General features: G+C 42.5%; 3 protein-coding genes and 1 long non-coding RNA gene across 5 annotated transcripts; 1 reads left to right on the top strand and 3 right to left on the bottom strand.

Annotated features, from left to right (window-relative positions):
• Nucleotides 1–22407: 22407 nt before the first annotated feature.
• Nucleotides 22408–30125, bottom strand: tbce (tubulin folding cofactor E). 2 transcript variants are annotated; one of them, XM_071388607.1, is made up of 17 exons: nucleotides 30013–30125; nucleotides 29569–29739; nucleotides 29308–29392; nucleotides 28839–29015; nucleotides 28363–28448; nucleotides 27882–27981; nucleotides 27678–27780; nucleotides 27164–27240; nucleotides 26968–27060; nucleotides 26582–26646; nucleotides 26262–26326; nucleotides 25761–25913; nucleotides 25143–25296; nucleotides 24794–24862; nucleotides 23983–24042; nucleotides 23160–23251; nucleotides 22408–22922 (listed from the first exon to the last, which is right to left on the bottom strand). In XM_071388607.1, exons 2-17 carry the CDS (start codon nucleotides 29699–29701, stop codon nucleotides 22827–22829), a joined length of 1608 nt encoding a protein of 535 aa, XP_071244708.1. In that variant the 5' UTR covers nucleotides 29702–29739; nucleotides 30013–30125; the 3' UTR covers nucleotides 22408–22826. The 2 variants fall into 2 exon arrangements, with proteins under 2 accessions (XP_071244708.1, XP_071244711.1); XM_071388610.1 differs by having other exon boundaries at nucleotides 29569–29745; nucleotides 30013–30082.
• A 176-nt stretch (nucleotides 30126–30301) lies between these two features.
• rbm34 (RNA binding motif protein 34) lies at nucleotides 30302–40194 on the top strand. The gene is made up of 11 exons (XM_071388620.1): nucleotides 30302–30548; nucleotides 36968–37127; nucleotides 37454–37572; nucleotides 37676–37889; nucleotides 38032–38091; nucleotides 38273–38316; nucleotides 38433–38516; nucleotides 38846–38909; nucleotides 39098–39140; nucleotides 39233–39351; nucleotides 39557–40194. The coding sequence occupies exons 1-11, from the start codon at nucleotides 30523–30525 to the stop codon at nucleotides 39950–39952; spliced, it is 1329 nt and encodes a 442-aa protein (XP_071244721.1). The 5' UTR covers nucleotides 30302–30522; the 3' UTR covers nucleotides 39953–40194.
• Nucleotide 40195: 1 nt separating this feature from the next.
• LOC139567146 (mitochondrial import receptor subunit TOM20 homolog) lies at nucleotides 40196–45565 on the bottom strand. The gene is made up of 5 exons (XM_071388628.1): nucleotides 45322–45565; nucleotides 44073–44119; nucleotides 43415–43496; nucleotides 43031–43173; nucleotides 40196–41087 (listed from the first exon to the last, which is right to left on the bottom strand). The coding sequence occupies exons 1-5, from the start codon at nucleotides 45443–45445 to the stop codon at nucleotides 41040–41042; spliced, it is 444 nt and encodes a 147-aa protein (XP_071244729.1). The 5' UTR covers nucleotides 45446–45565; the 3' UTR covers nucleotides 40196–41039.
• Nucleotides 45566–47529: 1964 nt separating this feature from the next.
• On the bottom strand, nucleotides 47530–48491 carry LOC139567109 (uncharacterized). The gene is made up of 2 exons (XR_011673227.1): nucleotides 48267–48491; nucleotides 47530–47875 (listed from the first exon to the last, which is right to left on the bottom strand). It is a non-coding gene; the product is annotated as an uncharacterized lncRNA (long non-coding RNA).
• Between the last annotated feature and the right edge of the window lie 23395 nt (nucleotides 48492–71886).

Genomic DNA, 71886 nt, shown 5'->3' with positions numbered 1-71886 from the left:
GTTCTCAATCAGAGACAACGATAGACAGCTGCCTCTGATTGAGAACCACACCCGGCCAAACACATAGAAATTGACAACATAGAACAAAAACATAGAATGCCCACCCCAACTCACGCCCTGACCAACCAAAATAGAGACATAAAAAGGATCTCTAAGGTCAGGGCGTGACAACCATTACAATTACATTTAGACTGTAAAAGATGGCATTTAGCACATTTCTTATAGAGGGTCAGTCTTGCATCAAATATGAATTCCACTGTATGCAGAATGTTGCACAGTGTTATATTTTCACAGCTCACTGTCAGTAAATATCGTACAGTAAATATTGGACTACAAGAGAGTTGCAAGCCTGCAAAGGTAGAGTTATTTAAAGCTTTGAATTGGTCGATTGGGTTCTGGAGGTGTGTGGTTACAGCAATTGCGCAGGGATGGTGTGGCCTGTGGTGGTGGGGCCCAATGTGATATCTTTTCATGGGGCCCAAAATCCCTGGCGGCGCCCCTGATCATACCACACTTTCTCCCAGTTCATGTGCAGTAGTCTACCTCACACACAGGCAGCTGACTTCCCGCAAAGGTTTGCATGATTAAGTATATATCATTTAAAGCTACATTGCATTAAGAAGCCAATTGTGAGCATGGACATCTTGTCACGTCCTGACCTTAGTTCCTTTTTTGTGTCTCTTTTTTAGTTTGGTCAGGGCGTGAGTTAGGGTGGGCAGTCTATGTTCTTTTTTCTAGGTTGTTGTTTTTCTATGTGTTTGGCCTGGTGTGGTTCCCAATCAGAGGCAGCTGTTTATCGTTGTCTCTGATTGGGAGCCATATTTAGGTAGCCTGTTTTCCATTGTGTGTTGTGGGTGATTGTTTCCTGTGTTAGTTTCACATTTCAGGACTGTTTCGGTTTTCATTCACGTTGTTATTTTTGTATTTTGTCGTGTTTAGTTTTATTAAACTATCATGGACACTTACCACGCTGCGTATTGGTCCGATCCTTCATACTCCTCGTCTGAAGAGGAGGAAAATCGTTACACATCTAATGTAGTCTCATTATTTAACTTAGGGAGGACATTTCTGGAGCCTGATGACGTAGGTAACGTTAACATTAGATGAAGTCAGTTAACTTTTCAGCAGTACATGTTAGCCAATTAATTTAAGGAGGAGTGCTGCTGGCTTTCATGACTTAGTCTAGCTAAATACAGAATTACCTGAATAATATATTACATGATTGTTATAACGTTAGATGCGGAACATTGTGAAAACTGTGGCTAGCTTTCGCAAGCATGACTAACGGGTAGCTAGCTAGCCAACTTTGACTGACCGATCAATGCATGTGTAACGTTAACGTCGACAATTTGATGTTAAAATCCATCTGCCATGACATTTGCATATTTATTTGATGTTTTAACTGGTTGGCAGTCCGCCTCAACAATTAGCTAGCCTAGCTAACGTTAGTTTGCAGAACAGAGACGCCTCTGGAGGATTAAGTTTATGTCAAATGCTTTACTTGTCCACAGAGCTATGGGGACAATGTAAATGGTTGTTTGGCTAATGTGTCAAATGCATTGCCTTTGAGAGTTAACGTTAAGCTTGCTTGCTTGGTAATAATCTTGCCTGTTCTTGCAGACCTTGAGACAACTGTGCAGCATTACACCTTTGCCATAGGTAAGGTAAGTTGTCAGAGAATTTTGGCCCAATAACAAAAGGTTTAATATAAGTTTATATGATGAGGTAGTTAACAAAAATCCAATAGCCATAGAACAGTATACATCCCAATTCTTTAAGCTCTTACAATAAATCAAGTCAAAACATGCTAACCTCATAGTTAAAGGCATCCTAGAGTAGTTTAAATTTTTTGCTGCTTTTCAGTCACCCCTGCTGATTTAATTCAAGCTATTTTATTAAAATCCATCAATCTTAGGTTCATGAAATGTCTGAATTGCACTGTGAAAGTGGATGGTTTGGATGAATCGGCAGGGGTCATGGGTGACTGGAAAAACACTCCAGAAAATAATGCAAACATTTGTTGGCAGGCCCTGAGTGCAATAATAAATCCTAACAGGCGTATGAGTTATCTGCATTTAACTTAAATTGTAAATAGCTTTTTTCAATTTCTATAATAAAGTGCGTGAATTGTTTCCACTTCTATTTTTGCAGACATCCATCAACCAAACATGCAGTGGAGTTGTAAACTCTGCCGTTTTTTCTACCATTCCCAAAGAAATCTTCTCAAACACTACCGTTTAATAGATAGTCAACACTCCAGAATTAGTCCTTTGTCATGTTTGTATGAAACCTGCATCTGCACCTTTGGCTCTTTGTATTCGCTAAAAATTAATTTGTCAAGACTCCATGCACCGATACATGCATGTTCAGCTGTCGAGACTAGGGTTGCACATTTTGGGGAACATTCAGAGGGGGAAACTTTCTGTGGGAATTAACAGGAATATATGGGAATTAACGGGAATATATGGGAATTAACGGGAATATATGGGAACTAATGGAAATATATGCAAATTAATATGAATATCATTTCAACGTAGATGTTTTTTTAATTGGATATATTTACCATATCATATGGAGACAGAAACATAAACCTTTTACCTTATCATAAGTAGACATAATTTCAAATGATTAAATCCTTCCAATAGAAATAAAAAAAACAATTTAGTTACGAATTGAACTTTAATTAAATTTGTGGACTCTTCACATGCGATGATTTCACTGAACAACAAAATAAAGGGAATATTTGAATGATCCCCAATGATCCATCACATCCCCCAAAAAACATTTTCAACATACATCTGTAAAATGATAGTCTAGAAACTAAAGCTTTGGTTGTCTTCCTCTCAGGCTTCCATGTCTTCTCCCTGGACCTCCTCAATGTCCACCTCTTGAACATCAGACTCTGAGGCCTCATCTTAACTGTCACTTTCCAACCTTGTTGAGGATGGCTTGTTGTCAGGCTCAAAAAGCCTCAAATTTGCCCGGATGGCCACCAATCTTTCAACCCTTGTATTGGTCAGCCTGTTGCATGCTTTGGTGTGTGTGTTCCCAAACAAGGACCAGTTGCGCTCTGAGGCGGCTGATGTTGGTGGGATTTGGAGGATGATGGAGGAAACAGGGGAAAGAGCCTCAGATCCACAAAGTCGTTCCACCAGGTGGCTGATGAGATATGTTGGCACGACTGCCATATTGTATCTCCATCCCAAAGCCCTTGCTTGGAAGTGTACTTCGCCAGACTGCCAAGAACCTTGCACTCATCCAGGCCAAGGTGGCGAGACACGGTAGTGATGACACCATAGGCCTTGTTGATCTCTGCACCAGACAGGATGCTCTTGCCAGCATACTTGGGGTCCAACATGTACAGTATGCTGCGGCTTGTATGGGCTTCAGGCAGAAGTCTTTTTTGATGTATTTCAGAACTTCAGTTTCCTCTGCTTGGAGCAACAGTGAAGAAGAAAAAAGCACAAAATATGCTGTGCTTACTGGACTTCAGCCAAAATTCCAAGCAAATATTGCTCAACGTTGCATACAATACAGCTAGCATTGCTGTACAATTCCAGTGACTTGAAGACTTGTGGATATGCAAAGGATTTTGAGCCACCGTTGAATGACTTAAACATTCTGGAAACAAAAGGTGTCTATGTTGACACTTTCTGAGAATGTGTTCAAGGTACTGTGTTGTGTGTAGTGGCTGATAATTTAGCTGCACATGGACTTGCAGGGTTCAAAGAGAGCTTTAGTGGAAAATACATTTGCACATTTTGTCGTGCAATGAAGGAGGACATTCAAACATACAAGGCAAGGACTTTCGAGATAAGAACAAAGGAAAGCCTTGATCATTTATGTAACCACATAGAATCTGGTATAAGTGCAGAGAACTATGGTGTGAAGAGTGCTTATGTTTTATCACAGCAACTGCAGTACTTTCATACAAAAAGAGGATTTCTTCTAGATATCATTCATGGTTTCCAAGAAGGTGTTGTACCGGTAGAGTTGTCTCTGTATCTACAAGAATTGATTAGAAAGAAGTGTTTCTCGTTGGAACAATTGAACATTACCATTGTCAAGTTTCCTTATGAGAACAATGACAAAAGTTGATCGACCTCAGCCTATACCTAAGAGCTAAGTAAAAAGAAAAACGATTGGAGGCAATAATTGGCTCCGTGGTTCCAGAGGATGAGAGCGCTTGGGAGATTTTGATGGATTTGAAAGACATTGTGGAACTATTGTTGTGTCATGTGTTCACAGAGGAAATGATTCAGTACTTGACTTTAAAGATATCCGATCATAGACAACTCCTGCAGGAGGTAATTCCAAATTTCCAACTGCGTCCAAAGCATCACTTCATTGCACACTATCCACCCTTGATACAGCGTTTTGGTCCACTTGTACATTTCTGGACCATCAGTGTAACGTCTGCTTCCAACTCACACTCTCAAACACAGATCCCCTGAACGCAGTTCACTTTCCAGCCCACTTTCCAGCTCACACTCTCAAACACATATATCCCCTGAACGCAGCTCACTCTCCAGATCCCAATCACCTGAATTCTGATCACCTGTTCACACACCTGTATGTCATTTACACACACTATTTAGTTCAGTTCTTTGCACCCCATCATTGTGAGGTATTGTTTGGTTTGATACACATTCTAGTCGGAGCTCTGTTTATGTCTGCATTAGTCCTCCCATGTATTGTAGTTTTTGGCCATTCTCACTAACAAAGCCTTTTTGCCTATTCCCTGCCTGTACTTTTGCCTGTCAGATTTCCTGTCATCAACCTCTTGCCTGATCTCCCAGACTACGTTATTAGCCTTTTTCCTGCCTGTACTGTTGCCTTGTTGGACCCCCTGTGTACAACCTTCTGCCTGCCCCTGGATCCAGCTACCTGCCTCCTCCTGTGGTCTTTACAAACTAACACCTGCTGCGCCCTGCGCTTGAAACCAGCACTCTGTCTCCCATTGTACTCATTACAATCAGATTTGAAGGTATTTAAAAAGATTGTACATGATGCACAAAACTTCAAGAACCTAAACAAAACCCTTGCGCAAAGACATTAGAGAATGACGGCATATCATTTGGCATTGTCAAACGTTTTTAAGCCTGCCGTTGAGATATTCACCATAAAGAACATATTTTGAACACTCTTCCGACTGTAGCACAGGATTATTTCCAGGAAATAACTGACAGCACCTTGGTGTATAGCACTTCACGTTGTTGTAGACAACACACATTTTGGCAGTGGCATGTTTGTGTGCACTGGACTAAATGGAGAATTTGCCCCAATTCAAACAAATTGGAAACATCATACTCGTCAACAATCAAACTCTGTTTATATGCAAAAGCTGCCAGTCTTGCTATATAGAGCACCTGTGCTCCTATGAGGTGACAACAGAAGAGTCATATGTTGTACCAACACCATCAGATCTCCATGACGTCATGCCTCTAACTGCATACAGACTGAATGGACAACTTGTCCTTACTGCTAAGCCCTTTATACTTTTGAGCAGGTAGAAAAGTCATCTTTGTTCCCCTGTCCTACAGCGATATGGCTGACAAGTCTGAACTCTTCAGACTGAGAGTCCACTTAGGAGACGGAGGCATTGAACGTTGTGACACTCCCCTGTCGTCCAGATTCTGTCCCTCAACTGACTGCTTTACTGCGTGAACATTTTTAAATTCCATAAAGTGTCCATGTCCAGTTTGAAGACTCTGATTTTGGTGGCCAGCTATGCAATCTGAGCAATATTCATGAACTACAAAACATGGGAACTATCAAATTGATCAGAGTAATGGACTTGGACTGTAGCTCAACTTTCAACTCTGCAGGGACAAGTGACAGTGGAGAGACATTCAGCTGAATAGCACCCCGAAGGGAAAGTGCATTTCCACACGACATAGAGTTTGCACTCAGGGAAGGCAAAGAAGCTAAAGAGCTGCATGGGAAACGCCTTCCTTTAAACAAAGAGCAAAAACATAAGATTCTTGATGGCGTGGCTGGAGCAATATTTGAATAGAAGGAGATTAAAAGTGCTACTGAAGCAGTTCTGAAACATCCATGCCTGGAAGAGTCTGGCTCCAAAAGTGGCTGTGATGAATGGAGAGACAGCTTGGTGTTCAAAATGGGCAATTACAGACGCAAAGGCAGCAAGTCAGGGTGTCCAGAAGTGTAAGTTAACAGTGGCAAGAGAAGTAAAAGTAGCCCAGATGGTGACTCGCCACATTCAAAAATAAAGCGGCCTCGACGAGCAGAAGTCAACTTTCTCCCACAGCTTCCACAAGGTGAAACTGAAGAAAGTCTGGAGACGTCGAGGGTTGTCCTTGTGGAGGAGTTGGAGGAAACGGACCAAGACAAGATTGACTTATCATTGGTCAACAGCAGCATGTGTAGGACCTTTGCATTGAGACTTAAAGAGATTGTTACCTTGAGCCCCACCATAGAGCGTATCCAAGACATATGGCCGGCACTTTTCCTCGAGGAGCAAGTATGTATGTGTGGGTGGGGGTGCGTAAAGCAGTTGAATTGCCTTTGCACTTTGTTTTAGGTATGTGCAGAGTACCATCGCATCACAAACCAGCAAACCAGCAACTCCGAGTTTCATTTTATTCCATGTTGGACCAACACACAGAATGCTTGCTAGCCCTATCTAGAGAGAAGCAGGGAAAGACTGGAAGAAATGGAAAGAAGATAGCTGCTATTCTGAATTTGTACGGCCAGGTATATAAATTAACTCAGTAAGCAAAATGTAAAGCAAATGAAATGATTGAAATGTTACATTTTAAGATCAGTGATACCCTTACACAGATATAAATAGTTTGTAATGTTAGTTCATGTTTGTAATGTTTCTCCACGTGATGGGAACACCGATCAAACTGTTGTCCTCATGTCTTTACCAGCAATACTCCAAGTGTTCATAACATGCACGGTGGGTTGTGTTTGTGTGTGAGGTTGTTCAAATATTCTTTGACCCAAAATAAAGGGGGGGAGAAACTACTTGTGTGTCTTCATAAGAGTTTATTGTGACATGATAATTATATTCATGTTCTTTCTCAGGATGGAACATCCCAAGACCCTGCAGCCATCAAGAGACCACCAGCCATCATCTCAGTCATTGATGACGATGGAGATGTAGCTGCTGTGCCAGTCCATCCAGGAAGAGTCTACGTGGTCCTTGAGGAGAAGGTGGTTATGAAGGATTTCCGATGCTCACCTGATCCACTTGTATGTTTGTACGGGCTAATGTTCTCACTCCAACATTGATACCCGAATTGCATGAAGAACACATTTAGGTTCATACTAAAAGTGTTGTTAAACTTGGATGGAGACAGAATGAAGCCAAAGGTGCTTGCTTTGAAAACGCAAACTGTAAAATACCAACACCAAAAACATTTATGGCGCTAAACAATTGTAATAAACTCAAAAAAGAAACATCCTCTCTCTGTCAACTGCGTTTATCTTCAGCAAACTTAACATGTGTAAATATTTTTTGACCATAACAAGATTCAACAACTGAGACATAAACTGAACAAGTTCCACAGACATGTGACTAACAGAAATGGAATAATGTGTCCCTGAACAAAGGGGGGGTTCAAAATCAAAAGTAACAGTCAGTATCTGGTGTGGTCACCAGCTGCATTAAGTTCTGCAGTGCATCTCTTCCTCATGGACTGCACCAGATTTGCCAGTTCTTGCTGTGAGATGTTACCCCACTCTTCCACCAAGGCACCTGCAAGTTCCTGGACATTTCAGGGGGGAATGGCCCTAGCCATCACACTCCGATCCAACAGGTCCCAGACGTGCTCAATGGGATTGAGATCCGGGCTCTTCGCTGGCCATGGCAGAACACTGACATTCCTGTCTTGCAGGAAATAACACACTGAACGAGCAGTATGGCTGTTGGTATTGTCATGCTGGAGGGTCATGTCAGGATGAGCCTGCAAGAAGGGTACCACATGAGGGAGGAGGATGTCTTCCCTGCACTGACAACAAGCTCAGTTCGATGATGCTGTGACATACCTCCATAGACCATGACGGACCCTCCACCTCCAAATTTATCCCACTCCAGAGTACAGGCCTCAGTGTAACGCTCATTCCTTCGACGTTAAACACGAATCCAACCATCACGCCTTGTGAGACAAAACCGTGACTCGTCAGTGAAGAGCACTTTTTGCCAGCCTTGTCTGGTCCAGTGACGGTGGGTTTGTGCCCATAGGCGACGTTGTTGCCGGTCTGGTGAGGACCTGCCTTACAACAGGCCTACAAGCCCTCAGTCCAGCCTCTCTCAGCCTATTACGGACAGTCTGAGCACTGATCGAGGGATTGTGCGTTCCTGGTGTGTTCCTGGTGTAACTCGGGCAGTTGTTGTTGCCATCCTGTACCTGTCCCGCAGGTGTGATGTTCGGATGTACCGATGTACCGATAGTCAGGAATGAAGGTTTGGGACCGAAACATTGCGTGCATAAGTAAATTTTATAATCTGCAAGTATAACTTTGTTTTGTAAACATAATGGAGTGAAAATTGTCAACATTAATCGTCATTTTAAACAGTTAAATGTAGTAAAGGTGTTAGACTGTGAAATCGATTTCGGCACATCACTACCTCGTTATTTAGATTTTTTATCGTTCAGCACAGCTTTTAATTGAATGGAAGCTTCCACATCAGTTGAAAGTGTTAATTGGAGAAGGGTCATTATACTGTGCTTATGTTTTAATAGTTAAGTTGTTGATGGGGAATGTTGCAATGTCACACAGTATTGAATTGATTGAAAGTTGGGGTTTTGTTATCTGAGCCTTTTAAAAGTTATTGCATATGTTCAAATGAGTCATGCTGTACAGAATTGGCATTCATCTATTGATGGAGGCTAAAATAGATTAATCATGTTTTGTGCATTTAGAGATTTGTGGTTCTGAAGACGCAGTGTTTTAAAAAAAATTAAATTACATTTTTTAAGAAAAGACTGTTGTAAAGCTAACTTGCTTAACAGTAGTTGACTGAAAGAAAGAACTTGGATTTTAAGAGTAGTTTTTGAATTAAAATGTTGAAGTGCAACTGGTTTCCACAAATGATTTGAGTTAAGTAACAAAAAATACGGTATTACACAGGACTAAAATGTGATACAATTTTTTTTACTGTTTTATGTTTAATTTACTCAATAAAAGTTACATGCAAACTTGAACATGTTGATTCGGTATTTGTTGAGTGCACTCCAAAGAATAGAGTAACTAAAGTCATTACTTACAGTGATACAACATGAATGATTTAAGTTATTAATCAAGTGATATTAACATATACAATATAGTAATATTAATTGGTATTGTAAGTAAGTTGCGCAAAAGTTAGTTTGGATACTTAAACAATTTAATTCACAGTGACATGATAGAACCAAGTTAAGTGACAAGTTGCCATGGCTTTAATGTTTTGAGTACAAACCTAACTTTACAACTAAAGTTATTGTAGGGAGTAAAAGCAAGTTAATGGACAGACATCTTTTAAGTATTCTGCACTCAAAAAATGATACTTCAACATGTTGCCCAGACTCAGAATATTTAGTAGATTTAGCTCAAACTATTATGTTTATGTAACTCTGAAATTACTATTAGTGGATTTTTTAAAATTGTATTTAAGTGTGTGTTACGCTACTAACCGAATTAATTTAGAAAACTGTGTTGAGTACAATGTACTTGAAAGATTTCTCTACTTACTAAAACGTTTTGTGTTTAATCAACTTTAAATTGTGGCCCATTTGGGATCATGTGACACTTATAGTTTGAGTTAAGTCAGCTCTGACATTGTAAGTAACTGTACTCTAGTATACTAGTGCAGTGGATTTCCACCAAACTTTTGAGTAATGATAACTAATAAGGCTTTCCAGTGTAGTGTATTGGGAGGATGCAGCCACACATGACTAGCGCATAAGGCAGGTGTTTACCACATTGAACCAACACTACCTGACACTCATTGACAAAGAAATGCCATCAACTTACTGGGCATTCACATATGATAGGAATTGCTCCTCTCCAAGGTCAATGCCATCCTGAATCCTAGATAGGCCCACCATCAGCTCTCCCCTCTGGTGGTTGCAACAGACAGAGACACCATAGAACTGGACTGCCACATGTCAGGTGGCCATTCAACAGCCAAAATGCCACATGGAAAGAGCTGGCTTGCATTACGCACATAAGTACCTACAGTTGATGTTGGAAGTTTACATACACTTAGGTTGGAGTCATTAGTGGTGATCCTAACTGACCTAAAACAGGGAATTTTTACTAGAATTAAATGTCAGGAATTGTGAAAAACTGAGTTTAAATGTATTTGGCTAAGGTGTATGTAAACTTCTGACTTCAACTGTATTTTGATACCACCAATGGCTGGCCACCACATGTGATACCTGAACTGAACTTGCATGCAAAGAATGAGCTCTCATTTTGGGGTGACTCATGCATTTTTCTGGGAAACTGCAATAATCCCAACATCTCTTTAAATACATATGCCATCTGTGGCAAACAAGACACTCCTTAGGATGGTCAAATTTAAACAAAGATGCAAAGATATGTCATTGTGTATGGTGGCTTAGGATTGACTGTGAGATCGTGGCCTTTGTGCACCATGCTTGACCAACTCCACCTCCTCTGCAAGCCCTTTACTGTCCATCAAAGCCCAGGGATCATCTTTAAATGTACACTACATGGTATATACAAAGTATGTGGACACCTGCTCATCGAACATCCCATTCCAAAATCTCGCAGTCCGTGTTCAAATTCGTTCCAAAGGTGTTAGATGAGGCTGAGGACAGGGCTCTGTGCAGGCCAGTAAAGTTCTTCCTTACCGATCTCGACAAACCATGTCTGTATGGACCTTTCTTTGTGCACGGGGGAATTGTCATGTTGGAACAGGAAAGGGCCTTGACCAAACTGTTGCCACAAAGTTGGAAGCCACAGGAGGCTGCTGAGTGGAGAACGGCACATAATAATGTCTGGAACGGCGCAAATGGAATGGCATCAAACACATGGAAACTATGTGTTTGATGTATTTCATACCATTCCACCTATTGCACTCCAGTCATTACCACAGGCCCGTTCCCCCCAATTAAGGCGCCACCAAACTCCTGTGTTGGAAGCACAGAATTATCTAGAACATCATTGTATGCTGTAGCGTTAAGATTTCCCTTCACTGCAACTAAGGGGCCTAGCTCAAACCATGAAAACAGCCCCAGACCATTATTCCTCCTCCACCAAACTTTACAGTTGGCACTATGCATTGGGGCAGGTAGCGTTCTCCTGGCATCTGCCAAACCCAGATTCATTCGTCGGACTGCCAGGTGGTGAAGCGTGATTCATCACCCCAGAGAACGCGTTTCCACTGCTCCAGAGTCCAGTGGCGGCCAGCTTTACACCTCTCCAGCCAACGTTTTTGGCATTGCACATGGTGATCATAGGCTTGTGTGCGGCTGCTCGGCCATGGAAACCAATTTCATGAAGCTCCCGACTAACAGTTATTGTGCTGACATTACTTCAAGAGGCAGTTTGGAACTCTTAGTGAGTGTTGCAACCGAGGACAGCCAATTTTTACTCGCTGCGCGCTTCAGCACTCGGCGGTCCCTTTCTGTGAGCTTGTGTGGCCTACCACTTTGCGGCTGAGACGTTGTTGTCCTAGACATTTCCACTTCACAATAACATCACTTACAGTTGACCAGGGCAGCTGTAGCAGGGCAGAAATTTGACTAATTTACTTGTTGGAAAGGTGCCATCCTATGACGGTGCCATGTTGAAAGTCACTGAGCTCTTCAGTAAGGCCATTCCCCTGACAATGTTTGTCTGTGGAGATTGCATGGCTGTGTTCTTGATTTTATACACCTGTGAAAAATGGGTGTGGCCGAAATGCCCGAATCCACTAATTTCAAGGGGTGTCCACATACTTTTGCATATACAGTGCATTCGGGATGTATTCAGCCCCCTTGACTTTTTCTACATTTTGTTACATTACAGTCTTATTCAAAAATAATTTCCCCCTCATCAATCTACACACAATATCCCATAATGGCAAAACAAAAACTGGTTTTTAGACATTTTTGCAAAAACAAAAAGGAAATATGACATTTACATAAGTTTCTAGACTCCTTACTCAGTACTTTGTTGAAGAATCTTTGGCAGTGATTACAGCCTTGAGGCTTCTTGGGTATGACGCTCCAAACTTGGCACACCTGTATTTGGGGAGTTTCTCCCATTCTTCAGAGATGTTTGATCGGGTTCAAGTCCGGGCTCTGGCTGGGACATTCAAGGACATTCAGAGACTTGTCCCGAAGCCACTCCTGCGTTGTCTTGGCTGTGTGCTTAGGGTTGTTGTCCTGTTGGAAGGTGAACCTTTGCCCCAGTCTGAGGTCCTGAGCAGCCGGGTTTTCATCAAGGATCTCTCTCTCTACTTTTCTCTGTTCATCTTTCCCTCAATCCTGACTAGTCTCCCAGTCCCTGCTGTTGAAAAACATCCCCACAGCATGATGCTGCCACCACCATGCTTTACCGTAGGGATGGTGCCAGATTACCTCTAGACGTGACAATTGGCATTCAGGCCAAATATTTCAGTCTTGGTTTCATCAGACCAGATAATCTTGTTTCTCAAGGTCTGAGAGTCATTTAGGTGTTTTTTGGCAAACTCCAAGCGGGTTGTCATGTGCATTTTACTAAGGAGTGGCTTCCGTCTGGCCACTGTACCATGAAGGCCTGATTGGTGGAGTGCTGCAGAGATGGTTGTCCTTCTGGAAGGTTCTCCCATCTCCACAGAGGAACTCTGGAGCACCGTCAGAGTGACCATCGAGTTCTTTGTCACCTCCCTGACCAAGGCCCTTCTCCCCCGATTGTTCAGTTTGGCCGGGCGGACAGCTCCACTGTGTTCTTAGGGACCTTCAATGCTGCAGAAATGTTTTGGTTCCTTTCCCTAGATCTTTGCCTTTGATATAACCCTGTCTCTGAGCTCTACGGACAAATCCGTCGACCTCGGGGCTTTGTTTTTTCTCTGACATGCACTGTCAACTGTTTAACCTTATATAGACGTATGTGTGCCTTTCCAAATCTTGTCTAATCAATTGAATTGACCACAGGTGGACTCCTATCAAGTTGTAGAAACATCTCAAGGATGATCAATGGAAACAGGATGCACCTGAGCTAAATTTCGAGTCTCATAGCAAAGGGTCTGAATACTTATGTAAATAAGGTAGTTCTGTTTTTTATATTTATTACATTTGCAAATGTTTCTAAAAACCTGTATTCGCTTTGTCATTATGAGGTATTGTGTGTAGATTGATGAGGAAAAATCAATTTTAGAATAAGGTTGTAACATAATAAAATGTGGAAACGGGGAAGGGTTCTGAATAATTTCCTAATGCACTGTAAGTTTTTGATAGCTACAAAATGTCTGTTTGTAATATGACCTCTTAGATCAACTTGGACCAAACAGAAGATTGAGTCCTTTCTACCCACCAATACCTGGGGAATGTTTTGCGATTTAGCTGGTTTGTAAGCATGTGTGTGTGTGTGTGTTGTGTTTTAATTACTGATCGATCATTTAAACCAGAATTCCCAGCAGCTCTTATCTCTCTGCAAACATCGGTGTTTGTTTAGGTAATTTTGCTTGCCCATCACACTGGAGTCTACGAAATCAAACACACCTTGCGTAATCAACAGAAAATAAATACGTATTTTACCCAGGTCTGCAGCAAACAGGTTAAGCAGAATTGGGATGTATTGCCAGGAAGGAAGGGACAGTGTTGGAGAACCTTACATTTTGGAGTGTTTAACCAGGGGACCAAACCAATCAACTTGTTTCTTCAATATACATTTTTTACAGAGTTGTGTGAATGCCAATGAACATCGGCAAAATGTTCGCATCATTAAACCAGCCTGATCTGTTACAAAACATGAGAGCAGCGGTCAGTCTGGTTTCACAAGGCTACCAACATCAGGGCTGCCAACTTATGTAGAAAGCTTGAGTGAGATTTGCTATGTGAATGTCATTGCCCCCTTGCACAACCCCTAGATGGGGGGACTGTTTTTAAGCAAATTTCCTGGAATTCTACGTATTAGGCCTATGACCAGGGTGGACAATAAAAAAAAAAACACAGGCCAGGTGTATTCAGGATGATTTGAACATTAAATTAACACATTTTACAACTTTGTTACTTTGAGTTTTTTGGGGGGATGAAATTTTAAGTATGTTGATCATTTTTTTAAACATTATTTTAGGTGGTTTGACACTAATGAAAAGAGACAGGGAGACAGGCAAATGGGAGAAACAGGGACAAGGTTGGAAGCAGAGATTGATCCCTGTTCTCAGGTGGAACAATATATGTGACACGTGCCAGATACAACATGGCTCTGCACAGAAAATACTAATATTATTGGTTGATGGCAGTTGAGTGACCACATTTAAAAAACTCAAATGCGGGACAACAGGATGATTTTGCGGGACCCACACACACAACAATCCTCCTCCCGTTCATGGTGTAGCGCACATTTTTTAGGTGCCAGAGAGCAATATGTAAATTACATCATAATTTCTCAATGTATCAACAGATGTAGCCTATTGAATATCATTATGGAATATCCACCTGACAGGTGTGGCATATCAAGAAGCTGATTAAACAGCATGATCATTACACAGGTGCAACTTGTGCTGGCGACAATAAAAGGCACTCTAAAATGTGCAGTTTTGTCACATCACAATGCCACAGATGTCTCAAGTTTTTTTGGAACGTGCAATTGGGCATTCTGACTGCAGGAATCTCCACCAGAGGTTTTGCCAGAGAATTTAATGTTAATTTCTTTACCATAAGCCGCGGGATTGTCTAAGACCAGCCACCTGGACAGCTGATGAAACTGTGGTTTTGCACAACTGAAGAATTTCTGCACAAACTGTCAGAAACCGTCTCAGGGAAGCTCATCTGCGTGCTCGTCGTCCTCACCAGGGTCTTGACCTGACTGCAGTTTGGTGCCGTAACTAACTTCAGGGCAGCCTCCCGAGTGGCGCATTGGTCTAAGGTACTGCATTGCAGTGCTAGCTGTGCCACTAGAGATTCTGGGTTTGAGTCCAGACTCTGTCACAGCCGGCCGCGACCGGGAGACCTATGGGATGGTGCACAATTGTCCCAGCGTCGTCTGGGTTAGGGGAAGGTTTGGCCGGCAGGGACGTACTTGTCCCATCACGCACTAGCGATTCCTGTGGTGGGCTGGGCGCAGTGCACACTGACACGGTCGCCAGGTGTACAGTGTTTCCTCCAACACATTGGTGAGGCTGGCTTCCGGGTTAAGTGGGCATTGTGTCAAGAAGCAGTGCGGCTTGGTTGGGTTGTGTTTCAGAGGACACACGGCTCTCGACCTTCGGCTCTCCCGAGTCCGTACGGGAGTCGCAGCGACGAGGCAAGACTGTACCTACCAATTGGATACCACAAAATTGGGGAGAAAAAGAGTGTAAAACAATATATACAGTTTACATACACCTTAGCCAAATCGGAAGTTTACATACAACTTAGCCAAATACATTTAAACTCAATTTTTCACAATGCCTGACATTTCATCCTAGTAAAAATTCCCTGTCTTAGGTCAGTTAGGATCACCACTTTATTTTAAGAATGTGAAATGTCAGAATAATAGTAGAGTGATTTATTTAATGATTTATTTCACATTCCCAGTGGGTCAGAAGTTTGCATACACTCAATTAGTATTTGGTAGCATTGTCTTTAAATTGTTTAACTTGGGACAAACGTTTTGGGTAGCCTTCCACAAGCTTTCCACAATAAGTTGGGTGAATTTTGGCCCATTCCTCCTGACAGAGCTGCTGTAACTGAATCAGGTTTGTAGGCCTCCTTGCTCGCACACACTTTTTCAGTTCTATCCACAAATGTAATATAGGATTGAGGTCAGGGCATTATGATGGTCACTCCAATACATTGACTTTGTTGTCCTTAAGCCATTTTGCTACAACTTTGGAAGTATGGGTCATTGTCCATTTGGAAGACCCATTTGCGAACAAGCTTCAACTTCCTGACTGATGTCTTGAGATGTTGCTTCAATATAGCCACAATTTTCCTGTCTCATGATGCCATCTATTTTGTGAAGTGCACCAGTCCCTCCTGCAGCAAAGCATCCCCACAACATGATGCTGCCACCCCTGTGCTTCATGGTTGGGATGGTGTTCTTCGGCTTGCCAGCCTCTCCCTTTTTCCTCCAAACATAACGATGGTTATATGGCCAAACAGTTCTTTTTTTGTTTCATCAGACCAGCGGACATTTCTCCAAAAAGTATGATCTTTGTCCCCATGCGCAGTTGAAAACCATAGTCTGGCTTTTTATGGCGGTTTTGGAGCAGTGGCTTCTTCCTTGCTGAGGGGCCTTTCAGATTATGTCGATATAGGACTCGTTTTACTGTGGATATAGATACTTTGTACCTATTTCCTCCAGCATCTTCACAGGGTCCTTTGGTGTTGTTCTGGGATTGATTTACACGTTTCGCATCTCTAGGAGACAGAACGCATCTCATTCCTGAACAGTATGACGGCTGCGTGATCCCATGGTGTTTATACTTGCGTACTATTGTTTGTACAGATGAACGTGGTACCATCAGGCGTTTGGAAATTGCTCCCAAGGATGAACCAGACTTGTGGAGGTCTACAATAATTTTTCTGAAGTCTTAGATTTCTTTAGATTTTCCCATGATGTCAAGCAAAGAGGCACTGAGTTTGAAGGTAGGCCTTGAAATACATCCACAGGTACACCTCCAATTGACTCAAATGATGTCAAGTAGCCTATCAGAAGCTTCTAAAGCCATGACATCATTTTCTGGAATCTTCCAAGTTGTTTAAAGGCACAGTCAACTTAGTGTATGTACATTTCTGACCCACTGGAATTGTGATACAGTGAATTATAAGGGAAATAATCTGTCTGTAAACAATTGCTGGAAAAATAACTTGTGTCATGCACAAAGTAGATGTCCTAACCGACTTGCCAAAAATATAGTTTGTTAACAAGAAATTTGTGGTGGTTGAAAACAAGTTTTAATTACTCCAACCTAAGTGTACGTAAACTTCCGACTTCAACTGTATATATATAATAATAATAATAATAATTACTTCAGGGGGCAAATGCTCACCTTCGATGGCCACTGGCACGCTGAAGAAGTGTGCTCTTCACGGATGAATTCCGGTTTCAACTGTACCGGGCAGATGGCTGACAGCATGCATGGTGTCGTGTGTGCGAGCGGTTTGTTGATGTCAACATTGTGAACAGAGTGCCCCATGGTGGTTGTGAGGTTATGGTATGGGCAGGCATAAGCTACAGACAACGAACACAATTGCATTTTATCGAAGGCAATTTGAATGCACAGAGATACCTTGACGAGATCCTGAGGCCCATTGTCGTGCCCTTCTTCCGCCATCACCTCATGTTTCAGCATGATAGTGCACGGCTCCATGTTGCAAGGATCTGTACACAACTCCTGGAAGCTGAAAATGTCCCAGTTCATTCATGGCCTGCAAACTCACCATACATGTCACCCATTGAGCAAGTTTGGGATGCTCTGGATTGACATGCACGACAGCGCGTTCCAATTACCGCCAATATCCAGCAACTTTACACAGCCATTGAAGAGGAGTGGGCCATTTCACAGGCCACAATCAACAGCCTGATCAACTCAATGTGAAGGAGATGTGTCGCGCTGCATGATGCAAATGATGGTCACACCAGATACATTAGAAAGGGGGCGAATATTTTTTCACAGCACTGTATCAAGAAGCTTTTATAACTGTCCAAATAGGCTCTCTTTATTGAGAACTCTAATAGGCCAATTTGGGTTGACAAAGAAGAAGAAATGAATGCCCTATTTGGAGCATCATATTATCCCAACCAAAACAACCATTGACTGACCAGGTCTCTCTAAATCTCCCAACAATGCTATTTCTAGGGTCAATTTTAGAGTCATGTTATGCTTTTTCAACCATTCCTTGAACCTGAGACCAGAGACAGGCTACCTGAGGGCAATACCAGAACAAATGGTCTATTGATTGTGTCCTCGCAACAATTTCTGCAGAGCTGCGATGATTGTATGCCCCAAATAGTCTTGAATTTTGCGTCGTTTTATATATCAACTCATACATCCTGTGCCATGGAATCGGTACATCAAAAATCTCTTCCCAGCTATTTTGCAGTCTGTATGGCACAGCTGTCAACATCCTGGTCCTCAAATGAAACTGGTATATTTTCCTATTCATGCAATTTTTGTTCCTCCGCCAGTTTTGATCCTTTATATTGGGCAGACAGACCAATTCCCTACCTCCTCCCGCTGCCACCTGCCTCCTCCATTTTTGAGGTAATGCTTTAATCAATTGGTTGTAAACTTGGATTGACCAGACCTTTCCATACAATTCTGACAGCGCCATGAAAAAGATAACTCTACCATTCCAATTTACAATATCATTTAAAAACAACATTCCATTTTCAAACATATTTTCTATAAATACAGGTATTTTATCAACCAGCACATTTGAGATCAACCATAATATTTGTTGTAATGTCTTTGTTCTATCTTTTCTGGGGGCTGAAATTGAAATACATTATATCGTTTTTGAATAAATTCCTCCAGTTCTTTTCGTATCTCTGTAGTAACGTATTTATTGCTATCTACCTGTACTGTTAGTTCCTGTATTTCCCTTGTTAGTCTTGTCTCTTTGGACAGAAACGGCTTTTTCTTTACTGATTGATATTGAATCGAATGACCTCTAAAGCTACGTTTAAATGTATCACAAACAATAAGGGGATTTTCTGAACCTACATATGCTTTTCCTATTGTGATATGCCCTGACCAGAACACCAACACCAGTCAAAAGTTTGGATACACCTACTCATTCAAGGGGTTTTCTTAATTTTGACCATTTCTACATTGTAGAATGTTAGTGAAGACATCAAAACTATGAAATAACACATATGGAATCATGTAGTAACCAAACAAGTGTTAAATCTAAATATATTTTAGATTCTTCAAAGTAGCCACCCTTTGCTTTGATGACAGCTTTGCACATGCTTGGCATTCTCTCCTAGACAACTACAAGTACCATCAGGCTGTGGAAGAAAATCCAGACAATGCATTGATGTATGGCATCAAAAAAGCCTGTTGCTTCTCTGAGTGGAATCATGTGCCATCTCCAATTACCTATCTGTTTCCACCAGACGTCATGCATGACCTTCTTGAGGGCATCATACCCACAGTGCTCAGACTAGTGCTGCAATAACTGGTTCAAGAGAGGCACATTACTCTTGTCCAGATCAACTATGATATTGAGACCATGATTTTATGGCAAACGAGATATGTCTTCTAAACCTGTGCCACTATCCGAGAGAGTCCTAAGGAAGAATGGCCATCTACCCGGAAGTGCATCAGAAAAATGTACACTTTTCCGTTCATGATTGGTAGTCAAAGGCAAAACGTCAGTGCTCGGGATCTCTACCTCCTGCTCCGAGAGATATCCAACATCATCTTGGCCCCAGTTTTAAGATGATCCTGGATCCCATATCTGGCAGAATCCGCTCTTCCGCTCTTCCAGGACCTGTTTCCAGGGAAGACAATCCCGAAGACGCACTACTTCGTCCACTACCCTAGCCTGCTACTTGCCTTTGGAACTTTGATCCACCAGTCCACCATGCGATTTGAAGCGGAACACCAATACTTCAAGAGGCTCTCAGCAGTTGTGGGTAACTTACAAAATAGAACGAAGAAGACCCTTGCAAAAATACATCAGCTCAGACAATGCTGGGAGCAAACCAACAACAACTGCCTTGGCAATGCAACAACACACTGTGCGGACACAAGAGACGTCCCACTGCATGCACTTCTAAACTCTACCGTGGAGTATTAAGTGCCAGATTCGGAGAAGCCATCAGAGAAAAAAAGTGTCACCAAGACAAAAGTCCATTGTAGTGAACAACATGCAATACAATGTAAAATACTATCTGGTCATCAACACTGTCCATTCAGAAGAGATCCCTGTGTTCATGGAAGTGTGTGGAATATACAGTTTCCTTGGTGCTTGTGCGGTAAAGTACTACTACCAGGCAGTTTCAACAGCCATCACCACGCATACATGGTTCAACACAGTCAACAATGGATTGCTATAAGGCCTGATGAGGGGATAGATTTCCATGGGTTAGATGGATACAGGGACCCAGAAGGGAAGAGTGTCCATTCAACTCCACCACTAGATTGCAGTTAGTTCAAATGTATTGATTCACTTAAGCACAACGCACTTTTGTTTTCACATTTTCATATGCTTTTCCTATTGTGATATGCCCTGACCAGAACACCAAATTGGATGTCATTGGACCAGAGAATGGTGGAGCAACTCGTTCCAATAATCAAAGTTTGAATCAAAAATCACAAAATTGTTGGAGAATCTCAAAGCTGTAAAGAGATAAGTCAATCTATGACTGTCATCTGCATCATTGATTTTATCACATTGATCCTATTCCAATTCTCTGCTCTTTTTTTGCTTCTTGAGCCTGAAAGTGAAAGACTTTATATTTTTATTTTTTAGCTCACAGCTGCAGCAAACAGACCAGCAAAATGAGCCAACATCTGTCCAGCAAAATGAGACACCAATTGGCCTTTAGCGTGACATATCAACTGGCCAGCAACAGGACACATCAATCAACCAGAGTTTTGCCGTCTGTGTTTAGACTTCAGAATTTCCAGCCGTGTTAAAAGTTACTTTAAAAAGCAGCATCAGTGAAAAGCACAATGCTGTTCATTCAGAAATGTCTTCTGGGAATTGATAAGGGGAAAAATTACCAACAAATATTGTATGAATGGTAAACTTTTTGCTGTAGAGCGAGATAGGGGAGACCAGATATTCATGTGATGTCTGCAAGTGAGATTTCTGTGACTTTTAAAGTCAATACAATGTGTGATTTGTGACTTACAAGTTTTCCACTCAATGTTATTTGTATTGTTATTATTAATAATAGAATACATGGGACATAAAAAGGTTCTAACACCCTAAAAAGGTTATTTGAGGAACCTGTTTAAAAGGTTCCTCAGGGAAAGGATCCTGGAAGTACCGTTGGTGGTTCCACCAGTGTGGCAATCTGAGGAACTCATAAAGGTGTCTCCATGAACCTTTTTATTTTAGAGTGGGTGCACTTCTATATGTGTAATCAGGTGCACGTCTTTACTCAACATTGACAGGAGCGCTCCAAACAAAAGACAATGAATAAAATTCACAAAACTCATAAATGGAACGAAATAAACCAAAACGTGTTTCTTACAAGTAGTAAGAAGTATAGGTATAGTAGTATAGGTTGTAGTATAGGTTGTGAGCTCTGCAAACAATGTGTCCACTCCGACAAAGAGAATGCTAAATGACTATAAAAATAATATATTGAATGCATTAGCAGAAATTACAGTAACCAAAGAAATATTGTAGATTAGAAATTATGGGAATTAACAGTAAATGTAGGCTACTACTGGTGACATGTAATGGGGGAATTGATAGACACTAACATCAAAGGGCAAACAATTAATACAATGAAGTTATGAAACAGTGAATGTGCACAAAATGTTTGGAGAGCGCATTCTAGAGAGATGTGTCTTGTGCATCTTAGCCACGCTCACTTTCTTCTTGGACCGTGGCATCCCTGTGGCCTCCTCAATGGATTCGTCCACTGAGACAGGCGCCAATCATACAGGTGTCTCATGTGGCATGAAAAAAATCTATTTGCTACAACAAAACATATTGGTCGACCAACAGCCTATCGACCACATATTCAGATCTATATTTGCTGGAAAGTTTTAGGCTAATTTGACATCACATGATGATACTGAACGGTTTAATCTAAATCTCTTCATTCAAAGACTCAATCATGGACACTCTTACTGACAGTTGTGGCTGCTTTGTGTGATGTATTGTTGTCTCTACCTTCTTGACCTTTGTGCTGTTGTCTGTGCCCAATAATGTTTGTACCATGTTTTGTTCTGCTACCATGTTGTTATGTTGTGTTGCTACCATGCTGTGTTGTCATGTGTTGCTGCGTTGGTATGTTGTCGTCTTAGGTCTCTCTTTATGTAGTGTTGTCTCTCTTGTTGTGATGCGTGTTTCATCCTATATATATATATTGTATTTTTAATCCCAGGCCCCCGTCCCCGCAGGAAGCGTTTTGGTAGGCCGTCATTGTAAATAAGAAATTGTTCTTAACTGACTTGCCTAGTTAGATATCGGTTATATAAAGAATACCTTAACTGCTGCTAACACACTAAAGGCCAAGCTATGAAAGCTACCATAGCTCAGGGATGGGAAAATCCACCAATCAAGGGACTAAATGTCTCCTAATTCTCTTTTGCCCGGTGCCTCATTGAGTGAGAGTAATAAGTCATTTATTAGATGATGAATTGTTTTATTTATGATGTAAGCTGCTGATACGATCCTAATAAATACAAATTGTTCACATCGTGCACACTTGGGTTGTGTTCATTAGGGCAACCCTTATTGGACAAGTTCAGATGTTCCCTTCCTGTTTAACTCAGTTTTGGACAGTTATCTTCCGTTTCGTGCCAAATGAACACGACCCTGTGTTTCTTTCTCCTACATCGATTGGTCTCCTCTGGCTGAATGGGAGCTGCGCTGTGTTTTCGTCCCAGGTTAAGTGCTGTACATTTTTCTCGTGGATTTCGGAATATCGCTTAAACTTCAAATCCGGTTGCCTGGCTACCCAAACTCCTTGCTCCGGCCAAACGTTATGCCATGGAAGAACTCAGTTTGAGTCATCAGGCAGCCAATCCGGACCTTTGCGGATCACAACCAGCGGACAAGGACCTTGTCTCCGTCTTCGATGGAGTAGAACTGCAGCGGTTTCAGGTCGTTGTCGATCTCAATCTCTTTGCCCTCCATCTGAGGAAAGACAAATGTCATTTTAGGGAGCCCATTCCACTGCTAAGAAAGTGGGACTGTACCATTGGTCTATTAAACAGATTCACCTATGAGTGGCGAGTATGGTTACACCAACACAGAAATAAAACTAGACTGTGGGCTAGTCTAGGTGAGTAAGACCATTTCACCTAGTCTATTTAGACCCCTTTACCTTTGAGGTAGTATAGGGCAGTTGCTGTTGTCAGTAAACCTCTTTACCTTTGAGCTAGTGTAGGAGAGTTTCAACTCAGCACCCGGTATCTTTAGCAGTCTGTAGAGCAGCCCCTTCACTTTCTGAACGATCATGGAATCTAAAACACATCAAAAGAGTGGAGTGACCCCTGAATATCTTTATTAAAATGCAATAGGTTACCATCACTTCAATTGCTCTTACACTGAAGGTCACACACAGATGGCGCCATTTCATTAGGATCTTACATGCACGATCTCCCATTGGCACAAAGAGATTGAAGAGTATGAAAACAGTAGATTAGTGCAACTATTTATCCAAGCAACACTTTATGATTTGGCGTGCCATTTTCACGTGGGTCTATGGTCAAAAGAGGACAACTTGATGCATATTGTGCACACTGCCCAAAACATTCCAAAGTCTGCAGTTGTTGGATGTTGACACAATACAAAAACGTCCAACATGTTTCCTATTGCCTAGTAAAGGTTCTCTTACTAGAATTCCACACAGGTATCGAGGGTGTCAAGTAGATGTACTTTCATTTGGCTCAGCTCAGTTCAGTGTTATGAAAAGTCTATTTTGGGGGGGGGGGGGGGAGAAATCGGGGTCCCGACCTCCTTGCATATTTTGTATTGTTATTTGAAAGCACAGTCAGAAATGACAGAGGGAGAAACATTAAGAGGAACAGACATTTTCCAGGGGCTATATGTGAGTCTGAGTCTTGCACATGTGAAAAGTCCTCTAACATCCATGCACATCTCAATTCATTAGCTTAGCTACCGAACATAATATGATAATAATAATATTAAAACGCCATCTAACTAGCTGATGAAGACCGGTGGGAGACTTTACCTGGGAGTTTCTTCACCACAGATTTTCGGTCCGTCTCATCCGGACAAACAAATGTTATGCCTGGTGGGGGAAGTTTGAAATGCTATATTACTCTTAAGAACTAATTAAGCAATAAGGCCCGATGGGATGTGGTATATGGCCAATATACCATGGCTAAGGGCTGTTCTTACGCACGACGCAACGCGGAGTGCTAGGACAAAGCCATTAGCCGTGGTATATTTGCCATATATCACAAACCCACGAGGTGCCTTATTGCGATTATAAACTGGTTACCAACATAATTAGAGCCGTAAAAAATAAATGTTTTGTCATACCCGCGGTATACGGTCTGATATACAGTACCACGGCTTTCAGCCAAATCATCATTCAGGGCTTGAACCACCTAGTTTATAATGCAATTTTGATACTCTGACTCATCTCCTGAGTAAATATCGAGATGTGTTTATTGGGTCACAGCACATGCAGTTCCGGGAAAGAGATTATTACGGTTTATTAGCAAATCATTAAAGAAATATAATTCCATAACTTGTTTCATAATCCTGCTCTTGGGCGCCACACTTTTGTTTTTGCCCTAGACAGCCGATTACACTTATTACATGTTTGATAATGAGTTGATTAGTGGAATCCGGTGTGTAGTGCTAGGGCAAAAGTCCCAGGAACAGGATTAAGTAACACTGCTTTACACAAATGTGTGCAGCCTCGGAATTTGTAACTTGACGCATCTACACAGGATCGCCATTTTGCAAAGCTAATTGCGTTCTTGCGTTGTGTACTGTATAAATTAGACTTAAGAGAAGTGAGAAGGACTCACTTAAGAGCTGGTTTTTCAGTGCAAATGGCTCCTGCTTCTTCAGTTCGCTGTCTTCTGGAGCTCCATATTCTGAAAAACAAAAGAAAATCGAGCCTGTCAATTCATTGAGCTCATAATGACTACAGGGCGGGAATTAGGATCACCATTGTCTCTTTGTAAGAGTGACATGGGTTGCGTGGTATCCCTTCTTTCTCGGGATATGGGTAGCAGTACGGCAGATGTTTTTTTCCTCAGAAATGCCTATAGTGGAGTAGATATAGGATGGGCTGTACCACTTCTCAGTGTGAAATAGGGTGTTGCAGCCGAGTGCCGGGGAAACCTTGGGAGGAATGTACCACTCTTGACTCACTCTGTATGAGACTCTGATAGCGGGGGTGCTGTGCGGTGAATTCAGCACTGGGGCGGTTCTGCTGGGGGTCTCGGTGTCCCCCGGATGCCAGCCACTCTAGCCCGAACATCTTGCAGTAGTCCAGCTCCGCCCCCCTCCTGTCCTCAGGCAGGACCTACAGGTAACCACGGTAACAGGGAAAGAGAATGGAGGATTTCAGCAAGCGCATCTGCAAACACTGATGTATTCATAGTGGGAGATGCGAGAAGGAAACGTATATAGCTTTAAAAAGGAACATTTCACAATGTCTAGATAAAAGTTGTGTAGATCCTGCTACTATATGCCTCAATCTCGAATGAAGATATAGTAAGCACTGTCTAATTTCCTGGTTTTCTTCGGTGCATATCTTTTCCATTCATTTGGGATGGAGGCATAGAGCTGGATCTATCACTGCGATTACGTTAGGTATGCGCGCGCAGTGGCTGACCATTAATCGCACCAGTATAAATTGCATGTCGGCCATGTGGGGATCGACTGTAAGGAGCTGTGTCTGTCGTTCAGAACCGGGTATATTAAAATGGAGCTTAATGAACACACCCAGGTTTGGCGGTAGTGTTAAAACAGAGGACGGGGCCTCACCGTCCACCTGTTGAGGGCCTCCAGCCGGCCCACCCTGGCAATAAGCAGCTGCATGGCCGTACCGGGGTTCCTTTCCTGGCTCAGCAGGGGGTTCTGCCGACACGACAACCGGACCAGGCTCTGCAGCTTCTCTAGCTCGTTTATTACCGACCACTGTGTGTGTGTGTGTCAATGAGTGTGTCAGTGAGTGAATGAGATTGTAAGAGTGTGTGTCGGTGAGTGTGTGTTTGTGTGCGATTTTTTTAAATTGTTGTACGTATTGCCGTGTCAGTGTGTAAGCACAAGCGAGTGTATGTGTAGGGTTGAGAGAGAGAGCGAGAGAGAGAGGAGATAAAGGGTTGAGTTAGAAGAAGGATTTCACATATTCTCTCTTACTATCCATCTTTACAGAACAAGTATGAACTTTTTGCAGAGTAGTGACATTCATCAAATTTGTTTAGTAATTAATCATTTATATAACCGGATATATTTCACTACGATTTACTCACAAACAACACTCACCTCTGAAATGTTGTTGCTGTTAACTGCGAGAATTTTCAGGGCAGGAAACATAGCTGTTTTGCAACCTGCAGAAGAAGTGATAAAATAACAATTTACAGAGTCTTACCAGTATACTCAATGCCGATCTTTCGCCCTGACAGTTCTACACATTGTCAAATGCCCGTGTCATCGAAACACATATCCACATGCATAAAAACATTTCTAGGATCTTGTTCAACTACCTCTACTGCTATGCTAATTCAACTTGACTTCCATTAACAAACACGCCAAAAAATAAAATGTTACGTTTTTTTCAAAACAATGTCCGACGTAAACTTTACCAGGCAGTGCGTCATCAAACCGCAAGGTTGACAAACCAGTCTTAGACATATTTAAATTCTCCAGTCTGAAATTCATGAAAAGCATGGATGTAAAAGGTTACACTTTATGGTAAATGACATTATAAATGCTACATAAGTTATTATAAATGTTACAAATGCTTATTCACTGAAATGCTAATGTTTACAAATAACGACATTTATTAGGATAATAGTATACATTTTGTTGTTGTTGTTGATAATGCTCATGAAAGTAAAGTGAAGTGAAGTACTCCCAAGAACTATAAATGCACAAGTCGAAGCTAACAACAGGGCTATGTCATTTAACATAAGATGTAGTGAACTGTTATGAGAAGTATCTGTGTTGGTACGGTTATGCCCGCTCTTACCTAGGCAGTTCGCCAATACTCAGTACGGTTCCATCAACCAAAGGGTTTGTTGAGACATCCAAAAGTGTCAAAGACTGTAAGACATTGTTAGGCCTGTGCGAAAGAGGTGGAAATACAAGTCAGTCCTATATGTTGCTTTAGAAATAAAAAAAACTACATCGGAATGGAGACCCAAAACAGACGGCTAAAACCTTACTTCTGTAGTTCAGTGATGTCATTCTCAGAGGCGTAGAGCTCTTCCAGCAGTGGCCACATGGGGGCGCACTCAAGCAGCTAACAGACCAACACCAAAGGGAGAGGGGATAAATGTAAAGAGACTCAGCATATAGATCAGTTCTTCTCATTTCATTAGGCCTTCACATGTTTGCACCAGCTTGTTAATTAACATATTGTGCACTGCAACTTAATTATCTATTACCGTATTAACTGGTACAAAAACACCTTTAAAAATAAAATCAGCCTACAAAATTGTATTTCCTTCACATGGGATCGATCCGAATTAATCTTTCATCAATTCCTCACATCCTATCTCCTTGCCTCCTTCTCAACCATATTGGTGGATAAAATCCAAGGTTTTTCCCCTCCAGCCTTCTTCTCCAACGGGTGTTTGAGAAGGATGTAAGCATAGAGGATGCAAGGAATTGAGGAAAGATGAATTGAGAAAGAGACCCGTAATGCCTAAGGGAAAGGTACAGGGTGGTGGCTGTCACCTGAGGCCACGTGAGGGCACAGTTGGTGAGGGAGAGGACCCTGAGGCAGGAGAAGGCCCGGGGTCGCACCGTAGGGTTGGAGGGCACACGCAGTCTGTTGTGGCTGAGGGGAAAGAGGACAAGAGAGACAGTCAGTGAGGGGATCAGAGTTTGAGAAAAGTGAGGCACAAAAACACACACACATCATTATTCAGCGTGATCCACCTGAGCTGAAGCTCTTTGAGTTCCTCCATCTGCTCCGTGACGGCAATCACGTCGTCCCAGCAGCACAGGAGGTTCCCACACAGGTCCAACATCAGCACGTCTGACAGGGACCATTAAGGATGTAGTAGTAGCGCACCATCAGCTAAATGTCCAATCAACGCTTCCCCCAAGCTAATTCAAATGGGTGGGTGGACCGTACATTTACTAACGAGACACATGGGGTTGCATCCCAAATAACACACACATTCGCTAAAGTGCAATACTTTTGACCAGAGCCCCAAAAGTAGTGCACTATATAAGGAAAAGGGGTGTCATTTGGAACGCAAACATGGTGTAAAGTAGCTACATATCACAGTAAGTCCAGGTTAGAGATGTGCACTCAAGTATTATTAACATGAACAATTTCATATGATTGATAGTTGTAACTTTTTGGACATGAGCACTTATTTAACTAATTAAAAGCTTCTAAATGAAAGGATACGGGGAGTGGTGTTTCGGATTTCATTTGCAGGGCCCGGGCTGGAAACCTCGCACAATCTCAGTGCAACGTCGGTCAGGTTTTCCACCCTGCGGAGGAGCACAGATGACAACAACGCATTTCACTGAATAAGTACAGATGACTGCAGATCAGACAAGTGAAACTCTGTTGGAGTGTGGTGCAGTTCAACAGTCCCAACTCAAGTGCATTAGCCTACTTTTTGTAACCATTCTTTACTTAATATTTATTTAACCTTTATTTAACCAGGGAATACCCTTTAGGTTAGAAACCTATTTTGCGAAGGGGGCCTGATACTGGCATCCTCTGGTATAGGCTTTAACAATATTCCAAACAGTACATACAGAGTTGACCGTACAAATAAGCACACTTAGGAACAGATTCCCTGAGTCAGATTAAGCCTAGTCCTGGACTAAAATGCACTCTCACTCTCAGGCTCCAAAGCCTTGTTGTCCCCTTACTTCTGTTTCTCTGTGATGGCCTCGAAGCCCACCATCTCCACTGTCCTCGTGGAGATCTGGATCTCCTCTCCCAAGACCTGCTGGACCTCAATCTCGTAACGCCGCCTGATGGCTGTCAGGTAGTCCACCCCGAAGCTGGCCTTCTTGGGCCGGACGAAAGAGCCTCCCTTCGGGTGCCTTAGGTGGGGTGGAGGGGGAGAGAACCTTTGTCTGAGAGCAGCAAACACATAATGGCCACATTCCAAACCCCCAAAAATTGTTTCCTATTTTCATTTTTGAGGGTGGAGACTTCATTTTTGCCAGAACTCTCAATTTATAACACGTATGAACACAGAAATTAATAACGCAGCTGACCAAATTACGCAATATTTGATTTATGGGTTAACAGAGATTAGGATGACACCTATCTCAACAGGTCCGTGTAATTTCATGCTACCATCATGGAGATACTAGATAGGGTTTACTTTACCTGCAAGTGAAGTAGTGGACACCTTCATGGCTGCCATCGTGTTTGCCTCGATCAGGGTTGTCCCACTCCACACCAAGCCACAACCCTAAGCACAGAGGCATTGGTAAGCACAGGCACTGAATAAGTACTTGGTTATAGTACATGACCAAGAATAATGGAGAATTTCTCTCAAACAGTGCTGCCACACCCACTGTGGATAACGCTTATGTTATTTTGCCTATTATATCCATATCCCAAGCAGTCTGTAGCTAGTTAGCTTACCTGCAGTTGGTGGTACAGTGCCAACAAACCGCACCGTGCCACGCTCCCCGTCACAAGCCACACGTCTGCCCACTGCGTCTGATGGAAGGCCCTCGTGCATGGTGATGGATTGTATCTGGTCAGGGACTCTCATTGTACTCACTGTATCTATAACGTTGGGTATAATTCTACCTATATATGTAAAATGAAAAATAATGAGCAGGTAAAGCCTTCTGTACTTACTGTACTTTGACAGCGATATTTAAGAAAGAGTTAGGTAATAACGTTATAGTATCTAGCTAAAATACTTGCTGTCATGTCAACTCCCAGGAATCTGCGTTTAGCTTTATTTGCTTGGCTAGCTAGATTAGCTACAACAAATATCTTCACTGCCAAAGAAACACGATTACCACTTATCCACAGAATAAATATGCTGTTATTTCCAAATATTCGTTTGAAAGTTACCTTAATCAGAGTGTGTTGGTCATATTTCGCAGCAGCATAAATAATCACAGCTCACAACATCCCGACAGGAAGTAACTGAATATGATGATGCACACGTTTGTCGTACAAGTTTGATAGATTATTAATGATTAAGTTCGGCAATAAACGTTATTTTAGTATCATTATTTAAATAGCTATCATCGTTATAATCAGTTAACAATTAATGCATCTATATTTAGATCACTGGATGAAAGCCCACCCGTATGTTACAGCTAGGAACCATTTACAATTGCGTTGTGCATGGTAGGATATAATTAGGTGAAGGACAGGCCTTCGTTGAGTAAAGCGTGAGTAAATAGCTACAGTTCTTTTTGGCATCAACAAATAGTTCTAATGAGATGTGTTTATTATAACTTCCCGTCCAACTTATTTGATTAATTATTTCCATGATAAAAAGCACGTTTTTATAAGATTGTCTCATCATTCAAACCAGCTGGGATCGACCATCGAGAACATTGAAGTGAACTAACCATGAAAAGGAAATTTTCTGGAGAGAGGTTAGTCGCCATTCCACGAGTGTCCGCATGTAACTAACGTTAATAATAATTATGTTCAATTTGTACATTGTTGGAAATACAAGGTAGTTGGGGAAACTCACACGGTGTATTACACTGAACTAACATTTTATCGTGACATGTGAAGTGTTGGTCCCATGTTTCATGAGCTGAAATATGATCCCAGAAATGTTCCATATGCACAAACATATTTCTCTCATATTGTGCACAAATTTGTTTACATCCCTGTTAGTGAGCATTTCTCCTTTGCCAAAGTAATTCATCCACCTGACAGATGTGGCATATCAAGAAGACGATTAAACAACATTACACAGACTTTTGTGTTAAGCTATACGGACAATCACGGACTACAAAAGGAAAACCAGCCACGTTGCGGACACGGACGTCTTGCTTCCCAACAAACTAAACGCCTTTGCCCGGTTTGAGGATAACACAGTGCCAATGACGCCGCCCGCTACGAAGGACTGTGGGCTCTCCCGACATGAGTAAGACATTTAAGCGTGTTAACCCTCGCAAGGCTGCCAGCCCAGACGCTGATCCTCAACACATGGGCCCAACAAGGGTGCGTGCTCAGCCCCCTCCTGTACTCCCTGTTCACCCATGACTGCATGGCCACGCACACCTCCAACTCAATCATCAAGTTTGCAGACAACACAAGAGTAGTAGGCCTGATTACTAACAATGATGAGACAGCCTACAGGGAGGAAGTGAGGGCCCTAGGAGAGTGGTTCCAGGAAAATAACCTCTCACTCAACGTCAACAAAACAAAGGAGCTGATTGTGGACTTCAGGAAACAGCAGAGGGAGCACGCCCCTATCCACATCGACGGGACCGCAGTGGAGAAGGTGGAAAGCTTCAGGTTCCTCGGCGTACACATCACTGACGATCTGAAATGGTCCACCCACACAGACAGTGTAAAGTCAGAACATCTGTTGTCTCAGCCACTGCCTGCCTGTCACCAAGGGGGTACCCCAAGTCACGATCCTAGGCCCCAAACTCTTCTCAATTTACATCAACAACATGGCTCAGGCAGTAGGAAGCTCTCTCATCCATTTATATGCAGATGATAGTGTTATACTCAACTGGCTCATCCTCGGATTTTGTGTTAAACGCTCTACAACAAAGCTTTCTTAGTGTCCAACAAGCTTTCTCTGCCCTTAACCTTGTTCTGAACACCTCCAAAACAAATGTCATTTGGTTTGCTAAGAAGAATTCCCCTCTCCCACAGGTGTGATTACTTCGTCTGAGGGTTTAGAGTAGAGGTCGACCGATTATGATTTTTCAATACTGATTATTGGAGGACCAAAAAAAAAGCCGATACCGATTAATCGGCCAATTTTTTTACAATTTATTTGTAATAATGACAATTACAACAATACTGAATGAACACTTATTTTAACTTAATATAATACATCAATAAAATCAATTTAGCCTCAAATAAATAATGAAACATGTTCAATTTGGTTTAAATAATGCAAAAACAAAGTTTTGGAGAAGAAAGTAAAAGTGCAATATGTGCCATGTAAGAAAGCTAACGTTTAAGTTGCTTGCTCAGAACATGAGAACATATGAAAGCTGGTGGTTCCTTTTAACATGAGTCTTCAATATTCCCAGGTAAGAAGTTTTAGGTTGTAGTTATTATAGGACTATTTCTCTCTCTACCATTTGTATTTCATTAACCTTTGACTATTGAATGTTCTTATAGGCACTTTAGTATTGCCAGTGTAACAGTATAGCTTCCATCCCTCTCCTCGCTCCTACCTGGGCTCGAACCAGGAACACAACGACAACAGCTACCCTCGAAGCAGCGTTACCCATGCAGAGCAAGGGGAATAACTACGCCAAGTCTCAGAGCGAGTGACGTTTGAAACACTATTAGCGCGCACCCTGCTAACTAGCTAGCCATTTCACATCGGTTACACCAGCCTAATCTCGGGAGTTGATAGGCTTGAAGCACAGCGAAGAGCTTCTGGCAAAACGCAGGAAAGTGCTGTTTGAAAGAATGCTTACGAGCCTGCTGCTGCCTACCACCGCTCAGTCAGACTGCTCTATCAAATCATAGACTTAGTTATAACATAACACACAGAAATATGAGCTGTAGGTCATTAATATGGTCAAATCCGGAAACTATCATCTCGAAAACAAGACGTTTATTCTTTCAGTGAAATACAGAAGCGTTCCGTATTTTATCTAACGGGTGGCATCCATAAGTCTAAATATTCCTGTTACATTGCACAGCCTTCAATGTTATGTCATAATTACGTAAAATTCGGGCAAATTAGGCGGCCCAAACTTGCATATACACTGACTCTGCGTGCAATGAACGCAAGAGAAGTGAAACAATTTCACCTGGTTAATATTGCCTGCTAATCTGGATTTCTTTTAGCAAACTAACCAAGAACCAACTTCATCAGATGACAGTCTTATAACATGTTACACAATAAATCTATGTTTTGTTCGAAAAATGTGCATATTTGAGCTATAAATCAGTTTTACATTGCAGCTACCATCACAGCTACCGTCACAAATAACACAGAAGCAGCCAGAGTAATTACAGACACCAACGTGAAATACCTAAATACTCATCATAAAACATTTCTGAAAAATACATGGTGTACAGCAAATGAAAGACAAGCATCTTGTGAATCCAGCCAATATTTCCGATTTTTTTTAAGTGTTTTACAGCGTAAACACAATATAGCATTATATTAGCTTACCACAATAGCCAGAAACACAAGCCATTTACCAGCAGCAAAAGTTAGCGATCGTAACAAACCAGCAAAATATATATAATTTTTGACTAACCTTGATAAGCTTCATCAGATGACAGTCCTATAACATCAGGTTATACATACACTTATGTTTTGTTCGAAAATGTGCATATTTAGAGCTGAAATCAGTGGTTATACATTGTGCTAACGTAGCATCTTTTTCCCAGAACGTCCGGATATTTTTCTGACACTCACCTATTCTGACCAAATAACTATTCCTAAACACTACTAAAAAATACATGTTGTATAGGAAATGATAGATACACTAGTTCTTAATGCAATCGCCGTGTTAGAATTCTAAAAAAACTTCATTACGACATGCAGCTTACGTTATGGCAAGAGAGTGCCCAAAATCTGGGCGCAAACTATTAGTAAACATGTTCCGACAGATATATGAAATAGCATCATAAATGGGTCCTACTTTTGTTGAGCTTCCATCAGAATGTTGTACAAGGGGTCCTTTGTCGGGAACAATCGTTGTTTGGTTTTAGAATGGCATTTTTCCCTCTCGAATGAGCACGCAAAACTAGCCAAGTAGCGCTAAGCTCTCCTTCGTCACCAAACGCAAAGAACGCAACACGTCTAAACTCCCGAAAAAATTTCAATAATCTAATAAAACTATATTGAAAAAACATACTTTACGATGATATTTTCACATTTATCAAATAAAATCAAAGCCGGAGATATAAGACGTCTATAACGATTGCTTTTCAGAAGCCAATACTGGTGACCTTTATGCGCTTCCTGAACAAACGAATTCTGGGGTCATGTCATTCCAAGCTGTCTCTTTTGCCCATAGAAAGAGATTGAGACCCCATTTCACCTCTCACAGCCTATTGACATCTAGTGGAAGGCGTATGAAGTGCATGTATAGTCATAAATCTCAAGCAAAATGATAGGGAGGGCCTGGAACAGAGCCTCGATTTGAGATTTTTCACTTTCACTTTCTGACAGGAAGTTTGCTGCAAAATGAGTTCTGTTTTACTCACAGATATAATTCAAACGGTTTTAGAAACTTGAGTGTTTTCTATCCAATAATAATATGCATATTGTACGAGCAAGAATAGAGTACGAGGCCGTTTAAGTTGGGCACGATTTTCCCCCAAAGTGTAAATAGCGCCCTCTATCCTCAACAGGTTAACCCACCGTTCCTCGGCCATCATTGAAAATAAGAATGTGTTCTTACCTGACTTGCCTAGTTAAATAAAGATAAAATAAATAAAAAAAAATGGCCAAACTGGTGTCCAAAAATACCGATTTCCGATTGTTATGAAAACTTGAAATCGGCCCTAATTAATCGGCCATTCCGATTAATAGGTCGACCTCTAGTTTAGAGCTTGCAGTAGTCACCTCATACAAGTACTTGGGAGTATGGCTAGACAATACACTGTCCTTCTCTCAGCACATATCAAAGCTGCAGACTAAAGTTAAATCTAGACTTGGTTTTCTCTATCATAATCGCTTTTCTCTCAGCCCAGCTGCCAAATTAACCCTGATTCAGATGATCATCCTACCCATGCTAGATTACGGAGACGTAATTTATAGATCGACAGGTATGGGTGCTCTCGAGCGGCTAGATATTCTTCACCATTCGGCCATCAGATTTGCCACCAATGCTCCTTATAGGACACATCAGTGCACTCTATACTCCTCTGTAAACTGGTCATCACTGTTTCCCCATCGCAAGACCCAGTGGTTGATGCTTATTTATAAAACCCTCTTAGGCCTCACTCCCCTCATCTGAGATTTCAACTGCAGCCGACTGGAACGAGCTGCAACAAACACTCAAACTGGGACAGTTTAATCTCAATCTCTTCATTCAAAGACTCAATCATGGACACTCTTACTGACAGTTGTGGCTGCTTTGTGTGATGTATTGTTGTCTCTACCTTCTTGACCTTTGCTGTTGTCTGTGCCCAATAATGTTTGTACCATGTTTTGTGCTGATACCATACTATGTTGTCTTAGGTCTCTCTTTATGTAGTGATGTGTGTTGTCCTATATTTTTGTTTAATTTATTTTTAATCCCCCGTCCCCACAGGTCTTTTGCCTTTTGGTAGGCCGTCATTGTAAATAATAATTTGTTCTTAACTGACTTGCCTAGTTAAATGAAATAGAAAATAGTTGTGAATTGTTAGATACTACTGCACTGTTGGAGCTAGGAACACAAGCATTTCGCTACACCCTCAATAACATCTGCTAAATACACTACCATTCAAAAGTTGAGTCACTTAGAAATGCCCTTGTTTTCCATGAAAACATACATTAAATGAGTTGCAAAATGAATAGGAAATATAGCCAAGACGTTGACAAGGTTATAAATAATTCCTTTTAATTGAAATAATTGTGTCCTTCAAACTTTGCTTTTGTCAAAGCATCCTCCATTTGCAGCAATTACAGCCTTGCAGGCCTTTAGCATTCTAGTGTGAATTTGTTGAGGTAACCTGAAGAGATTTCACCCCATGCTTCCTGAAGCACTTCCCACAAGTTGGATTGGCTTGATAGGCACTTCTTACGTACCATACGGGCAAGCTGCCTCCCACAACAGCTCAATAGGGTTGAGATCCGGTGACTGTGCTGGCCACTATTATAGACAATTGGCATGCGGACTGCAGGAATATCCAGAGAATTGAATGTTAATTTCTCTATCATAAGTTGCCTTCAACGTCGTTTTACAGAATTTGGTAGCACGTCCAACCACCCTCAACTGCAGACCACGTGTACGGCGGGTGGGAGAGCATTTTGCTGATGTCGACATTGTGAACAGAGTGCCCCATGGTGGGGTTATGGTACTGTATGGGCAGGCATAAACTACGGACAACGAACACAATTGCATTTTATCGATGGTAATTTGAATGCACAGAGATACGACAATTGGCCTCTCGTCGTGGTGACATTCATCAGTCGCCAACACCATGTTTCAGCATGATAATGTGCGGCACCATGTCTCCAAGGCTCTGTACACAATTCCTGGAAGAAGAAAATGTTCAGTTCCATGGCTTGCATACTCAGACATGTCACCCATTGAGCATGTTTGGGATGCTCTGGATCTACGTGTATGACGGCGTGTTCCAGGTCCCGCTATATTCAGCAACTTCACACAGCCATTTAAGAGAGGGACAACATTCCACAGGCCACATTCAACAGCCTGATCAACTCTATGCAAAGGCGATGTCACGTTGCATGAGGCAAATGGTGGTCACCCCAGATACTGACTGGTATTCTGATCTACGCCCCTACCTGTGACCAACAGATGCATATCTGTAGAGTAGGGCCTAATTTATTTATTTCAAATGACTATCATATGAAGTGTAACTCAGTAAAATCATTCAAATTGTTTCATGTTGCGTTTGATATTTTTTTTGTTCATTAAGTTGCTTCTAGTTAGCAACCAATTAGTTTGGCACCTCATTGGCACTGGATAGCCTACCTTTTGATTGTGTGTTACCTCTATGGATGTCCGGGAAATGCTTATGAAGATAGCTTGCTGCCCTTATGTGACGTCTTTTGTAGCAATAAATATTGCACGTACCTTGGCATCCATGCACATTTAGCTACCGAACACAGCACCGTGGTAGTGAACTGCTGCTGTATCTCATGAGTCTAACAATGTTACTTGTTTTTCCTTAGTGAGGGGCCATCTGTGGACAAACAGCCCATTGACTATGTAGTGGGATCAGTATCAGGCAGCTTGTTTCCAAAGGAGTCTGCATCCAGTTCGGGATCGTTATCTGCCTTGTTCCAAGCTGCACCAGTAGTTGACACTCTGTTCTTTGTTCCTGCTCCCAAGGTAAGGCCATAAGTCCAAGGAAAGGACGCACGGGTCTTTTAATGCTGCAGCCCAGCTCATTTTTGTTTTCCAGGATACCAAGGCCATGTTCAGTAGAGAAAAGGTTTTTGAAATAAATGTGAAACGGGGTTTCTACCTGTCCGCTAAGAAACACACATATTTTCGCTTTCCGTTGCAAAATGATAGTCAGTGTCCAGTAGGGACATACTGGGGGGGGGCATTATCTGGAAAACCAACAGAGCTTCAGGGCCTGAGTCGTGTACCCTTGCTAGAATCTTCTTTGTTTGCCAACTGAGCGAGGGGAAAAAAATGTATTCCCTTCATAGCCTGAACCGAGGAGCGTGGAGGTGAAGGAAGGCGCAGTCACAAAAGTCCCGAACAACCAGAAACAAACGAAGAAAGCTGCAAGGGACAAGTCAGCTGCAGACCTAAATCTAGAAAACAGGTGAGCGATTAAAAAATAATAATAAAGTAAATGACATGCAAAAGAATATGCAAGAGATGTAGATTGATAGATAAAGCTCTCTCCCATTCTCTCTCGCTTTCAGAGAAAGTGCGTTACAAAATGCTGACGAAGATGAACAGGTCCGAAAGATGCCCAAGAAGACTAAAAGGAAAGCTGTTGAGATGGGAGAAGGGGGTGCGACCGAGGAGGAGAGGCAGACAAAAAACCAGACGACTGCAGCCCAATTTGCGGAGGCGAGGGTAAAGCAGAAACGCACGGTGTTTGTTGGCAACCTTCCTGCCAGCTGCACAAAGAAGGTAACAGCAGCCCCAGTCCTAGTCGTTATAAGCAGTGACCATAATCTCATTGATTAGGTATGTCGAAAGCAGACCTGGGTTTAAAAAGCACGTGAAAATACAAATATATAATATTATGTTGTTTCTCTGTTTGGTTTTTCAGACACTACAGCTTGTCTTCAAGGATCAGGGAGCCATTGAAAGCATTCGATTTCGATCAGTGGTAAGTACTCCATTCACTATTAGATTAATCTAATACCTATTAGACAATATGAGTGCTCATTTCCACTAGGGTTGAGCTTCCTGAAAGCTTTCATAGTAATGGATGAAAGATGATCTTAGTGAAACATTTCTGAAGACTCAACCCTGATCGGTGAAGCTAAAACATGGCATTTTTCTTGCAGGTAAGAGAGGATCCATCTATGTCACGCAAAGTAGCAACTATTCAGTAAGTTTCCCTGATTTTTAACCATGAGAAATGCTAACGCTGATTGAATGGGAGTTTATCCGTGGTAACATGACGCATGTATTCGAGTACTCTTTGTTGTTGCTTTCCCTTTCCAGGCGTAAGGTTCACCCAAAGAAGCAGACCATCAATGCCTACGTGGTGTTCAAAGCTGAGGAAGGAGCCGAGAAGGCATTGGAAAGGTAGTCCCTGACAAGCATTCAACTTGAATTTTAGCGTGACTGTTTTAAATGATCATAATCTCGTAAACCCAGAACTGAAGTCTTGCTTAATTGCGTCAGATGCTCTATTACATTTCCGTTCAGAAATGTGAGATGTGAGCACCTGCGAAATCATGATGTCAAAAAAAAAAACTGCATACTAGAACAAAGTTCCTCATTAGTCGTCACATCCCACAGTCCGTTGAGACGCTATACCACGTTACGCGCATCTGTCCGGGAGGTTAACATATCAAGTGTTCTCTTTAGGCCCTTATGGGTTAATATGTATTACACTACTTTAAATGTTGCAGGAACGGCATGGAGATTGAGAAAAACGTTCACATCCGGGTGGACAGGGTCTCCAAAAGTACATCGGTAAGTGTCCCCACGACATTGGATATTTTAAAAAGAACACGCCAAGCGTTAAGACCGGTATACTTGGTAGCAATAGAATGCACTTGCTGACAGTTCAACTTAAGGTCATACATTTGCTTAATCCTTTGATTTTGTGTAAACTTGTTTATGCTGCGACATCTATTGAATAGAATTGTTTCGTCTTTCAGCACGATCACAAGAGGTCAATATTCATTGGCAATCTGCCATTCGGTGAGTAACTATGAGGGTTTACGTTCCTGTGAACAGGAAAGCAATAACATGCAGGTTATTGGGTTCATATTTCATACTGTATTAACTTGCAGATATAAATGAATTGCCACTGCGACAGCACTTTGAGGAGTGTGGCAAGGTGGAGGGGGTGCGGTTGGTGCGGGACAAGACCTCTGGAATGGGCAAGGGCTTCGGCTACATCTTATTCCAGGTGAGGAAATATAACATTTCATATGCACCAGACCTGCACAGAGATGTTATGTATGCATTTCAAGAGGCTTCCCACTACTGAGCTGGCCAAGTCTGATACTGCAGCCAATGCGTTGCATGCACAGTTTGGGTTGTGACTACTACTAATTCGTCTTATGAAACCTCTTCTCTAACTACACCATCTCTAATGGCTGTTTTTGTTGTAGAGCATCGATGCTGTCCAGCTGGCCTTGAAACTAGACGGCTCCACACTTCTCGGGAGGTCGGTCCGGGTGAAGAGGTCAGTGAAGAAGGAGAAAGAGAAGAAGAAAGTGGTGCACAGAGGGCCTAGAGGGAAAGAGCCTACCAAAGGGGGATTTAAGGGGAGACCGGGCCAGGGCGGTCCCCAAAACAAATCTTCCGGGAGGCCACAGGGGAAGGGGCCTCAAATGAAATCGACGGGGAAGCCATTCAAGAAAAATCCAGGCGAGGCACAGAAAGCCACCACAGGCCCCTCTTCCTTCAAAGGTGAGATGGCAGACCCAAACAGCAAAAAAGCAAAGGCGAAAGCACTGAAGAAGAAACTCAAACCGAGGAAAAGGAATCAGGTTGTACACATTTGATGGTCTGTGCTTTGTGATGTATCATTAAAGCAGAAAATGTGTTGTACAATTATCATGGTGTGTAAACGTTCCTGACGTAACATCCAGGCCTACCCACATTTCCAGTTGAAACATGGCTGTTTTTTTTAGGTTGGGGCTGTCCCACCGAATATGTATGTCAATCCCACCTAATGATAAGGTTAAACATTCATGAACTATTCTAGACATTAAACAGACTAAATAAAATTTTTGAAGAAGCAAAAGTGTTGTCATTTACCTTTTTATTTAGATTTCTTACAAAGAGGAACAACCTCTTAATGACCTAACAGAACATTCAATCACTTTAAAGTATCCATGTCGGACTGAAAACAAAACAACTTATACAATGTTGAGACAGATCACATGTAGGAACAAGGAAATTGAAAGACTAAGAAGTTTGTAGAAAGAGGTCTTAGTACAGGGGCTATATGTATCAAGCCTCAGAGTAGGAATTATTTTTTAAGATCAGTTTCCTTTTAGATCACAATGAATAAGACTGCAGGGGGGAGGACCTGATCCTAGATCAGCACTCCTACTCAAGATGCTTAATACATATGGTCCCAGAGCTGTGGAAATGTGGGATGGTATTGTAAATGCTGAGAAATGTTTTGCTATACCTTTCAGAGACAAACTGTAAGAGAAGCAAAACACTAACTGCATATGAATCCAATAAAATGGGTCCGATAGGCATTTGATTGGTTACCATTGCTGCAAATCAAGACATGGTAATTTGATGCGACCAATAGTAACACACAACATGTGGTAATTAGACGGGTTCATGTTTTTCATTTGGATAGAAGCAAAAGAATACCCTCAAGTGAGTAAAAAAAAAAAAAGTTAACCAATTTTCTATACAAGTCAGGATAAGGGGTTATAGGAGCTCCGGGATGAACTTTCCCATAAGTAATGATCTAGGATCACCTTCCCCTCCCCAATCCTAACCTTAACCATTAGTGGGGAAAATACAAAACTGACCCAAGATCAGCATCTAGGGGCAACTTCACCCTACTCCTGTTATAGGAGGGTCCAGAGGAAGAGTGTTCCGAGGGGAAACTTCCATCGACGATTCTCATTCTAAGTCGTCTTCATTCAAGCTACCTTGTGCGCTCACAATACGCTGCAGGAAAGAGAGGGAAATTCAAAATCCATAAACATGCTGAAGAAATGTGTCCCATTTCCTCTTCATTGTTGATATGGGACAATAATCAAAGCGTCTCAGGAGTGCTGATCTAGGGTCAGGCCCCGTATTCAAAAAGCATCTTCTACTCAGATGAAATATGAATACAGGCTCAGGTCCCCTCTGTCCATGTTCTTACTCAAGGTAAAAACGGACTCTAAAATCAGTACTCCTACTCTATGGTTGAGACATGAAAGGACTGAAGATGGTTAAACAGTGTGGTGGGTGCCTTTCATTAGGTTAGAAAGACCACCATACTGTTTTCACCTCTCAAGCCTTGTACAGTTCCAGCATTTACTTTTTTTTTTTTACTTGGAGGCACCTACAGCTCTACCAAAGTCATGAGCTGTGTTCGTCTAATATTGACACGTTTGTTACCTAAACTCATTCTTGAATCAGATTTGACTTCTGTCTAGCATATCATACAAATGGTTTAAGGGCTGGGCGATATCTAGTTCATTTGAATTTGTTTTAGCACAATGTTCAAATTCCTGTATCGCAAGAATCTGTTTTAATTATCGTTCTGTCTTTGGTCTCGTCTCCTTCGCTCCTTGTGTGCACTGTGCACCTTCCCACTAGCACACAGACAAGCCCCTCCACCCACACGATAACTTCCTCTGACAACAAGCAGTTTAAAACTTACAGAGTCGTTCATATGGACACCGAAACGCTTACACACTATTTTACTGTAATAGACGAGGACTTAACATTTCTGTCTCAACTATCAACATGTAGAACAGAGCAGACCCTACTAAAACGAGTATCGATGAACATGATTGTGGAAAAGTAACGCTCAGTTTGTCGGGCGCGGCATTGCGCCACCACTAGCAGCATTTTAGCCACAGCCTTATGCAATGTGGCATAAAAATACACATTTATATTAGGAGTTGGTAACTCGTTCTCATTCTGAGAAATAAGCATCGGTTTATCCAGGTAGGCATCTTGATTTCAACATCTAAATAAAGTGGCCACATTGTGTTGTTCAAACAGTTTGAGACAGATTTGGAGGGTCTGTTCATACCTGTTCTACCTTGTTGGCAAGCAAATAGATCCAAGTTGGTTAGACTTGAAATATAAAACATTAGCTGGCTACTCACTAGCATGTGGGTTTGTGCTTGAGAAATTGTTTATGAGACCTGTTACATTTTCTATAATGCCCGCTACAAGAAGTTGGTCATTGTGCATGTTTCTGGTTAAATTTGTAACAAATGGCATTTTCATGGACTTGAAAGCCAGATCATTTTTTTTTTTTAAAGCAGGTTAAAACTATTTAAATTAGTCAGTCTTATGGTTATGGAAGGCTTATATTTAGCCTAGTTATAATTTCTAGTTATAATTTTACAAGCCCTGAATTAATTATTGCTGATTGTTTGAAATGCAGTGTGTTGACCTTTAACTGCAACAGGGCTTATGAGAGAATGTTTACAAATAAAATCGAGGTATATTGGGAATCGCCCATGTTTAAAAATAAAGATGTGATTTTCACGCCATATCAGCCAGCCATAATTGGTTTCCGCCTTCTTGCTTGAATACACTTACTGCAAGTTGCTCTGAATAGAAGCGGACCTGCTGCAGTTGCGGGCATTAAAAAGTTAGTTTGTCACAAACAGCAGGAGACGACAGAGCGCTGTGTTGCAGCGCTAGAGTTGCTGTTCTGCTAATAGCGCAGCAGCTCTATCCTGAAACGTATGAGAGGCACTGTACCTGGCTGATGGTTAGTGTTGTTACATAAGCTCAATGTTGAATAGGCTTGCAGTTCTGACTACATATTATACATATTAGATACATTATACATTAGATACATTATATGTATGCACTTACTGTACGCAGCCCAGGGTAGGAGTGTCTGCTAAATGACCTTGAAGTGGAGAAAATAACTGTACCTGGCTGATGGTGGGCAGTTTGGTGAGTAGCATCTGGAAGACAGGTGGCGGGAGGGTCTGCTGCAGCACCTGGAGAAGCTGCTGGGGCTGGCCGCACACGGCGATGGCGTTGGTCAGGTGCTCCACGCCGTTCTCGTAGTCACCTATACCGGAACACCAAGTGCAAAGAGGTTTAGATCGACAAAAACGAGTAGTACATCACATGGAGAACAGTGTCGTTACTCTGGTCACAAGTAAATTAGGTAGTGCATTATATGGAGAACAGTGCACTAAATGGGGAATAGGGGGTCATCGCTTGGTAAAAAGAAGTGCACTAGAAGGCCTATATGGGGAATAGTGCGTCACACACACAGACCAAGTGATGTCAATGTAAGACTGGTTTACCCTGAGCCAACAGCTCCTCTCCCAGCTGGATCTCCTCCAGAAAGAACTTCTGGACCGCCTCAGCATCCTTCAGGTCTGGGAGCTGCAAGAGTCCCACAACACACACTACTTTCCATAGGTCAAGGAATAACTGAAACATAATGTACTGGTGGAAAAGCTGCTGTCGATGGCCTGTGCTCCAGGAGGAATAAAAGGCCTAGTCGAATGAGTCGGGCAATCCACAGAGGCGTGCCACTTAGTCAGGTGCAAGGTCAGAGTTCAATTTAAGTGAACTCTTAGCGCACAGCAGTTCTTGCTGGGTTTGCACTTCCTCCATTGGAAAAACAAGTCAAGTATATGGGCCTTAAGTAACAGATTTGAGTGAAGAGCAGTCAAGTCGGTCAGTTTCTATTGGGGAGCTGTACAGTTGTGTTGACTGAAATTTGGTACCACTGTACAGACAAAAGGTTTTGTCAATACACTAATTCTAGTCTCAAAACAGTCCTATCCAGCCATCACCTTGTGGTGTCCCAATACATGCCAGTGAAGATCGTCTCTTGTTTATTTCACTGGAGATTTATTTTCCACGTGGTATCATCTGACGTGTACTAGACATGACTTCTTTAGACGTGTTCATTGAGGAGGAATTGAAATATTACCTTGAGGGGATTTTACTCACCTTCGAAAGTCCTGTCCCTTGTTTTGCAGCAGCCTGATTTCTCCTCCCTAAGGCAGAGGTAACACAATCACTGTTAATATAAATAGCTTTGGGGATTGTTCCTGTTTGTACTTGGACATCTTAGTTTCTCTGGCAATCCTACAATGCAAGACTATGATTAGGAACAATTAAGGAAGTCACATTAACATCCTAAATTGACACCCTGAAGTACAGCTTCAGTCTTGAACTCCAATATAATCCCCACCCCTTCTGATATCCCTTGATAAAGTGGTTTACCCGGGTCAGAATCAGGAAATAAGCGTAGCCGCTAAGTAGCATGTGACTAGCCAAACAATCCTAGTTATTATTATTTTTCCTGATAGGGTGATGAACTACCACAGTGGAAGGTGAATGACAAAAAAGGCTAACAGAGGAACATTCAATTGCAGTAAAGCAGGTGTATAAAGCATTGTGGCCAGCTGACAACCAAAGTCCAGCTTTCATACTGTAGTCCAGCTAGAATTGTAGTCTAGTTAATGTGGGACTGGAATGTGATTTTTTTGGGGGGGGGCCATCCCTCTATTAGAGTGAGGGATTCTGGGTAGAAGGCAAGGCAGAGCTGCCATGATGTAGTGTGTGGAGGTGTGGCCATTCCCACTCATATTTATTTTATATCCCGTTATGCAGTCTAACGCACTTAAGGCGCATTGTCAGCTTCTTCCTACCAACAACCAGGCCTACCGCTCATTTAAGGCAGTGGGATAGAGTAACATTAGGGATATCCAGGTTGCTTTTAATCCTGCTTGGCAAGTTCTGTCTGATATGGCTAGTAGCCTAGAATGGTTGGTTTAGATTACATAACAGTTCAAACCACTATCAATGAATGAATCAGGGTAGGTGCAGCTTTCCATGTCTGAATTCAACTAACAGAACGCTTGTGAGTGAGTAGGAAGTACATTAATACATGATATAGAAGCTAGTTAGCTGAGAAACGCTCATCTCCTCGAAGAGAACAGAGTTGAGCGTTCCTCTGCTAGGAGCTAACGTCAGCACTGGCTAGTTAAGTGCAGGGTTTTTGGGGTTAGCAGTGCGCTGACAATGAATGAATGAATCAGATCTATTGCACAAACCATTAACGTTAGCATTCAAGCTTCTATACTTCGCTAATTGGGAATAGTTAAACGAGTTCGGCCTGGCTCGGGCATTTTGTTGCACCTCAGGTCTCCCAAACAGACCGGAGTGGGGTGTACAGGACGCAGACAACACTCACGTTCTCGCAGCCTGTTCTTGAAGTTGGGGTCACTCCGTCTTTTCCTGTCGAAGTAGATGCAGTAGCCGACGAACAGAGCCCCGCAAACACCGGCGGCTATCGTGCTCGATTTACCGCCCATCATCACTTCCGAAATGGTTGATATTTCTGTGTTAACAAATATAATATTTCAATTTTGGCTTATATCAGAGACGGTACATGACCTCACACAGGCGCAAGTTCCCAGCAAAAAGGACCAGTAGGACCACTGACTCATTTGACAGCTAGGGTGTCCGCATTGAACGCCTGATGAAAAATAATACAACGTGAATTCCCAATCACATGATATCTCCGATAACGTATGCATTTTGAGTGCATATAAAGTGTTGGATGTTGTTGAAATCAAATGGGGAAAAATACATGTGTTAGGATTTCTTCAAATCAATGTAAGTAGCAGTCGGACGCATTGAAATGTAAGTGCCACAAGGTGGCAGTAGCAATTCATTAAAAAAGAAGCAGCAGGCTAATGATCACATTTGATACAATTTAACAGTATTTTCCCCAGAGTAACAAAAATAGAAACAATTTAACTACAACTCTAGGTATATTTTGACTGTCTGGGGTAGACCACACAGCAGCAAACAATGGCCAAGTGAAATATTGAACATTAGGCTACATGGTGAGTGACACAATCATCTAGACTAGTAAGAAAACATGTACAATGTTGCTTTCACTATGACCAATTAATTTACGAAAAATTATGCCAGTTGCTCATATGTCTGTCTGGCCTTAGTTGGCACTTCTCATCTCCCAGATGATAGCAAATCCCTAGAAGTGCTGCTCAACAGAACAGATGGTCAGCTGCATTACATGTGCAAGTCCAGACTGCTGCAAAAATATACCACCTTGACTATTAGGCTTCTGAGGGCACATGCTCAGACCTGCATTAATACAAACCATCAGGCATGCACATCCTTGCATGGATTACATCATCACCATACTGTGTCTGGTATGACGTGCACCTTTGCCTTTAAATGGCAACCGAGCCATTCTGCACCCTTGCACAATTTCTGTGGCCGGTTGTTGTGGTTACAGTTTATTAAAGGGATAACTGAACCTTAGAGATTGGCGTCATTGACCACACGTCGCCGGTTGACAGGATTTTGGAAGGGTGTGTGTGCTTTTGGTGGGTTGTTTCCAGTTAAGCTGTGGGTGTGTGTGCATGTGTTTGTACAAGTGTGTGTTTGAACAAGTGTGTGTACACCACACCCTTATTTATGTCTCTATGTGTGTGTGTATGTGCACATGCATTGCATGTGTACTTCTTCATACTTCCATGTGTGTGTGTGTGTGTGTGTGTGTGTGTGTGTGTGTGTGTGTGTGTGTGTGTGTGTGTGTGTGTGTGTGTGTGTGTGTGTGTGTGTGTGTGTGTGTGTGTGTGTGTGTGTGTGTGTGTGCATGTATGTATCAGTGGAGGCTGTGGAGGCTGCTGAGGGGAGGACGACTCATAATAATGGCCGGAATAAAGTAAGTATGTATGTGTATGTGCGTACGTGTGTACACTTGTCTGTGGACAGTTTACATGGTAGGAGGATTATCCGTCTGCCTTGTCGTCTCTCTCGCCAGCGGCTTAGCAGCTCGCACCTGGCATGCAGCTGCCTGGGGGTTGGCGAAGAATTCGCCCCTCAGGGACATCTAGCTCCGCCGGTGCCCGGGCATGACGCGAGGCGGCTCAGCCAGAGGCTCGTCTTCTCGCGGCGGTGGGTTATTATTACCATTACTCAATCGTTCCTGGAAGCTGCTTTGGAAACCCTACTGTATGTGATCCCTGTGCGTGTGTGTTCGGAGGTCTCCTAATCCATGCTGTCATCCCAGGCCACATTATACATGTCTGTAGCAATTCCCTAGGAAACAAGAACTCTTGTCAATAGCTGGGACTCAGACAGATCTTATGTCGATGTGGGTTGGAGGTTTGGATAGAAAGACATTGACACACACATCAGAGACTGTTTAGGGATGTTGTACAAATGGTGGTTGTTGCAAAACGACCTTTAAATCAGATAGTAGAATTATGTAAGAGTTTAGAGTTTATAAAGATAACCGACCAATGGGGATGCTTTACCGACTGATTCCTACATATCTCTCTTAAAACCCCTTATATGGGAATAACTTGTACTGTTCTCCTGGGTGTGCTAAGGTTGGCAATAAGACAGGAGACACACTGTAGTTGCTTATTGTGCAGTATACGAGCCACACTGTATACCTTTATTGACTGTGCACATAGCAGTATTCAAATAATTAAGCATGCTCCATAAAGGCTAGGCAATTAGCATGCTTGGGCTCATAATCCAATCAGTGTACATGATGCTGCACGGTGAGCTCGTCGCTATATGACGTTCGCAGCCATGCTGACTCGGCATATTTACTGCAAAACCTGGCACGGCGACTTGCGTCTGCGAGTGCAAAAGCAATTATCTTCCTCTGCACTGTCATCTTCCTTGGAATGGTGCACGTACTCCTCCGTTGCCATGGTTTTGGACCAGAGAGGTAACCATGGCAACACTGTTGGTATTCCCTAAAGCGGTGGCGAGAGATAAGATAGAGAGGGGGGGATGTTGAGAGGGCGAGAGAAAGAGAGAGCTGTTCAAACATGACAGGATTCTTTAAAAAGCGGTTATTTCAGCTTTTTCAGCTGAATAAGGCAGATATGCACACACGACCACAGGTCTTTCCCACTGATGCTTCACATGCACACGCACACGCACACGCACACACACACACACACACACACACACACACACACACACACACACACACACACACACACACACACACACACACACACACACACACACACACACACACACACACACACAGACCAAGCAAGTGTTTTTGAGTGGAGATTTGCACAAGGGCTCCAGTGAAGGAAAGCTTGCAGGGACAAACAGAGAAGTAATTATTTTTACCCTGGCTGCAGCTGTTTTTCTGTTTGTCTTGGCAGCCCTGGCTCCAGCAGCAGAGAGACAGGCCAGGAGACAGGAACCGAAAAAATCCCCCTCTCTTACTATTGGAATAAAATACAGAACGTTTTGAATCCCGGCCCAGGAACGTCCCATAAAACTGGAAATGGCAGGCCTACCCTGTATTTTCCATGAACCCTGTGCTCTCCCCATTCCAAAGGCTATGTCATTAGATGTGTTTTCAAGGGAGCAACACGTAGTGGAACCAGGAATGGAGGGAGGAGGGAGAGAGGATGGCAGGCTTGCCAACTCTCTGAGCCAAGTGGAGAAAGAGAGACTTTTCTGTTTAGGTTGTCTGAATGGAGGAGAGAGTGCTGACTGAAAAGGAATGGAAAGTGAGAGAGAGAGGGAAGGGAGAGCGAGAGGTAAAGAGGACCGCTTGTGTTAGCATGGTGTTGCGCCCCAGGACCCCGTTAGCTAGCTTTCTCTTCAGCTCTTGGCATCGGCATTGGCGGTTTTATCGGCAGCTGTAAGTGAACCATGTCTCCCTCTCTGCAGTGCTCCAACTAGTCCTCCATGTTGAAATCACCACTCCCTCCCTCTGGGGTCAGTAAGGGGAAAGTAAGCGCCGGCGGTGGAGGCTGGCTACAGCTCCAGACAGTTTCCTTCCCTTTCCCTCCACCCTTCTGGGTGAGTGGAATCTCTGGACGGATATGAGTGCAACAGAGTTCTGGCCAGTGAGCGGTGGCTACCATTTTATCTCCAAAAGTTAGCTGAGTTAGCTCCAGGACCAAGAGTTAGCTTTCAGGCTATTTAGCATTTTAGAATTACCTCTATATTCTGAGTTAGCTCTAGGATTATCATTTGGTTGTAGAGCTTGAGATATAGTTTAGGGTTTGAGCTGTGAGGGAGCCAAGGACTAGAGGGATTTGATAAAAGAGTGGAAGATGGAGTGGGCTGTTTGGCACAGTGAGAGAGAAGAGGCTGCTGGGCCGCGGCAGATAGCCCACCACCCTTCAGCTTTCAATAGGGGTAGCTGCTGCTCCAGCACAACATTCACAGCACCACATACGCACAGAAAAACACACTCGCTCACTCAAACACTAACACACACCCACACTCAGAGAAACACACACTCTCCCAAAACAAGATAACTTTCAGCTGAAGTAATGGGTGAATGACACTAAAAAAGTAGTAGTCTACGAGTAGGTTATATCAATACACACAACCCACTGGGCACAGACGTCAGCTCAACTCCCAGAATTCAACGTGAAATCAGCAAAACATTTCACTGTGTCATTGGATTTAGGTTAAAAGTTGGGTGAAAAAAAATACGCAATTCCCTTAAATGGAGTACTTTTTTCAAATCCAATCAGTTTTCCATCTTGATTCAATGTCATGACAAGGAAACAACTTTGATTCAACCCGTGTTTGCCAAGTGGGAAGTTTAAGAGTGGACAAAACAAGGCCTTGGAAGTTAGTGTTGCTAACTGAACAGGATTGTATTCCTTGTATACAATAGATGCTTTTCTGTCATTGCTGTAGTTTAGTACAAAATACAGATTCTTACACTTGGGGAATTGCTATCTAGCACAGCTCAACCTGTAAAGCTACTTTCAGTGTCAATCTGTGTATTTGTTTGTTTTCTTGGCTCTCTATTCCATAACAGCCCTACTGCAGCTGCAGGAGCTATAGGGAGACAGTTCTCCTAAGCACTGATCTATGCTGAGGAGAACCATCTCCTATGGTCAGATCAAAGATTGGGTCCTGGTAAGCTGTTCCTAGATCTGTTCTTGGGTGGCAACATACATCTACCCCCAGCCCTATTCTGCGGCACCTGGTTAGTAGTGCTAGCTAGCTATAGCGTCGACGGTCTGCTGTAGCCTGGTTAGCAAGCTAGCTAGCTATATCGTCTCTCTGCCATCACGGCTGCCTGGCCAAGCACGCCCGTAGGAAGGCCTTGGCAGCGACGCTGTCTGTGCAGATGGCCGGGGATGGCAGCTCAGTGTGACGCCTCCGCCTTAGATGCCTCTGATGATTAGACCCTCTTTGAAAGAGATAGACATCCATTTACATGGAGGCTCTTCTCTCAGCATACCAATTGGCCTTGGAGGTCCCACTCTTCTTTGAAGTATAGCTATCGTGTTGTCGCTATGTAATGTAGCTATAGTGTTATTTTTGTCTTAGCAATCGAACATATTATTTTTGTTGTTGTTTGGTCATCAGCCAGATTTGGAAGGAAGGGTTGAATAGAGGGAATCTTCTTTGAATTCAGCCTCTTTGCTTTGCGGTGCGAAGACTGAGTATAGGTCGACGTCCACAAATGTTTTGTCCACAAATGTTCTCCTTCTCTCTGTGTCGAGAAGGAATCAAACAAAGGAAATAATTTGGGCACAAGAGGAGGAAGTGTGTCGGGAAGCTTGGCAGGTAGAAGTCTGGTTGAAAAGGTGGCTTGTCCCTGCCTGCCTGGAGGTGGGTAAACCAAACAAACAAGCAGACTGATCAGTAGATGACTATTTAAAACCAGAGTGGGGCGTAGCGTGGTCGTGGGATACCCACCATGCAGTGACTTGTAGCGAATCTCTGCACTCCTTCCGGTTAAGTCTTTGGGGGGATTAATGAGGTTGTCTGTGAGCTTTTAGCAGAGTTTCCCATAGTCAAGGATGTAGGCAGACACGCTGCCTTTAGTTTAGCATGCTGTACCAGGAGAAAGGAGGGGGAGGAGTGCTAGAGGGGTGTTAAAGAGGTGCTGTGTTCAGGAAATTATGACAGAGCCCTGGGCTTTCTCAACACACAGGCCAAGCTGTTGTTTGGATTCCCCAGCAACTGTTTTTCGCTCTTTTTTCTGGCAGGGGAAAAATGTAAATATGGTTGTGGCTGTGTAGTGACGGAGGCGGCCATATTGCTTGGGGTCATATAATGTTGTTCAGCTTAGTCATGGGCATGTGTTCATTTCCTGGTGACAGGAATGCAACGCTTTTAAATGGTTTGTAGTATAAGGTTGCAAAAGGATATTGCAGAGCCAGTATCATCCCCCCCCCTTCAGCATGCAAGGTCATTTTGACCGTACCCATAAGCATGATTCAGAATAGTGTGGACATGATTCAGAATAGTGTAGACATGATTCAGAATAGTGTAGACATGGTTCGATTCAGAGTGATATGTGAGCAATAGTGCCCACCTATGGCCGATAGAAATGGGTCATCGGACTACATATGTGGCCAATAGAAATGAATGTATATGTCTAACATGTCTAATAGCCCAGTCATAGCTTGGGATATGTAGCAATGAAGTGGTAGGGGGAGGGGGGTGTAGAATAGAGGGGTTAACCACCCGGATGTATCGGGATCATGGGCGAAGAAAAGAAAAGAGGCTTTATGGGAGCATGACGGCACTCCTGTGAAGAAGTGGGAGAAGAGAAGAAGAGAGCGCTTAAGAAGTGTAGAGTACATACCGAGGAGGTAGACCTACTTTAAAGGTTGGGACAGTGACCTTTTTTGAAAGGGGCACCACCAGCCAGTGAGTGCGCAAAAGAAAGAAAGAAGACAATTGGACTGGTCCGCCTCTCTTTTGATCTTGACACCTTTCATTTGACTGTCACGTGGTCTCTGTCGAAGTCGTTGGTTAACTTCTACATCCCAGCAAAGCCCAGCCCCCCCCAACCACATTCGCCTTCCACTCACATCCCTTCCTCCACAAAACAGAAAATACCTTGTTCTCAGACAGTCAACCCTATCCCTCCCACCCTCCACCATCTCTCTATGCTTTTCTCATGGCTGCCTCGAGTGCGTTAAAATTTCCCGTGCCCTCCGACCTCCCGTTAGCACATGGCAATGATTACCCACCGCATTAAAGGAGGGCTCTGGTGGTCACCCCAGACTTAAAGGGGAGCTTCGGGGGAGTCCAGATGACCAGGCCATCGCTTCCCACATCACATGTGCGCCTTCCGGGGAGGAGAAAAATCCATCAAAAGACGGGGAATTTCAGATGGAATGTATGTTGGAAATCTGTCCCGGGATTGGTTTGAGTAAAATACCCTGTTTCTTTTTTACTTTGGGGCAGTCTCAATCGACATTGAAATGACTAAAACCAATTTGAAACTGGGTAGAAATATTAATGGACCTACATTTTATAGCCTCTTCACTCTGTCCAGTTTGCTAACAGTCATCAAAACGAAAGCTAGACAGTCAGGGAGCATCAAAAATCCAAAAAGTGATGGATAAATGATTATTTTTGACGATAAGGAAATATAATACATTTTAAATGCTGCTCTCCTGACCCCAGTGAAAACTGTAAGTGGCCCCCAGGGCAATATTTTTTGATACCCCTACTCTAGCCCATGCCTCCATCAATCCAAACTTTTAGATTTCTGGGAAATAGTTTTATTTAATAATTACATTATATCATATATTATATGAGCTTAAATCATTTGGATGAGAGAAGAGACTCAAAATACCAAGCTTTTCATAGCGATTATGTAAAGTGAATGATAATTTATTGATATGGGACTCATGTTAGGGTTTCATGTTGTTTGTGAGGATCAGAGAGTTCCATCCCTGGAGCCTGACCTGTCCTCTGTTCACGTCCTGAAATAAACCCTACTATTTCAGTCAGTGTACCGATCATACACTGTCCTTTTACTTTAATTTTGACTTAGGATGGGGATATACCACTGTGTGGTACCCAGTACCGAACTGTTTTTCATGTTCTAGTATCAAGAAAGTACAGAAGTTTTGGTATTCCGTGCAACACTAGTGTGTGTGTGTGTGTGTGTGTGTGTGTGTGTGTGTGTGTGTGTGTGTGTGTGTGTGTGTGTGTGTGTGTGTGTGTGTGTGTGTGTGTGTGTGTGTGTGTGTGTGTGTGTGTGTGTGTGTGTGTGTGCACGCATGTGCATGTGTGTGAGTAATCAGATCGGATGGTTTGTTCGGGAGACAGACAGACAGCTATGTCTCCGGTTGGAGGAGGTGTATGGTTTCACTTTACCTCATGATGTCAGCTCTCCCATCCAGTCACCGGCTAGAGTTTCTCCATTAGCTCAATTATTTACAGTGTTTAATTGAATCATCCCGAGTTCACAATGCTTCCCATGATCCTCCAGGCCCGGCACACCCCACAGCCAAATGATAGCCCTGCTGGCGTGTACACACAGATGCATGCATTGATACACACCCACGTGCACACACAAACATATACACATGCACAAACACACACAAGGACACACACACACACACACACACACACACACACTAGTGTTGCACGGAATACCAAAACTTCTGTACTTTCTTGATACTAGAACATGAAAAACAGTTCGGTAAATGTGTCTTACATATGTACTGATTAAGAGAGGATCAAGTCAGTGCAAGCGATGTCCCCTTATAAAGCAAGAGCACCGTGACTTCTCCACTTACTCAGTGCTAGCTCTAGCCTGCCATGAGGAACCACTGAACTCACTGGGAGTCCGGGCTTCATTAACACTTACGCTGTACAGAAGTTAACACACTTGAATAATGCAACAAGGCATGTAGAAATGTTGAAACTGCTAATTACTGTTTCCAAAACAATGTCCAGTACAGGCTAGAACACTACAATGCCAGATGATACCGGTAGCTTCCAGCTTTGAAGGCTAAATTTCCTTGCTAGCTACAGCTCAAGCCGACATCCATTCACTGCCCTAGTACCTTGTTTGTGACAATATGAAAACCATTATGCAAAAACATTGTTGATTACATGGCTGATTGTCGGCCAAAACTTAATTGACTTCATCTCCCACGCCTCACATCTCTCCCAGTCAAGATCATCTTTGCTTGATAGTTGGTGGGCCGTAGCCGAAAATAGTGAAGTTGACCAATCCCTGTCAAGGGAGGAGCAGATTTTTTGTATATGACAGTAAACATTCTTTTGATGACTCTAAAATTTGTTGGCACATTTCATTCTTGCAGATTTTCTAATAAAAAGTATATCTGCTCAGGCAAATTTAACAAACTGCTAAACTTGGAACCAATCAGAACTCTCATACGTACCCCTCGTGACGAAGGCAGCCAATGGCCTGCTTCTATCTACAATGTAAACACAGCCTCTTGTGAAAACGCGAGCTGCGGTCTGATGAAAATATACAGATATACATAGCTCCCAAAGACTGAAATAAGATACATACTGTATCTGTTTTCGAGTGCACTTGAAATATGCAGCATGCAATACGAATTGTTTTGATCGTATGAAGAGAGACCATTTAGCCAATTTATTGAAAGCTAGCCAATGTTACAGTTTGACTAGCCTAGCCAGCTACTGTAAATGCAAATTTGTGTTTCAATAACTATCTCTCTGTCAGTGAATAACATTTTTCAATCATGTTTTGGGATGATTATATGTCTTATTTCAAGTAACTAGCTGCAGGCTTAAAAAAAACTTAAATCATATAATTCCCATAGAAACCCAAATAAAAGCAAGTACATAGAAAGATGTGTGTGTCATGTACGCTAGAATGGAGGTTTATAAACGACAGCTGCATAAGCATATTAACCAATACATATGGCATAGCCTACATATATACAGTGCATTCGGAAAGTATTCAGACCCCTTGATTTTTTCCACATTTTGTTTTACGTTACAGCCTTATTCTAAAATGTATTAAAAATAAATACATTCTCATCAATCTACACACAAAACCCCTAATGACAAAGCGAAAAACAGGTTTTTCGAAAAAATTTGCAAATGTATCAATACAAAAACAACAGAGATACCTTATTTGCATAAGTATTCAGACCCTGTTCTATGAGACTCAAAATTGAGCTCAGGTGCATCCTATTTCCATTGATCATCCTTGAGATGTTTCTACAACTTGATTGCAGTCCACCTGTGGTAAATTCAATTGATTGGACATGATTTGGAAAGGCACACACGTGTCTATTTAGGCCCCACAGTTGACTGTGCATGTCAGAGCAAAAACCAAGCCATGAGGTCGAATGAATTGTCTGTAGAGCTCCAAGACAGGATTGTGTCGAGGCACAGATATGGGGAAGGCCTCCATCAGATAGGCCTCAATCATTCTTAAATGGAAGAAATTTGGAAGCACCAGACTCTTCCTGGAGCTGGCCGCCCGGCCAAACTGAGCAATCGTGGAAGAAGGGCCTTGGTCCGGGAGGAGACCAAGAACCCTATTGGCACTCTGACAGAGCTCCAGAGTTCCTCTGTAGAGATGGGAGAACCTTCCAGAAGAACAACCATCTTTGCAGCACTCCACCAATCAGGCCTTTACGATAGAATGGCCAGACGGAAGCCACTCCTCAGTAAAAGGCACATGACAGCCCGCTTGGAGTTGACCAAAAGGCACCAAAAAGACTCAGACCATGAGAAACAAGATTATCTGGTCTGATGAAACTAAGATTGAACTCTTTGGCCTGAATGCCAAGCGTCACGTCTGGAGCAAACCTGGCAACATCCCTACGGTGAAGCATGGTAGTGGCAGCATCATGCTGTGGGGATGTTTTTCAGCGGCAGGGACTGGGAGACTAGTCGGATCGAGGGAAAGATGAACGGAGCAAAGTATAGAGAGATCCTTGATGAAAACCTTCTCCCGAGCGCTCAGGACCTCAGACTGGGGCAAAGGTTCACCTTCTAACAGGACAACAACCCTAAGCACACAGCCAAGACAACACAGGAGTGGCTTTGGGACAAGTCTCTGAATGTCCTTGAGTGGCCCAGCCAGAGCCCGGACTTGAACCCGATCGAACATCCTTGGAGAGACCTGGAAATAGCTGTGCAACGACGCAACGACGCTCCCCATCCGACCTGACAGACCTTGAGAGGATCTGCAGAGAAGAATGAGAGAAACTCCCCAAATACAGGTGTGCCAAGCTTGTAGTGTCATACCCAAGAAGAATCAAGGCTGCAATCACTGCCAAAGGTGCTTCAACAAAGTACTGAGCAAAGGGTCTGAATACTTATGTAAATGTGATATTTCAGTTTTTTATTTTTTATGAATTTGTAAACATTTGTAAAAAACTGTTTTTGCTTGTTTTGTGTGTAGATTGATGAGGGGAAAAAACAATTTAATATATTTTTGAATAAGGCTGTAACGTAACAAAATGTGGAAAAATTCAAGGGGTTTGAATACTTTACGAATGTACTGTATACTGAACCAAAATATAAATGCAACATGTAAAGTGTTGGTCCCATGTTTCATGGGCTGAAATATAACATAGAAATGTTCCATATGTACAAAAAGCTTATTTCTATAAAATGTATGCACACATGTATTTACATCCCTGTTAGTGAGCATTTCTCCTTTGCCACGATAATCCATCCACCTGACATGTGTGGCACATCAATAAGCTGATTAAACAGAACGATCATTACACAGGTGCACCTTGGGGACAGTAAAAGGCAACTCTAAAATGTGCAGTTTTGTCACACAACACAATGCCACAGATGTCTCACGTTTTGAGGGAGCGTGCAATTTGCATGCTGACAGCAGGAATGTCCAACAGAGCTGTTGCCAGAGAATTTAATGTTCATTTCTCTACCATAAGCCGCCACCAACATAATTTTAGAGAATTTGGCAGTACATTAACCCGGCCTCACAACCACAGACTGCGTGTAACCATGCCAGCCCAGGACCTCCACATCTGGCTTCTTCGCCTGTGGGATCAACTAAGGAGGGGGAGGGGGGGAGAATGCTGAGGATTATTTCTGTCTGTAATAAAGCCCTTTTGTGGGGAGAAATTCATTCTGATTGGCTGGGCCTGGCTTCCCAGTGGGTGGGCCTATGTGCACCCTGTCCAGTCATGTAAAATCCACAGATTAGGGCCTAATGAATTTATTTCAATTGACTGATTTCCTTATATGAACTGTAACTCAGTAAAATCTTTGAAATTGTTGCATGTTGCGTTTATATTTTTGTTCAGTGTAGAATTTCTTGCAATACAAAAGTTTTACAATGTGCTCTGCAATAAGATAACCAGAGTTTGATTTCTGAACTAGAGTTCTCAAACAGCAGCTGCTCAATACCATGGTGGGCATGCATAATGTTGGACACATTAGGTATGGAGAATGATAAAGAGTTTGTAGGATTATAGAAGCATTTGGTAAATCAATGTTTGAGTTTGAAATACTAAATGTTCAGTGAATGTGATTATATATAGGTGGTTTAAATGATTAACTTTCCTACTAACCTTCTAAAAGTTGACTGTGCCAAAATCTTACCAATCCATGAATTATTCTGCTAACTATGACAGTTTGAGACATGTTTTCTATAATGTATGTTTCCTGCATATACATTTGAACAAAGAACTCCATCACAAATAGTGTTTTACAATTTATTGAGTACAGAGACAAATAGCAAAGGTGTCTCAGGCAGTGTTTGAAGTATCTAAATATAGTGTAACCTACCAATCAGTGTGTATCAAGTGCCATGTAGGGCACAATCTTACAGTGTTGCAGTCCAGAAATGAGAGCTTTACCATCTATGCCAAAAGCCTGGGCCTCTGATGGAGACTGTAGAACTGTCATCATGGCACGCTTCAGTATTCCCCCATCTCTCTTGGAGCATTTGTGTGCCCAGGCCCCATAGGCGTATCGAAAGGATCCCACTGTCGTGTCTTTGGCATCATTAAAAGTGAAGACTGTTATTTTATCAAATCAATTCTATGTAATTATTATTACGTGATTAAACTAATCATGTAAATGTAATTAACTAGGAAGTCGGTGCACCACGGAAAATCTTCAGATTACAAAGTTATAATTTTCCGAATATAACTATTATAACTAGATATTTTAATATCTGATCAATTAGTCTTCTATTAATTAATTATTCTTTACCTCACGTCAGTCTCATCTGAACGTCATAAATTGTTGGTTATCTGCACGAACCCAGCCTTTACTATAAATCATCCATACACCAATTGGCTTTATCATTTATTTACTAACTGACTAAAATGCACAAACAAACAAACAGTAGATATTGGTTACTAACAAGGATAGGGAAGATTCCCGGCTTGATATGACGGCTTGGTGGACAAAGGGAAGTGGGTGTGGACTGAGAAAGAAGCGGGAAAGACAAAAGGGATCACAATTATATTAATTGAAATGCTAATCCTTTGCACATGAACGCTCACTCATTCGGAAATAATTGCAATCAATATATATATTTACGCCCATGTGTCGTTGTGATCTTCTCTGTTGGAATCTGGTCCGTCTGCTGGATAGTTCATCCGAGTCTCTCTCTGTCTTTCTGTTTCACTGAAGATCAAAGTCTTTCTTGGTTATAATGAGTACTTCAGAGTACTATTCAGAAATGTTCTCATAAAATACATGTTTCGGGCAGTTGTCGGTATTCTCGTCCCATGTTTACATAATTTCTAGCTACAGACTAGTGATTAGTATCTAAGATTTGCTCTTATTCTGTAGGGATCGAAAGTCTCAGAGTTGTACCATTTCCAGCCATGTAGCCAATGCTCCACGTGGTATAGTTTTCTACTTTTGGTACTCAAACCTCTGCCACCTCAGCTTACACCGAGGTATGCGTGGTCTGAAGAGGATTTTCTTAGGAGAGGGTTTTATTCGTAACAATAGAAAAGGAGGTTCCATGATGCCAGATCATGTCTGTGCTCACAGGGGCAGGCCAATGACTTAGTTAAACGTTAAAGTGAATACAATTCTCTCACATTAAAGGTTTAACAACACATTACATCATTTCACAAATAGTTTAATCTTTACTCATTCATTTTATACAAGAATTCGATGCAAACACCATAATTGAGAAATGTACACATTCAGAGATATAGTTATGTGTGTTTCCTGTCCTTTGTGAGGTCACCAAATGAAACACACTCAACATAACTGTCCCTTAAGTGTCCACAGACCATTCCCACACTCTCAAAGGTGAACATACAGTTTCATTTTCCCATTTTGGGGATTTAGGAGTTCGGCCACGTGAAATCCTTTGTTCACTCCGGTCTCTCTCTCTGCATGAAAAGGGGGAGAGAGTCTCCGCCAGGAATTTACGACCTGAGATAACAGAACCTGGGTGTAGGAGATAGTGAGAGAGGGGGAAGCCACGATCTACACCCGAAAAGGGCCACGCCATGACACCATACTGGTCGGCAATGTAGCTGGACAAGTGCCATAGCAGAATGCAATCTAAAGCTTGGTCCAGAGAGGAGTACTCTACCATCAATGGAAAAATCCTGGGCTTCTGACGGGGACCATAGAATTCTCCCCACTGCATGTTACAATACTAAAATAATATTTAGATTCTACATTGAATTTAGTCTTTGAGATGCTCAAACAAGTACAGTATCTGTAGTTGTTGTTCTTCAACTCTAAAGTGTACTAGACCGTGTAAGACAATATCCACAAAGAAATGACAACAGTCATATTATTTTTTTTAAATGTTTTTAACTAGTCAGTTAAGAACAAATTCTTATTTTCAATGACAGCCTACCTAGGAACAGTGGGTTAACTGCCTTGTTCAGGGGTAGAACAACAGATTTTTACCTCGTCAGCTCGGGGATTCGATCTTGCAACCTTTCGGTTACTAGTCCAACACTCTAACCACTAGACTACATGCCACCCCATATGTAGTCTCAATGTCTAAATAGTGACAGCAGGGTTAGTTCAAACTGCAAGACTTGTGACTAGATCATGGGAGACAAAAGCGGCTATGGAACCCTGACCTGTCCACCGGACGTGCTACCTGTCCCAGACCTGCTGTTTTCAACTCTCTAGAGACCGCAGGAGCGGTAGAGATACTCTTAATGAACTGACATTTACTCCTGATTATTATTTGACCATGCTGGTCATTTATGAACATTTGAACAGTTTAGTACGCCGTGGCGTTTGCCTGTCCAGTTAGCGAACATAAAAGTAAGTATTTTGAAAACAAATTGCAAGAATTGACGTTGCTAACAAACGTATGTCTTCAGAATAAATAAATATACACAATATGTAAAAACCATCTCCTCCCTCGACAGAGGTAAATCATCTCAAAAACGAAAGAAGATAGGTTGCTACGGCCCACCACCTACGAGCGGTCATGGATAGAAGGGCTCTAGCTTTGGTATAAAATTAGTAACAAAAAATGTATTCTGAATAGAAGGTAAACAGGTAAACAGTTTTTCATCTGTAGCCTCATGAAATCAGCCAAAACAAGCTCAATAATAATGCATGTACACACTCCTACTGAATATGCATTTCCCTGTATTGTGAATAGGCCTAGGCTACATCTTGATTCACCCAGTTTATCAAGAGATTTACCATTCAAATAAATGTTAGATGTCCCTTAAAAAATAAAAAAGTAAAATGTATTGTATAGTTCTATAATTGATTCATTAATGCATACATTCAAAAAGTCAAAAATATTAAATGTAACGATATTGAACCAAAACGATCTGTGAAGTACCATTCTGTGACTTTGGCTAATACGCCTTATTCTTTTGCTGTGGTATCATTCTGGTATCGTTTCGGTATCAATTGATTGTGATGGTATCGAGTATCGTGATACTAAACCTGGTATCGGTAGGTCAAAATTCTAACACGCATGTACGCACAAACAAAAGTAGAGCCGTTACTCCTGCCAGCACACAGCAAAGCAAGCTGTACCCTTCCCCTTGTCGGGGCCCACAACAATGATACAAAATACCCATAATTATCTAATCAGACATGCATGGCGGATGCCTGAAAAAGAAACATCTCTAAGGCATTCTCTGTGGAATCCCAAACTGTGGAATGGTTTCACCAAGGGCTTGGCAAAGAGCCTATGTCAACGGAAAGCTAAGCAATATTCGCCACACGCAAACCCACACCACCTTTACATTTTAGTCATTATTTTGTCACTTATCCAGAGCGACTGATCATTTTCATACTTTTTTTCACACACACACACACACACGCACGCACGCACGCACGCACGCACGCACACACACACACACACACACACAACACACACACACACACAAACACGCACACACACTCACACATAAAAGAAAGCTGCATGAGTCAACCGTATAGGCTTAAGCCTAATCCCGGTGGTATTTGTCTATCATATCAAGACGCAAAATGGTACCGCGTATTCATAGTGTCGACGGTGTGTCATGGGTGTGAGAAAGGCTTTGCTTCGACTATGTAGGCCCTGGTTGCATGCCAAATGGCACAATATTCCCTATGAACTACTTTTGACCAGGTTCCATAGGCCCTATATAGGGAAAGCCCTGGTCTAAAGTAACGCACTAGAGAATAGGGTGCTATTTGGCACGCATCCCCTGAAGAACGACATGGTCGTAAATGCTATATTCCAGGAATGTCATTGGAGGACCTTTTCTAAATACCTTATATAGGTCACGGTTCGTGTTTCCTCCTCCACCCAATCAAGGCCCCACGAGTCAGGATGTTTGTTACCAAATTGACAAGTCAGTTGTCGGTCTAAAAGATTGGGGTGCCTGTACCAGCATTAGTTTGTATACCTTGTGTGTGTGTGTTTTATTTAACTATCCTTGTCGGTACCAGAAGTCCTCACAAGGATAGTAAAACAATGAACATTTGGACAAGTGGGGACATTTAGCCGGTCCCCACAAGGAAAAATGCTATTTTAGGCTTAGGGTTAAGGTTAGGGTTATGGTTAGGTTAAGGGTTAGGGTTAGATTTAGGGTTAAGGGTTAGGGAAAATAGAATTTTGGATGGGAATAAATGATTTGGTCCCCACAAGGATAACAATACAAAACTGTGTGTGTGTTTACCATACACAGTGTGTGTGTACCGGGTGTACCTTGTGTGTACTGTGTGTGTGTGTGTACCGTGTGTACTGTATGTACCTTGTGTGTATTGTGTGTGTGTGTACACAATGAACTCTCATAATTTCCCATAGTCAGCAATGGGGGGCCACATTCATTCACCGTAAAGCATAACACAAGCTCTTAGTTATGAGATACACACGGTTTACAGAGAGAGGAAGAGAGAGAGAAAGCGAGTGGGAGAGAAAGAGATAGGGAGAAAAAGAGAGAGGGAGAGAGCGAGAGAGAGAGTGGGAGGGAGGGAGGAGAAAAATGTTCTCCAGCAGCAGCGAGCTAGTGCTAATTCATCACATGAGCCTCTAGCTCGCACAAAGGATGCCCTTGTTTGGGGCCTACTTCTCAATGGGCCTCCCTAACTCCTCCACCCCTCTTTCCCTATTTCCCTCCTTCCCTACACCTCTCTTCTCCCTTCTTCCCCAACAAACACACATTCTCCACATCCGTCCATCCCTGAGGGCATTGGGTTTCTGGTGCTGAGAGGGAGTTTCTTGGAGGCAGGATAGCATTAATTGAGGCCCTGGTTCTAAAGACAAGCCTCATGGTATGCGTTGTGTTTGTCGGGGGGTGGGGTTAGACGGATTTAGTGTGTGTTTGTGTGTGTGGGCGGGGGGGGGGGGGGGGGTTAATGTGTGTGAGTGTGTGTGTGTGGCTGTGTCTGCATATTTGCCCTTTTCAGCTGCACTGATATAACTGCTTTTTCAACAACACACACAAGCACACACACACAGTCTGCGGCTAAGGCTTTTGGGGATTTGGAGAATGTGTGTTTCCAGGAAATTGTACATTTACCTTTCTCCCTGCTGATCTGTGTTGGTATTTCATTTGGACTTTGTCTGGGGGCCACAGACATGGACACGGTCTACACACACACATGCACTCCCTAGCCCCCAACGCGCGCACACACGCACACACACACACACACACACACACACACACACACTCTTGTACAGCTAACCTTGTGGGGACACACAATTCAGTCCCATTCAAAATCTTATTTTCCCTAACCCCTAACCCTAACCCGTACTCTTACCCTCACCCTAACCTTAAACCAAAACCTAACCTTAACCTTAACCCTAACCCTTAATGTAATTCTAACCCTAACACTAATCCTAACCTTAACCCTAAACCCCCTAGAAATAGCATTTGATCTTGTGGGGACCAACAAAATGTCTGTTTACTATTCTTGTGGGGACCTCTTTTTTATGTATCCTTTATTTAACTAGGCAAGTCAGTTAAGAACAAATTCTTATTTACAATGACAGCCTACCCCGGCCAAACCCAAACGACGGTGGGCCAATTGTGCGCCGCCCTATGGGATTCCCAATCACAGACAGTTGTGATACAGCCTGGAATCAAACCAGGGTCTGTAGTGACACCTCTAGCACTGAGATGCAGTGCCTTAGACCGCTGCGCCACTCGGGAGTCCTCGGAGTCCCCACAAGAATAGTTAAACACACACACACACACACAGACCCACACAATCACACATATACACACAGACCAACACACAGACCCACACAATCACACATATACACACAGACCAACACACACACGCACGCACGCACACACACACACACACACACACACACACACACACACACACACACACACACACACACACACACACACACACACACACACACACACACACACACACACACACACACACACACACACACACACACACTGAGTACATGAGGTAGGAGAAGAAGGGGTGACACTCAGTAGAGAGAGAGGGAGAGAGAGAAAGCAAAAGAGAGAGAGGCCTTATCACACAAACAGCCTAGCCAGGAGTCTGCTCTACTTTCCATTAATGGTAACTGGAGCTAATCCATGGTGCATGGAGGGTCACGCTAAGAAACAAGCCACAACATCGGCCAGTGTAATGTTTCTCACGCACACTAGATTTTCTTCAGGGCTTTGGCTGACCGCAAACCCAGAGCAGCGATTAAGTCTAAGGGTACATTCCAAATGGCACGCTATTCCCAACATAGAGCACCCTATGGGCCCTGGACAAAAGTAGTGCACTATGTTGGGAATAGGGTGCCATTTGGGGCGCAGCCTAAACACTATTGCTTTTACTTCACCTCTCCGGGCCCCCTGCAGTCAATATAATCTGGGACCTGAACAAATTCTGCATTTTCATTTTTATGGAGAGGGACTTACTTGGGAAAGTGTTGTTTTCTTTTGCGCAAGCAAGCAGAGGTCAAGCCTTGTGGTGAAAATAGAGATTTAAACAGATTTTTACTCATGATGTTTGACAGGCACTTTTTGCAGATTGTTAATAAAAAAATATGATTTTGAATCAGTATCAGTCTATATTGGAAGTGTCTGTCTTTCTAAAAAAAGGTAAATGATTCCATTCGCTACATTAAGTAACTGCACACACTCTCTAAAGTGATTTAAACTTAGGTTAATTCATTCCCATAGCTTATTGGTCGTCAATGCTAATGCTACCTTGATGCTAATGTTAGCATGTTAGCACATAGCGACTGTGTTATGTTGTACAAATTCAAAGAGTGTGAATAACAATCTCAGGTCCATAGCTAAAGAAAACATACAGTATATGTCATTTTGAAATTATATGTGAACTGGCCCTTGAACTCTTTACAGTCGTGGGAATTGGCCTATATGGATGGGGCTAAAATGAAATGATTATACAGAAGAAATATGAAAGCATATGCATAATAATGGCAGCAATTGAAAGGGAACAGTTTGGAGATAACAGTTCACCTGTTCACACTGTTGACTTTATCTGCATTTTACATTTACTTTACTTTTCGCTGAAGTTATTGAAAACGATATCTGAAAATACATTGATGGATACATTGAGTAACTTGATAAGACTATTCCTGGAAACTGTTAGGTAGGTGCAACATAAGAAAAACAAGGGTTTGAGTGAGAGGACTAACTGGTGTCTAAGTGGCCACACACCTCTCTAAAGTGTGCACAGTTCCTAAGCAATTTCAATGCACTTTCAAGGTACTTTTTTGTGTTCTCCTAGCTGAGCCATTGAGGAACTAGAGCAAGCACACTTGTAGTTGTTTTGTTTGAAACACAACCCTGCATCCCCACCATCACACAATTATTGTTGTTGTTTACGCATTCCAAAAACAATCCATTATAAATGCCAATCTGGGTCAGGTGGTACATGACTTGAAAGTTTGTTCTAAGCTTGTTCGAGTTAACAAACAGATCACTGACCATTTTGAATCCCACCGTACCTTCTCCGCTATGCAATCTGGTTACCGAGCTGGTCATGGGTGCACCTCAGCCACGCTCAAGGTCCTAAACGATATCATAACCGCCATCGATAAAAGACAATACTGTGCAGCCATATTCATCGACCTGGCCAAGGCTTAAGACTCTGTCAATCATCGCATTCTTATCGGCAGACTCAACAGCCTTGGTTTCTCAAATGACTGCCTTGCCTGGTTCACCAACTACTTTTCAGACAAAGTTCAGTGTGTCAAATCGGAGGGCCTGAATCGGCTTCCTATTTCGCAACAAAGCATCCTTCACTCATGCTGCCAAACATGCCATCGTAAAACGGACTATCCTACCGATCCTTGACTTCGACGATGTCATTTACAAAATAGCTTCCAACACTCTACTCAGCAAATTGTATGCAGTCTATCACAGTGCCATCTGTTTTGTCACCAAAGCCCCATATACTACCTACCACTGCGACCTGTATGCTCTCGTTGGCTGGCTCTCGCTTCATATTCACTGGCTCCAGGTCATCTATAAGTCTTTGCTAGGCAAAGCCCCGCCTTATCTCAGCTCACTGGTCACCATAGCAGCACCCACCCGTAGCACGTGCTCCAGCAGGTATATTTCACTGATCACCCCCAAAGCCAATCCCTGCTTTGGCCGCCTTTCCTTCCAGTTCTCTGCTGCCAATGACTGGAACGAATTGCAAAAATCACTGAAGCTGGAGACGCATATCTCCCTCACTAACTTTAAGCATCAGCTGTCAGAGCAGCTTACAGATCATTGCACCTGTACATAGCCCATCTGCAAATAGCCCACCCAACTACCTCATCCCCATATTGTTTTTTTCTCTCCTTTGCACCCCAGTATCTCTACTTGCACACTCATCTTATGCACATCTATCACTCCAGTGTTTAATTGCTAAATTGTAATTATTTCGCCGCTATGGCCTATTTATTGCCTTACCTCCCTAATCTTACCTCATTTGTACACACTGTACATATACTTTTCTATTGTGTTATTGACTGTACGTTTGTTTATTCCATGTGTAACTCTGTGTTGTCGTTTGTGTCACACTGCTTTGCTTTATCTTGGCCAGGTCGCAGTTGTAAATGTGTTGGTCTGTGTGCATGTGTGTGATATGACACCATGTCGTCTTGTAACTGTACATCAAACATAGTGATCATAAATGTTGACACGGTATATGACATCAGTTTTATGATTTGGAGATGTGAAGTGCACATTTGGACTCACGGTGTTTGGCTTGCTTGTATGACGTCAAAGCGGTATTGATTATAATCCTCATGTCTCATCTTTCAAAATACATAGAGTCATCTTAATTTACAGCATTTCCCTCACTCAGACAACAAAACATTTGCTGAAGTTCCCCAATTACCTGGAGGGATGGAGGCACCTTCTTGTTGTGCTCAAGTTCAGAACAGCTTTCAGCCAAAACCAATACAGCACTGTGAAGTGCAGAGCTAGAGCTCTGACATCATGTACAGCCACTACGTTCTAATTTAATTTTCAACCCGTATATGGGTATGAGCATAAGTGGCGACCGTAAGCATCTTTACACCTACAGTATGTTTACCAGACTGCCATCAAGGGACTGTCCAAGTTTAGGGGTCAAAGGTCAGGATAGGTAGGCTAAGCTCTTAATAAGAGTGAGAGAGAGAAAGAGAGAGAGAACAGGATGGTTCAAACCTCCTCTTCCTGCCATTGCAAACAGTCAACAACATGAATGGCCACACGCACATCTAAGTAGCCCATAGACCACTAGGTAATCTTGTGTAATAGTAATACACTGTGGCAAACAGTGAATCGATAAACCCCAGTGGCCCGTTGCAAATGGACCAGCCAGCCACCAGCCACCACTGACTGCACTAGGAAGACTCCTGGGAAACGGCGGGGCAGAGCCGTTTCCCAGTAATCCTCCTGAAGCCATTTCCCAGGAGAGAGGAGTGAAGGCTCTGTTCTGCTGCCAGGCGATCACAGTAGGGGCGAGTACGGACCCAAATAGATGAAAGAGTCTTGGGTTTGCTTATCGCACACTTCCTTTCGTTTCGGGGTTAGAGAAACAGAATTAGGCTAAGACAGCAAATCCAGTTTTCGCTGAGATATCAAGGGACAGTAGGACGATTGAACTTTCACCTCATGTCGGCTGAAGAAAGGTGGGGCCTCCCGTGAAGAGCCCACTTCCTCTTACTTGAGGTCTTTTGTTCAGTTTCCTGTCCCAAATGACTTTACAATGCGTCATAAAATCATATTTTTGTTTCCGCTACAAAGACTTCTTGACGGTGGGAACGGCACAGATATAGAATCACTGGATTGTATTTCATGCACTATAGGAGAGAAAACCTAGTTAGCATATTTGGTTCCTTGGAAGTTGTGAGAATGTATATTTTTGGTTTCCCATTGGTTCTGGGAATGAAGCCTTAAGTTTCCTGACCGATAAAACTGAACGTTTTAGAAACGTTCTGAGAACGGAAGTGAACATTTTGCTCTGGGAACATTAATTTTAAAGTTGCAGGGAGGTTCTGAAAATGTTTTACAATGGTTCCTTGAACATTTTTCTTGGCGATTTTATTAACGTTAAAGGTAATTAAATAACGTTCTGAGAAAATGTTTCAACAAGACTTTTAATAGTGCTGCTAGCTTAGTTTGGGTTAATTGTTTTGAACTCCAAGCCCAGATAGAACACGTGGAAATTCATTTGTTTAGGCATTAATCATGAAAACACATTTATTTGATATTATGACACGGCTCGTCTGTTTTCTATTCATGGAATTAGTCCACTGCGCCACCAGGATGGATCTAGCAAGGCATGTTTTATTTATTTATTATACAAACCTGTTAATTTTAGTCTAGTCAAACAGACCTTCATTTCAAAGGAAACAAGCACTCGTTAAGATCAGGTGTGGCCAATTAGTTGGCGTGGCCAACACACCTGAACACACTAAACAACATAGAGGATAGAGAGCGTTTTGTTCATGCTGAGAACGTAATGTATATGTTTTTATATAACATTCTTATAACATTCTTTGAACGTTACTAAAGTTTTTAAGCAGTTTTTTATGGAAAGTTTCCTTAACATTCTCAGAACAATTTGAGCATATTACTTTGAATAAAACCACGGGGAAACCTGAATGAAACGTTATGCTAAAGTACTGACGTTACCACAGAAGAATGTTGTTCCTTAACATTTTCCAAACTATTTGATAACATTCCCAATGTCAAACCAGTTGGAGAACGTTCCTAGAATATTACCAACATTGAAATGTAATCATGTTTGAACTTTCAGGAAACATTCAGTTAAAGTAATGAAATACCAAGAAAATCTAGTATTTTTGTCTAGTGTCTTAAATGTGCTGAGAATGTTCCAAAGCCAACCAACTATCTTGCACCATTCCTAGAAATTTGTGGTAAGGTTGTATGCAAAATAAACATAGGACAACCACACTCTCACCAAGCTCTAAGAAACATATGGTTCTAAGAACGTTATGTGCTAGCTGGGAAGACTAACATGCCAACCCATTAACAGCCCTTTCATTGGAATTCATGTTGCTCCCCATATAAATATAATTGGAATCTATGATGTTCCCCATAGAAATAGTAAATCTAGTCATTCTATTTCTATGGGGTATGCAATTGATTCCAAGGAACATGTGCTCTGGGTTTGCCTGTTAAAGTCTTGGCTCTACTCTAGATTGCATGACTGGCGGATTCCAGCCTCGTAGTCCTCATTTACAACCCACACGCACCATTTACAACCCTACATCACAATCCATTTACCAGCTTCACCTGACCGTATCACATTGTGACCATTGACCTTTGGTGACCTTTCCCAATGTATCAGACCAAAGGTACCTGGAGCCCGGGCTAATTATCTTTAGTGTTCAGTTAACCACGGCCCATCAGAAGATGAATTATCTTAAACTCCAATCCCATCTCACTGTCAGTCAGTCAGAGGCTGGCGTACGTGTCAAGAGGCTGTTGTGGCCAAGTCAAGATAAGTCAAGACAAATCAGGGTTGTGTTCAGCATGGTGAAAATGTAAACAAATGGTGTGAAACAAGGAAATGTACTATTTGAACTTGGGAAAGGTTTGAAAACGCTTTGCCAAGAGGAAAAATCACAGTTGTGTTCTTCTGTAGTGAGAAAATGTTTTGAAACGGGAGTGAAGCGTTTTGAACTTGGAAAATGTGCCTGAACACAACCGCGGTGTAAAATGGCCAACGTTGGATAATACTGATAACTGTTTAACTTTATCTGGTATACCGGTTTGAGTTCATCTCACTGTTGCAGAACTGAAAATTGATACAAAGTTCACCCTCTTGTAGGCCTTCGGCCACATATCCCCTTGCAGGTTTTTTCAACATTTTGGATAATCCGCCACCACTACACCCCGACAAACGAAACTCACTGCACCGCTGATTGAACTTAGCCCACTAAACAAATGGCTAAGGCTGCAAGGAGATAAAATACCTGAGATATCCCCACTTTCCCCCCTTCCACTAAACCTTGCACTCTACAGTCTTTTTTTGGAAAGCAATCTCTTTCAAGGAGATGGGTCCTACCCGATGAAGCCATCTGATACGTTATGAACGGAAGTGCTCTCACCGGCTCCCTTTATGCTGATGCCGAGCACCTTTTTTTGAAGGGAACGGACGCCAGACTCCGGAGGACAAGGGCTCCGGGAAGCGGGCCAAAGATGGCTAAGAAGGAACATTTGTTTCTGATTTGGCCCGGGAGCTTAATGACCAGAGCGGATACTCAAATTTCTCTGGTTACAGAGTCTGTCCTGTTTTGTTATGTTCCAAATGATGGAGAACTGGAGGCCGTACAAAAACGAAACCCAGAAGTGAACCGTTACTTATGAGAGAGAAGGGGGAAAAGAGTTTGGATTTGGACAGGGAGCTATGTTGGCGTATGAGAATGTTTATGGTTTATGGTTGAGGCCGCTCCAGTCAGTGTGGGATGTGCCAAGTTCCAGTCTTGTACAAAAATCCCCCTTTGAGGATTAAAACTATTTGAGAAAAACTCTGCTTCTCTACTATCCTACTATCAGACTCAAGCAGCTTCGTGAACTGGTATAAAGGACAATAGCAAGCTTCTTACAGCAGTATAATCTATATACTGTAGATGTTACAAAGATAGGCCACCTTTTACTTTTTGAAATGTGTCACTTCAAATCTCACCATCATTAACAGTTAGTCATTTGTGACGTGAAATCCAACACTCGCTAATGAGGCAGTTCAAAAATAGAATGGTGTTAGCTATTTCCTTGCCAGCTCTCATCATCCACTCTTCAACAAGCCTCCATTCTATAATCCTGTACCATCAACTCACCTTTTTCTGTTACTTTGGAAAATGATAGCATAAATAAATATGGACGTGAGGCAAACCCAAATCACTCAGAAATATTCCTTTTGTTACTGAGCAATTTTGTTATTAACAATACCATTGGAGGACAGAGAATAATTGATTATTGATATTCGGTGCAGGGTTGGAATCAATTCCATTTCAAGTGAAAACTCTGGAAACTAGTTCAAATCTTGTAGGTTATTAATGAAATACATCTTTATTTTAGAGGCTATTTTTAATCCGGTTTGAGTTGAAACTGTATTTTTACAGACACTGACTAATATGTCTCTTCCTGCTTAAGGCCAGTATGTAGCCTACAAGCTAGCATACGGAATTTCGGCACTTTAAGTAGCATCTTTCTAAGAACATTCTGTGTCCCGATTCATACAGTACGTTGACATAGTTAATTCTTTTTCCACTTTGGTTGAAGGGGTTGAGGTAACTTGATTGTGTATTTGGCCTCTGCAAAGGTCTTCAAAGTACATCTGGTTTCAACATGAGGTAGTGGTTCTAAGCTCTGTGATGTTTTCATAAGGTAGCCAACAATGAGCTTTTAGTAATGGCTACCAGGACCAACCACCATCCAAAAACACTTCTGTGGCAGACTGGTGGTTTATAAGACTCAAATAAACCGGCGCAACAACCTAGCCATAACTAAGAATTTCTGCCTTTTTATGTCTCCCTGTCATCCCTTATCTTTATCCCTGCCTCCCTCACTCCCTTTCTCTCTCCTCCCCTCCTCCGCCACCTACCCCCGTCTATTTTTATCCTCCTCTCCCTTTGATCCATTATGTATTCTCGAGCTGTCGTGCCCCCTTTACTTTCGTCTCCTTCCTCCTTCCATCCTCCCCCTCTCCCGATTAAATTATACCGCTCCACTACCAGTAATTGTATAAAGTCTCCGCTGGACGACCCCTGAGGACACCGCAAGACGGGAGAGAGAGGAGAGAGAGGGATGAAGAGGGAGAGAGAGAAAGACAGGGCAGAGACTGGAGGAGAGAAATGGAGAGTGAAAGACGGGAGAGAGAAATGAGAGTCGAGGCATAGAGAGAGAGGTGAGGAGAAAGAAAGACAGACTGAGGAAGAGATGAAACTGGGGCTGTTATGCAACGGCGGCTCGCTCCACAGCGTTATCTCTGTTTGGTCTGGCTGGGGAGGGGAGGGGAGGGGAGAGGGGGGAGAAAATAAAAAATGCACTGCAATCATAGAGCGAGCCCCCCCAGGCGACGGCTCCCCTCCAATCACCACGCAGGGCCTCTGCCA

Source organism: Salvelinus alpinus, chromosome 2 (assembly GCF_045679555.1).
Source record: "Salvelinus alpinus chromosome 2, SLU_Salpinus.1, whole genome shotgun sequence".
NCBI lineage: Eukaryota > Metazoa > Chordata > Actinopteri > Salmoniformes > Salmonidae > Salvelinus > Salvelinus alpinus.
This window is presented reverse-complemented; position numbering and strand designations above follow the sequence as displayed.

Excerpts from the sequence above, each read along its gene's own strand:
- rbm34 (XM_071388620.1), top strand. The coding sequence starts at position 30,523 with ATGAAAAGGAAATTTTCTGGAGAGAG. Across the intron at positions 37,128-37,453 it reads TCTTTGTTCCTGCTCCCAAG|CCTGAACCGAGGAGCGTGGA; the intron begins GTAAGGCCATAA and ends TTCCCTTCATAG. Across the intron at positions 38,517-38,845 it reads GCCGAGAAGGCATTGGAAAG|GAACGGCATGGAGATTGAGA; the intron begins GTAGTCCCTGAC and ends TAAATGTTGCAG.
- LOC139567146 (XM_071388628.1), bottom strand. The coding sequence starts at position 45,445 with ATGATGGGCGGTAAATCGAGCACGATAGCCGCCGGTGTTTGCGGGGCT. Across the intron at positions 43,174-43,414 it reads AGAGGAGCTGTTGGCTCAGG|GTGACTACGAGAACGGCGTG; the intron begins GTAAACCAGTCT and ends GTTCCGGTATAG. Across the intron at positions 41,088-43,030 it reads AACTGCCCACCATCAGCCAG|CGTATTGTGAGCGCACAAGG; the intron begins GTACAGTTATTT and ends TCTTTCCTGCAG.
- tbce (XM_071388607.1), bottom strand. The coding sequence starts at position 29,701 with ATGAGAGTCCCTGACCAGATACAATCCATCACCATGCACGAGGGCCTT. Across the intron at positions 25,914-26,261 it reads ACAGCAACAACATTTCAGAG|TGGTCGGTAATAAACGAGCT; the intron begins GTGAGTGTTGTT and ends ACACACACACAG. Across the intron at positions 25,297-25,760 it reads AGGCCCTCAACAGGTGGACG|GTCCTGCCTGAGGACAGGAG; the intron begins GTGAGGCCCCGT and ends GGTTACCTGTAG.